The 56,151-nt window shown below is 39.0% G+C and overlaps 2 protein-coding genes across 4 annotated transcripts; both read right to left on the reverse strand.

Annotated features, from left to right (window-relative positions):
- Window positions 1-1,537: 1,537 nt before the first annotated feature.
- LOC140793733 (uncharacterized) lies at window positions 1,538-3,604 on the reverse strand. The gene is made up of 3 exons (XM_073145408.1): window positions 2,678-3,604; window positions 2,298-2,354; window positions 1,538-2,002 (listed from the first exon to the last, which is right to left on the reverse strand). Exons 1-3 carry the CDS (start codon window positions 3,602-3,604, stop codon window positions 1,538-1,540), a joined length of 1,449 nt encoding a protein of 482 aa, XP_073001509.1.
- A 21,920-nt stretch (window positions 3,605-25,524) lies between these two features.
- LOC140794072 (spermidine synthase 1) lies at window positions 25,525-43,362 on the reverse strand. 3 transcript variants are annotated; one of them, XM_073145910.1, is made up of 10 exons: window positions 43,284-43,362; window positions 42,793-43,018; window positions 40,968-41,044; window positions 40,761-40,883; window positions 38,634-38,738; window positions 31,153-31,225; window positions 26,435-26,506; window positions 26,163-26,358; window positions 25,939-26,068; window positions 25,525-25,866 (listed from the first exon to the last, which is right to left on the reverse strand). In XM_073145910.1, the coding sequence occupies exons 2-10, from the start codon at window positions 42,917-42,919 to the stop codon at window positions 25,801-25,803; spliced, it is 969 nt and encodes a 322-aa protein (XP_073002011.1). In that variant the 5' UTR covers window positions 42,920-43,018; window positions 43,284-43,362; the 3' UTR covers window positions 25,525-25,800. The 3 variants fall into 3 exon arrangements, with proteins under 3 accessions (XP_073002011.1, XP_073002012.1, XP_073002010.1); XM_073145911.1 differs by having other exon boundaries at window positions 42,793-43,015; window positions 43,284-43,301; XM_073145909.1 differs by lacking the exon at window positions 43,284-43,362 and having other exon boundaries at window positions 42,793-43,211.
- Between the last annotated feature and the right edge of the window lie 12,789 nt (window positions 43,363-56,151).

Genomic DNA, 56,151 nt, shown 5'->3' on the forward strand with positions numbered 1-56,151 from the left:
TGTCAAGATTAAATACTCTATAGGTTCTGCTATTATTCGAATACCCTAAGAAGATGCCTTCGTTACTTCTAGTGTCAAATTTAGTCAAATATTCTCGATCACGCAAGATATAGCATTTACTACCAAAAACTCGAAAATATTTAACACTAGGTTTCTTACCTTTCCAGATTTCATATGTAGTCAATTTTGTACCTGGTCTTAGATAAACACGATTTATCACATGTACCGCTGTATTGACCGCCTCTGCCCAAAACCTTGGAGGAACCTTTTTAGCGTGAAGCATAACCCTAGCCATTTCCTGCACAACTCGGTTCTTTCTTTCACAATCCCGTTCTGTTGTGGAGTTATAGGAGCTGAAAATTCATGTTAAATACTAAGAGAATCGCAAAATATGGAAAAAATTTCATTTTCAAATTCTCTACCATGATCAGAACGAATCCTAATTAGGTTAATAGATTTTTCATTCTGCAATATTAAGCATAGTGATTTAAAAACTTCAAAGGTTTCAGACTTCTCACGTAGAAAGGATGTCATTATCATACTAGACCACTATTCATAGTCAACACCCGGTACCCGATCTCAACATCATGCCCGAAGGCTCAGAGCATACTCTGCCATCTGCAAGGAGTATCTCAAATATAACATAACTTGCCATCCGCTAAGGGTATCAACATCCATCCAGACCGAGCACCCTTCTAGCTGATAGAAATCTCGTGACGATAACTTGCCACATATACTCTGGCGAACGGCATGGGTCTGAATGCTTGGTGTGCACACATACTAACGACCTCGGACATAAGGCCAATAGGATTACGACTATGTCAAGCGATCAATCATCCACCAAGCGCGTCCTAACCCTTGCGCCCACTAGAGTATCCTCACGCTTTCCATCAACTATCCTATCAATCACATTTCGTGCTTTCCTTCTAAATGACATATCATATGCATATATCCAGTACGATAACAAGTCACTACATAATAGGAATTTAGGTGGAATAAGAATCAAGAGAATAACATTGCAATGTAGTCTCTGATCATGTAGTCAACACATGCATACTCGTGCTACAGATCCACTAGACATAACATTATAGCAGTTGAATCATCTCTCATCATCTCTATCTATCATCATGATACTCCTATCCAAGATTAGCCTAATTAGATGCATGATAAAAATATGCTCGACTGTAATGATCTCTAGATAAAGTCATATAATCATGTAGGAGGGCAAAACATGCATGTACAAAAGATATAATATATCCTAATTTAAGAAAGGTGTCTATGGGATAAGACTACTCAGCTTCTTATCAGAAGACCTAATACACATATCCCTCACATCTATCGATCAATCATAACAATGCAATGTAGTCTTCGATCATGCAGTCAACACATGCATACTCGTGCTACAGATCCACTAGACATAACATTAAAATAGTAGAATCAGGTTGGCGCGATCCAACAATGGGAGGGTTGGAATCGATAGGGTGGCTAGCTCGGTGGCATTAGGTTGGCGCAAGAGTGCATCGGCTGCGCCGTTCTCCTAACCATTTTTGTAAACCAAGTTATAGTCATACCCGAGTAACTTAGACAGCCACCTTTGTTGTGCTGGAGTGTGGATCCTTTGCCCGAATAAGTAGGGCAGACTTCTTTGATCAGCGCATACTTTGAACCGCCTTTCGATCAGGTATTGGCGCCACTTGCTAACTACGTGGACCACAGCTAACATCTCTCGCTCGTACATTGATAATTGGCGCAACCATTGTGAGAGGGCCTTGCTCATGTAGGCTATGGGTTGCCCTACTTGCATCAAAATTGCACCGATCCCTGACCCAAATGCATCACACTTGACAACAAAGGTCTTTGAGAAATTTAGTAGGGCTACTAACACAGGTGCCTCGGTCAAAGCTTGCTTGAGTTCTTCAAATGCACGTTTCTCCTTGTTGTCCCACTCGGGCCCACCTTTGCGGAGTAGGGTAGTCAGCGGGACTACAATCTTCCCATAGCCCTGGATGAATTGACGGTAGTAGCCGATGAGGCTGAGGAAGCCTCAAAGATCCATGGGCGTCTTTAGTCGTGGCCAGCGCACTATGCTAGCCACCTTCGTGGGATCTGCCTCCACACCTGCGGAAGAGATGAAGTGCCCTAGGTACTCAACTCGTAGCTGCCCCTAGAGGCACTTGCTTTTCTTCACCTTCAGCCCGTGTGCTTGTAATATCTCCACAGCTGTCCGTAGGTGGTGTAGGTGTTCCTCTCTCAATCGATTATAAAAGAGGATGTCATCGAAAAACACCAAAACATACCATCGAAGGAGTGGGCAAAATACATCGTTCATCAGCCCTTGAAAAGTTGCCGGGGCACTGGTCAGTCCAAACAGCATTCCAAGGAACTCATAATGCCCATCATGTGTCCAAAAAACTGCCTTGCGAATGTCAGCTGCCCAGACTCTGATCTGGTGATAGCCGACTCGCAAATCAAGCTAGGTGAAGATGGTGGCACCAGCTAACTCGTCCAATAATTTCTTAATAACCAGTATCAGATACCGGTCCTTGATGGCATCACATTTAGTGCTCGATAATCCTTGCAGAATCGCCATCAGTTGTCTTTCTTCCGCACTAGTAGCACCGACGAAGAGTAGGCTATGGCTTGCCTAGATGATGCCTTGGTCCAACATCACTCGTACCGGCCATGTGATCTCATCCTTTTGGGCATAGAGATACTGGTAAGAGTTCACGTTCGTTGGTCCGGCTCCCGGTGTGATCTCGATCCGATGATCGTGGTCTCGAATCAGTAGTATTCCATGCGGCTCTTCAAAGACTTGATCAAACCCTTGGAGAAATGAGTCCAAATCAGTGGCTATTGTGTTACCAGGATTTGATTCCTCCGTGGTTGAGACCAACTGCATCAACAAGCCATGGCAGCTAGCTTGTGGTAACCCAATTAGGGCTTGAAGGCTAGCTGGGTTTGGCCGCAATCCTCCAAGTCGAACTAATCTCCCCTCATACTCAAAGTCCATTCGAATCATGACAAAATCAACTAGGATTGGGCCTAAGCCTTGAAGCCATTGAACGCCTAGGACCAAGTTGGCCCCCTCGAGCACCAACGGGTGCAGGTCCAACCGAAACATCTCACCATGGATCTGCACCTCAACTCCATCGCACCTACTATCGATCCACAACGCTGTGCCATCTTTGATGGCTACATCGAATCCAATGGTTGGAGTCACCCCCAACCCAATTTGTCGCACCAACTTCCCATCCATGAAATTATGTGTGCCACCCGAGTCAATTAGTATATCAACTTCGTGGTTCTTGATCAAACCCTCTACACACAGGTTTTGGGGTGCTCGCGAGCCCAGATAGGCATATATGCTCAACTCTACCTCCTCTTCACCACCCCACGGCTCCATTTTGCCCTCCTCATCCTCTCTGAGGAATATGATTGCCGTAGGTTGTTTTCCATACTTGTGGCTCGGGGCAAACTTCTCGTCGCAGTAGAAGCACAATCCCTTGGCCCTCATTTCCTCGATTTTTGCTACGGTTAGCTGTCGGAAGAAGCTCTTCCATTGCCCTCTGAAGTCAGTGAGAGGAGCACTAGGTGGTAGGGACATCCCCCCTTGAGGCCGAGTGGGAGGACCAAATCTAGCATTACTTGATGGAGCCGGTTGGGATCCTTTCTAGTCCGTAGGGCCCCATGGCATCTTGGAGCTTCTTCGTAGCTCCTTGACCATCTCCTCCATCATGGCCGCTGTAGAAAAGGCCTCCAACAATGTCCTAGGCCTCATAGCCTTGATCTCCGCTTGTATGTCGGACTTGAGTCCACTAACGAAGGTGCTGTAGAGGGCTGAGTCTAACCAACCAAGTATGCAATTGAACATTCTCTCACACTCTTCTTGATAAGCTCGGACCGTGGTCCATTGAGTTAGCTTAGTCAAGAGTTCTTGGAAGTCTTCATATTCAGTCGGACCGAACCGAGTACATACGGCGAACATAAACTCATCCCAAGACCGAAATGGTTAAGTTCGTTGTGCCGCTTGGAACCATCTGATCGCGACATCCTCTAAGTGGAATAAGGCTATTAGGACCTTCAGCGTGGTCTAGGGTCCCTTGGTAGGTGAAGAACTGATCCGCTCGATAGAGCCAATTGAGACGTATGGTACGAACTTGAGCCCCTACAAATGTCCCATCTTCATGGATGGCATGTCCTCGTTCCCCGCATGGGTCCCTTCTGCCACGTGGAGTGGGGCCACACTGTGGCATCGGCTCCATGACCCATTGCCTACCCTAGCCACAGGTGGCAAGGCCAATCTCTGCCCGCGAGTCGCTCAAGCCCTAGTCTTGGTGTAGACGGTTCATGCCAGGGTATACCCTGCTTTGTTTCAAACCAGACCCTAGCTGCGGGTGGCTCGGTCCAAGCCCTAGGCGTAGGTGGTTCGAGCCAAGCCCTAGGCGCCGTCACGTCAGACCAAGCCTTAGCCGCCGGATGGGGTGGAGTTTCAGTGTGCCAAACTCCATCCCGTGCTATTAACCCTGGTGAGTTTGTCCATTGGTGTGCACGCCCAAGGGATGAATCCACCCGAAACCCTATGACATCCTCCTCTTTAATCAATTCCGCGTTCATAGGTTCGGTTACTAGAACACTCTTCTCTATTTGTGCTCATGAAGTCCGTTCATCACGGAGTTTGCGAATAGCGGACACCATCTCAGCCATGAATGCTTATATTGATTGCAAAGTTTGAAGCACATTCAGTTGAGATATCGAGGGTGGTGGAGTAGGCTGTTCCGATGGTGGATTTGTGCTCTCAAGTAGTCCGGTAGTAGTCGTCGGTGGTGGATCCCTAGCCCGCCTTGTCATCCCACTCGAGCCCGCCTTTGCGGAATAGGGCAGTCAACGGGGCTGCAATCTTCCCATAGCCCTAGATGAATCGACAGTAGTAGCTGGTGAGGCCAAGGAATCCTCGGAGTTCCATGGGCATATTCGGTCGTGGCCAGCGCACTATGCTAGTCACCTTCACGGGATCAGCCTCCACACCTATGGAAGAGATGAAGTGCCCTAGGTACTCAACTCGTGGCTGCCCCCAGAGGCACTTGCTTTTCTTCACCTTCAGCCTGTGTGCCTATAATATCTCCACGACTCTCCGTAGGTGGTGTACATGCTCTTTTCTCGATCGATTGTAAATGAGGATGTCATCGAAAAACACCAAAACATACCATCAAAGGAGTGGGCGAAATACATCGTTAGTCAGCCCTTGAAAAGTTGTCGGGGCATTGGTCAGGCCAAACGGCATTCCAAGGAACTCTAATGCCCATCATGTGTTCAAAAAACTATCTTGCGAACGTCGGCTACCTGGACCCTGATTTGGTGATAGCTAGCTCAAAAATCTAGCTAGGTGAAGATGGTGGCACCAGCTAACTCGTCCAATAATTCTTCGATAACCGATATCGAATACCGGCCTTGATGGCATCGCATTTAGTGCTCAGTAATCCTTGCAAAATCGCCATCAGTTGTCTTTCTTTTGCACTACTAGCACCTGCAAAGAGTAGGCGCTATGGCATTCCTAGATGATGCTTTGGTCCAACATTTCTCATACCAACCATGTGATCTCAACCATTTGGGCATGTGGATATTGGTAAGGCCTCATGTTCGTTGGTCCAGCTCCCGGTGTGATCTCGATCCGATGATCATGGTCTCGGATCAATAGTATTCCATGCGGCTCTTCGAGGACTTGATCAAACCCTTGGAGAAGTGAGTCCAAATCAGTGGCTATTGTGTTACCAGGGTTCGATTCCTCCGTGGTTGAGACCAACCGCATCAACAAGCCATGGCAGCTAGCTTGTGGTAACCCAGTTAGGGCTTGAAGGGTAGCCGGGTTTGGTCGCAATCCTTCAAGTCGAACCAGCCTCCCCTCATACTCGAAGTCCATCCGAATCATGCCAAAATCAACTAGGATTGGGCCGAAGCCCTGAAGCCATTGAACTCCTAGGACCAAGTTGGCCCCCTCAAGCGCCAATGGGTGGAGGTCCAACCGAAACATCTCACCATGGATCTACACAACTCCATCGCACCAACTATTGGTGCACAAGACTGTGCCATCTCTGATAAGTCAACCCCAACCCAATTTGTCACACCAACTTCTCATCCATGAAATTATGTGTGCCGCCCAAGTCAATTAGTATCTCAACTTGGTGCTTCTTGATCGAATCCTCTACATGTAGCATTTGGGGTGCTCGCGAGCTCGAATAGGCATGTAAGCTCAACTCGGCATGCGCCTCATCCTCGTGGTCTGCGGCATCGATATGCTCTACCTCCTCTTCATCGCCCCACGGCTCCATTTCGTCCTTCTCATCCTCTCCGAGGAACATGATCGTCGCAGGTTGTTTTCCACACTTGTGGGCCGAAGCAAACTTCTCGTCGTAGTAAAAGCACAAACCCTTGGCACTCCTTTCCTCGTAGTAGAACCAAATCCAGCATTGCTTGATGGAGCCGGCCATGATCCTTTCTAGTCCGTAGGGCTCTATAGCATCTTGGAGCTTCTTCATAGTTCCTTGACCTTCTCCTCCATCATGACCATTGTAGACAAGGCCTCCAACAATGTCCTAGGCCTCATGGCCTTGACCCCCGCTTGTATGTCGAACCTGAGTCCACTAACAAAGATGCTGCGAAGGGCTGAGTCTAACCAACCCGATACACAGTTGCAAATTCTCTCAAACTCTTCTTGATAAGCTCAGACTGAGGTCCGTTGAGTTAGCTTAGTCAAGATTGCTTGGAAGTCTTCATACTCAGTCGGACCGAACCGAGTACATAGGGCGAACACAAACTCATCCCAAGACGGAAATGGTTGAGTTCGTTGTGCCGCATGGAACCATCTGATCGCGATATCCTCTATGGAATGATGCTATTAGGACCTTCTAGTGGTCTAGGGGTCCCTTAGTAGGTGAAGAATTGATCCGCTCGATAGAGCAGGTCTAGTGGATCGCCTCCTGCAAACTTGGGGAAATCGAGTCATATGGTTCGAACTTGAGCCCCTACAAATGGCCCGTCTTCATGGATGGCCTGTCCTCGTTCCCCGCGTTGGTCCCTTTTGCCACGTGGAGGGGGGCCCCACTATGGCGTCGGCTCCATGACCTATTGGTTTGGACCATTGCCTGCCCTAGCCATAGGTGGCTCAGGCCAATCTCTGGCCGCGGGTCGCTCAAGCCCTAGTCTTGGTGTAAGCGGTTCATGCCAAGGTCTATTCCGCTCTATTTTGGGCCAGACCCTAGCTATGGGTGGCTTGGTCTAAGCCCTAGGCGCCATCGGGTCAGACCAAGCCCTAGCCGTGCGATGGGGTGCAGTTTCAGTGCGCCGAACTCCATCTCATCTATCCAACCTTGGTGGGTTCGTCCATTGGTATGCACGCTCAAGGAATGGGTCCATCCCAAACCCTATGACGTCCTCCTCTTCAATTGGTTCCATGTTCATAGGTTCGTTTGCTACAACACCCCTCTTTATTTGTGCTCATGAAGTCCATTCATCACGGAGTTCGCGAATAGTGGACACCATCTTAGCCATGAATGCTTGTATTGATTGTAAGGATTGAAGCACCTCTAGTTGAGATGTCGAGGGCCGTGGGGTCGGCGATTTCAGTGGTGGATTTGTGCTCTCAGGTAGTCGGGTAGTCATCGCCGATGGTGGATCCCTAGCCGTAGAAGTCTTACTAGTTATGATACGATCGCACCTCTGGCAATGGAGCTCTGATACCAGCTTGGTACGATCACGCCTTTTTGGTGAAGGGTCGATCTCTTCCAATTCTTGATCTGGACTAGATCTAGCACGGAACTTTGAAATAAGATCCCGAAATATTCCGCTGTTGGAATGATGTGAAATTTTGCTATGTTGTCGCCCTAGAAAATAGCTTTCCAACAAATCAAGTTCCAGGCGAATCGGAGTTGTGGATCTCGAGATACCGTCCGTTTAGTGGACGAACATCAGGATGCTCTGTTTTGGATTCGTGGATGGAGGCACGAGATCCTAGGTAATGATGGTTGGTGGAGGTCCGGCGTTAATATGGTGGCACCGGTGAAAAGTGATGGTGGAAGGGTTGTGGTTGATGAAAGGATTAGGGCAAGTGTGGGATAGATTGGACGAAGGGGGAGAAGAGGGCCACCCCTAAGGGACTAGGGTGATTAGCCGGACGAGGGAGGTTAGAAGCGGCGTCGCCGGGGATTGAGAGAACGGGAGCGAAGAAGACGAAGGAGGCAAGGCAAAACTCAATCTCAATAATCAATAATCAATTTGGTTGCCTACCACATCCTTTTATAGGCTAACCAACAACTCAAATTAACCCTAAAAACACAATTTTCGTCGACCGCGTTCGAACTCGCCCAACCGCGTTCGAACGCACTGAGTTTGCTCTTCTAGATTTGCGAACGCGATGCAGGCGTTCGAACGCGCGATCGAACGCGCCTATCGGTATTTGCGAACGCGATGCAAGCGTTCACAGTGCGTTCGAACGCACAGTACATTCTCTTCACCACGTTCACATCCCCGTTCACAAACCGCGTTCGAACTCACTCCACCCGCGTTCGAACGCGACTTACAGAATGATACGATTCGGACTTCACCGACGTCGTCTCGAGTTTGGATTTACCTTAGGATAAGATTGAGTTTTAGGATAAGATTGAATTTTAGGATAAGATTGTGTTTTAGGATAAGATTGAGTTTTAGGATAAGATTGTGTTTTAGGATAAGATTGAGTTGTTGGTTAGCCTATAAAAGTATGTGTAGGGCAACCAAAATTAGAATTGATTATTGAGAATTGAGTTTGCCTTGCCTCCTTCGTCTTCTTCGCTCCCGTTCCCTCAATCTCCCCGGCGACGCCGCTTCTAATCTCCCCTCGACAGGCCAATCACCCTAGTCCCTTAGGAGTGGCCCTCTTCTCCCCCTTCTTCCAATTTATCCATCGCTATCCCTAACCTTTCCATCATCCATAACCCTTCCACCATCACTTTTACACCGGTGCCACCCCATCAACACCGGCCCTCCACAATCCACCATTACCCAGGATTTCGTGCCTTCATCCACGGAATCCAAAAATAGAGTATCCTGACGTTTGTCTACTAAACGAACGATATCTCGAGATCCCCAACTCCGATTCGCCTGAAACTAGATCCGTTGGAAAGCTCTTTTCCGGGCCTACAACATATCAAAATTTCACAGTGATCCAACGGCGGGATATTTCGGGATCTTATCTTAAAGTTCCGTGCAAGATCGTAACAATCTGGTATCAGAGCCATAGCACCAAAAGAGGGTTCGTATCAAGCTGGTATCAGAGCCTATAGCCGAGGAAGGATCGTAACACAGAAAACTTATTTTAATGGAAATTAAACACTAAAACATGAAATAAAAATACTCCTAAAGTGAATCCATGCTCGAGACGACGTCGGTGAAGTCCGAATCGTATCAAGTTACTCTTGTTGCCATCCCTCGTGTGATTGTCATCTGGTTCAAGGATAATGTCAGCTCTAATACCAAATTTTAATTAACCACTAGAGATGATCCACAACAAGGGAGTGTAAGCGTTGATTAGGGTGAATGATGGTGGATGGAGAGGGTGGAAGGAGGGATGATGGTGGTGATGATGGTGAAGAAAGATGATGGGCAGCGATGGCGGTGATGAATGGATATTAATTTACTTCTACTCCTAGGATATCTTACTCTTACTCCTAAGATAAACTCAAGGCTAGAATACTTTCTCAATATTTAGATGGTTAACAAAGGATCCCAACCCCTCTATATATAGAGGTCAGTTACAACGAGTCCCACTAGGACTAGCCTTAAAGGCTGACACGACTCGAATTAGGATTTGCCTTAAAAGTTTACATGACTTAATTGGACTTGTCTTAAAAGCTTACTTAACTTAACTAAACTTGCCTTAAGGGCTGTCGTGACTTATTTGGACTTGCCTTAATAGCTCACATGACTAAATTAGACTTACCTAAAAGGATAAATAGACTCGATCATTCGAGCCCAATGTCCCTGTGAATTGATCCAATCAGACCCGGATCACATCACAAATGCAACCACATTAATGCATATTGACCACTCGATAATCACGTATATTAGGATAATGAAATCATATGCATTTCTCAACATTACGATCATCAACGACATCTTAGTATAATATCATTTTACTAGAATACTGTGCACAGTCAACACCTGGTAGCCGATCTTAACATCCAGCCCGTAGGCTCAAAGCATACTCTGCCATACGCTAAGGGTATCTCAGTCATAATCATACCCTACCATACACTAAGAGTATATCAAAATCCATCCAAATTGGGTACCCCACCAATTAATAGAAATCACACGAGGGTAACTCGCCACACACATGCCCTGGCAAATAGTAGGCGTCCGATTGTCTATGCACATAGACTTAACTGATCTCGGACATGGGCCACGAGATATTGCATATCAATGACCATAATCATCACTCTAGGCACTCTTAATCTTGGCACCTACTCGGGTACCATCCTGCTTTTTCTATTAACTTTCCTATCAATGAGATTTATGCATTTCTTTCTATATGATAGATCATGTGCATATATTCAGTACTATAATAAGTCATGCATATTAAGAATTTAGGTGATAAGGAAGTCAAGAGGAAAATAATGCAATGTGGTCTTCAACCATATATGTAACACATGCATATTTCTACTAGTTTATCACATGCATACTCATGCTAGAGATCATCTCGACATAAAGTCATAACAATATAATCATCTCCAATCATCTCTATACGTCAATAACATACTCATATCCCAAATCAGTCTAATCAAATGCATGATAAAATATTCTCGACTAAAATCATCTCTAGATAAGGTCATATAATCATGCTGGAGGCCAAAACATGCATATACATAATTATATAATAGTTCCTAATTTGATCATGTCATAACTGATCAAAGTATATAATTCTCAATAATGCATAAACAATCTCCAAGTCATATCATCATCATAACTCTCTTTCAAATATAACACATATAATGCATGCCGACCATGACTATGTTATGATATCAATGCAACAACATATGATGTATATTGACCACTCAATAATCAAATATATCAGATGATAATGAAATCATATGCATTTCTTAACATCTCAGTCATCAATATCATCTCTAAAAATCATTATCATACTAGACTACTATCCACATTCAACACCTGGTACCCGATCTCAACATCCTGCCCATAGGCTCAAAGCATATTTAATAATCAAATATATCAGATGATAATGAAATTATATGCATTTCTTAACATCTCAGTCATCAATATCACCTCTAAAAATCATCATCATACTAGACTACAATGCACAGTCAACACCTGGTACTCGATCTCAACATCCTGCCCAAAGACTCAAAGCATACCCTATCAGACACTAAGGATATCTCAGTCATAATCATACTTTGCCCTACGCTAAGGGTATATCAAAATCCATCTAGATCGGCTTCCCCACCAATTAATAGAAATCACATGAGGGTAACTCAACACACATGCCTGGCAAACAACAGGTGTCTGATTGTCTGTGCGCACAGACTCAACTGACCTCGAATGTGGGCCATGAAATACCGCATATCAGTGACCAAAATCATCAATCCAGGTACCCTTAACCCTAGCGCCTACTTGGGTACCCACATGCTTTTTCTATTAACTTTCCTATTAATGTGATTTATGTATTTTCTTCTATATGATAGATCACCTGCATATATCGAGTACTATAACAAGTCATGCATATCAGGAATTTAGGTAGTAAGAAAGTCAAGAGGAAAATAATGTAATGCAATCTCGAATCATACATCTATCACATGCATACTCATGCTAGTCTATTAGATGCATACTCATGCTAAAGATCATCTCGACATAAAATTATAACACTATAGTTATCTCCTATGAAGAACGAATACGGATACGGGATATGGATACAGGGATACGACAAATTCTCAAAAAACAGGATACGATACGTCTAGGATACGGCAATTAAAAAATTATATAAAAATATTATATTCTAATGACAACCTATACATGTGTATGTACAAAAAGAAATTTATATTCTAATGACAACATATACATAACATTGCATAGGATACGACAATTAAAAAATTATATAAAAATATTATATTCTAATGACAACCTATACATGTGTATGTACAAAAAGAAATTTATATTCTAATGACAACATATACATAATATTGCATTCAATATTTTAATACATCTATTATCTACAAAAGCATTTAATAGCAAAAATGAGAGTAAAAGATATCAAAGACAATTAGACAAAGAATACATCAACATTCAACAAATAATGCACCAAAATGAGAATAATAGTATCATTGCATTTCATATGAGTAACTCATAGACTCATAGGTCATAGCACTAAAGTTTATAAAGTATCCACCAACATTTCACAATTTGTATGATACCAAAATGAGAGTAATAATAAGTCAGTAGTGTAATTGGCAATGACATTAACTATTCATTTCTATCTAAGTCATTCTCCTCATTGCCTTCATCAGTGAATACAATAGCCTCCAAATCAAGTTCATCAAGCGAGAGGTCAACAACTTCAAGAATACCTGCTCCATAAATGAATCTCCTCCAACATCCCACATTTTGGTCTCCCCTTCCATATACTCAGTCAATCTTCTAGAGAGAAGACGAAGATTGTTATGGACAAAAACTAGATCCTCTGCTCGTTGTGGAGTGATCTTGTTTCTTTTCATTGAGTGAATAAATGAATATGTGCTCCAATTCCTCTCACAACATGATGATGAACACAGTTGCCCGAGTAATTTAAGTGCTAAATTCTGAAGGTTAGGTGCAAAAGCACCATGAATGACCCACCACTTCTTTGGATCAAGAATATCTCTATCTTCAATAGAGTCATGGTTATCAAAACCCTTTGTTGTAGTTGAGAAATTGGCATACTCATTATTTAACATTCTCCTCTCTTCTCTGTTTTGAAAGAACCTCTTCAAACACTTGTTTCTTATACGAGAAATTTCTAGATCTTTGTGTGGAGGAGTGCGGTTTGGATCCTCACTAATCCAAGTATTGGTATAATACCTAGTAAGAAGAGCGCAAAAGTTAAATTAACAAAACTATAAACCAAAAGAAACAACTAACTATGTAATAAATTTTTAAGCATCGACTTTACCTTGGATTCAATGAGTGTGCTAAACAATGAAGAGGAGTATTGCTTCTATCCCATCTATCAACAAGAATTTGAAAGTTGAACTAATTGCTTCGTAGGACGGTAATGAAGGGAATACAGAGGGCTATGATATTTCATATGCAGTGTATCAATAGATATTTATTATATTGCTAGATGATAAATAGATAATGATGTATAAGAAAGTGATTATATTCGCATTTGTTTAATCGTTGGCTTACATGTTCGATTATTACTAGAGGTTATTGAGCGAGCCTTTTAGAATGATGAGATTAATCTTAATAGTTGTAATGACTTACCGGTTGACATTTGAGTTTTAAGATAAAGATATTTGATTGGGAGATGATGATTATAGGACTGATAATTCTATTATAGTTTGTGAAATGTTAATTTTTAATGAAGTAGAAAATTGAGGATATGAATTGTTTTAAAGTAAAAGAAGTTGATAATTATTATTCTTGGGCATTCTATTACCCATATGAATAAATTGGTTTCGGTTGTTTTATTAATAAATCAGATCATAACAGTATGAATAATGTGGGAGATTGATTTTAGTAGCTTATTAATTCTTGGACGGTACTTTATGAATGTATCTAAATGATGTTTATGTATTTTTAATTATCAAGTATGATGGATTAGTGAATTCTTAGAACTTTATTAGTTATATGATGCTAGGTTGATGTTATGGAGTATATGTTAATCATTGTTGGATATGGATGGGTATTATGAATGGAGTATTATATTGTCGAGTAATTAATTAGATTATTAGACTACTTGGCAGAATTTACTAGAAAGCCATCGCATTTCAATATTATTAAATGATGATCATAGTGGATATTCTAGTAGCAATAGTGATTGAGTTAATTATAATTGGATTAAAATTATGTGAATCAAGGGATAAATAGCTTGGATACAGAGAAATGATTGATAGAAAGATCATTATAAAATTTATCATGTATGTTTCTCTAGATAGTTTGAACTTAATCTTTCAGATATTGTAGATTAAGAAGGAAGATAATGTGGAGAATTAGAAGGGTGTATAAATTAGTTTGAGGTTGCATTAGGATTAACATTGATATGTTGGATTTGATGGACTGTATATTATTTTGAAGAATGTATTATGAATACAAGTTGATATTGTAGTCTTATATGAATATGTGTGATCTCTTATATTAATTTATCTAGTAATTTGTATAATGGTTTACGCATATGAGTAGTGCATTTTAAATAAGAGACTTTGTGCTATCGCCTAAATTTTATGAGAATATCGGATGATGCTAAGTATGTTTAGATTAGTGACAGTATTTGTCTAAAAACAGAAGCATGAATTAAATATTTTGGATGTTCTTAAAATAACTTGTATTTATCGTTCTACTTAGTATTAGTGATAGTACTGAGGGATAATCCATTGAGTATGTTTGGGATCAGAGTATATATTCAGTAGATTGGAGATAATTTACTTAAATAGGTGAGCCTCCCTCCCTTCTCTTCTCTTCTTCTCCTTCTTCTTCTTCTCCTTCTTCTTCTTCTTCCTTTCCTCTACTTCTTTTTCCTCTGTTTGTTTTACCTTCTTTTGTAATAAAACATGTGTAAAGTCTTATGTTATTTAGTTAATCTAAATTAGATATTTAGTTTAATTTCTCAAGAATAGATATATCTAATAACATGGTAAGTGTAATTAGTGCAATTTCAGTTAATTATAATTATAAATATTTGTACATAAATATATTTTTAACTTCATATATTTTATTAGATTAATACATGTCTTTATAATTAGGTATATATATATATATATGTATAACTTATTATACATTATTATGCATGTAATAAAATAGTAGGCTTACTTAATGTTTATATTACATGATTAAGTAAAGATTATTTTATATGCAACTCTTAATTTGTTTAGTAAGAGTAGTTCTGACAAAATAATTAAAGTATAATTATATAATATGTGTACATGTATTTTAAATTATATCATTGTACATGTAGCTCTTTTACGATTTTTTTATCAAAAGAGATTGACTATTATATACTTAATATATAATTAGCAAACTATGGTTTTATAAATAAATCTACAATTAGAATAATAACATATTAATATTATTATAATTGAACATATGATGTAAATCAAATTATTTAATAAAAAAAAGAAGAAATTCTAAACCTAATAAATCATCATATGTTACACAAATGGATCTTAATTGGATAAATAGCTAACTTTATATTACTTAAATATTTTCAGATCCCAACCCCCTTATTTGAGACCCTATGGACCTTGCTAGTGATTTGTGATGATTGATCGATGGATATGAGGGATATGTGTATTGGGTCTTCTGATCAGAAGGTGAGTAATCTTATCCCCTAGACGCTTTTCTCAAATTAGGATATATTATATCTTATGTACATGCATGTTTTGGCCTCCAGCATGATTATATGACTTTATCTAGAGATGATTACAGTTGAGCATATTTTTATCATGCATCTAATTAGGCTAATTTTGGATACGAGTATGATGATGATAGATAGAGATGATGAGAGATGATTCAATTGTTATAATGTTATGTCTAGTGGATCTGTAGCACGAGTATGCATGTGTTGACTACATGATCAGAGACTACATTGCATTGTTATTCTCTTGATTCCTATTCCACCTAAATTCCTATTATGTAGTGACTTGTTATCGTACTGGATATATGCATATGATATGTCATTTAGAAGGAAAGCATGAAATGTGATTGATATGATAGTTGATAGAAAGCATGAGGATATCCGAGTGGGCGCAAGGGTTAGGACGCGCTTGGTGGATGATTGATCGCTCGATATAGTCATGATCCTATTGGCTTTATGTCTGAGGTCGTTAGTCTGTGTACGCAGCAGACATTCGGACACATGCCGTTCGCCAGGGTATATGTGGCAAGTTATCCTCATGAGATTTCTATCAGCTAGAACGGTGCTCGGTTTGGATAGATGTTGATACCCTTAGCAGATGGCAAGTTATGTCATATTTGAGATACTCTTTGCGGATGGCAGAGTATGCTTTGAGCCTTCGGGCATAATGTTGAGATTGGGTACCAGATGTTGACTGTGCATAGTGGTCTAGTATGATAATGACATATAGAGCTGACATTGATGATTGAGATGTTGAGAAATGCATATGATTTTATTATTATCTGATTATCTAATTATCGAGTGGCCAATATACATCATATATGGTTGCATTTGATATCATAGCATTATCATGGTCGGTATGCATCATGTGTCATATATGAGAGAGAGTTATGATGATAGTATGACATGGAGATTTGTTTATTCATTGTCGAGGATTATATAATTTATCAGTTATGACATATTATCTACTTTTCATTTATGTATTATTGAGGATATATTCATATATTCATTCATGACATGATACTCTTTCTGATTTATATTATCCAGTACATGATTTACTCTCTGTTTGGCATCTATAATTCGGGGTAAGGTCTATTCACTAAGCCTTTTGCTCATGGCTCTCTTTATTTTTTTTCTAACCCCTCAAATATGTGGTACGTGATAGCGACTTGAGATATCTAGAGGAGATATTTTAGAGCGAGGATGAGGTGAGCTATAGACGTGAGATGGTATAGAAGATAGTTTTACGAGATATTAAGTTGTACCATTATTTAATATTTATACTTTATTGTATCAGACGGTAATTTGTATAATACATGTCAAATTATAGTGTACTCGTGTATCAGTTGTTTGGTTGTATCTTGATGGTTTATTGTGGCCTATGTGAGTCCTACCAGATTATGTAGTGGTCTAGTGTATATTATTATGGACTTCGATATTCATATGTTAACAGGTTTATTTGGTTGATAGTATGATTTATTTGGTATTGGATTATGTGAGTATGGATATGTTAGCAGGAAATATTTGATGATGTCATGGTTGTATGTGCACGGAGTGTATCTTGTGCATGACGGGTCTTGCCCATCCTGTCGCGTGTGCCGCGCATGCCATGTAGGTGTGTGGGCGTGCACGTGCTCGTGCCGGGCAGGGGTGTTACATGGTAAGTGTAATTAGTATTATTTAGTTAATCTAAATTAGATTTTTAGTTTAATTTGTCAAGAATAGATATATCTAATAACATGCTAAGTGTAATTAGTGTAATTTTAGTTAATTATAATTATAAATATTTGTACATAAATATATTTTTAACTTCATATATTTTATTAGATTAATACATGTCTTTATAATTAGGTATATATATATATATATATGTATAACTTATTATACATTATTATGCATGTAATAAAATAGTAGGCTTACTTAATGTTTATATTATATGATTAAGTAAAAATTATTTTATATGCAACTCTTAATTTGTTTAGTAAGAGTAGTTCTGACAAAATAATTAAAGTATAATTATATAATATGTGTACATGTATTTTAAATTATATCATTGTGCATGTAGCTCTTTTACGATTTTCTTTTATCAAAAGAGATTGACTATTATATACTTAAAATATAATTAGCAAAGTATGGTTTTATAAATAAATCTACAATTAGAATATTAATATTATTATAATTGAACATATGATGTAAATCAAATTATTTAATAAAAAAAGAAGAAATTCTAAAACTAATAAATCATCATATGTTACACAAATGGATCTTAATTGGATAAATAGCTAATTTTATATTACTTAAATATTTTCAGATCCCAACCCCCTTATTTGAGACCCTGTGGACTTTGCTAGTGATTTGTGATGATTGATCCATGGACGTGAGGGATATGTGTATTGGGTCTTCTGATCAGAAGGTGAGTAATCTTATCCCCTAGACGCTTTTCTCAAATTAGGATATATTATATCTTATGTACATGCATATTTTGGCCTCCAACATGATTATATGACTTTATCTAGAGATGATTACAGTCGAGCATATTTTTATCATGCATCTAATTAGGCTAATCTTGGATACGAGTATGATGATGATAGATAGAGATGATGAGAGATGATTCAACTGTTATAATGTTATATCTAGTGGATCTGTAGCACGAGTATGCATGTGTTGACTACATGATCAGAGACTACATTGCATTGTTATTCTCTTGATTCCTATTCCACCTAAATTCCTATTATGTAATGACTTGTTATTGTACTGGATATATGTATATGATCTGTCATTTAGAAAGAAAGCATGAAATATAATTGATATGATAGTTGATAGAAAGCATGAGGATACCCGAGTGGGCACGAGGGTTAGGGCGTGCTTGGAGATGATTGATCGCTCGACATAGTCGCGATCCTATTGGCCTTACGTCCGAGGTTGTTAGTCTGTGTGCGCAGCAGACATTCGGACACATGCCGTTCACCAGGGTATATGTGGCGAGTTATCCTCACGAGGTTTCTATTAGCTAAGAAGGGTGCCCAGTTTGGATGGATGCTGATACCCTAGCGGGTGGTGAGGTATGGTTATATTTGAGATACTCTTGCGGGTGGCGGAGTATGCTTTGAGCCTTTGGACATGATGTTGAGACTAGGCACCAGGTGTTGACTGTGCACAGTGGTGTAGTATGATGATGACATATAGAGATGACATTAATGGATGAGATGTTGAGAAATGTATATGATTTTATTATCATCTTATTACCTGATTATCAAGTGGTCAATATACATCATATATGGTTGCATTTGATATCATCACATGGTCATGGTCGGCATACATCATGTGTCATATTTGAAAGAAAGTAATAATGATAGTATGATATGGAGATTTGTTTTACGCATTGCCGAGGATTATATACTTTTATCAGTTATGACATGTTATCTAGTATTCATTTATATTATTAAAGATATATTCACATATTCATTTATGACATGATGTTCTTTCGATTCATACTATCCAAGTACATGATTTACTCTTTGTTTGGCATCACTAATTCGGAGTAAGGTCTATTCACTAAGTCTTTTGCTCATGACTCTCTTTATTTTTTTTCTAACCCTCTCAGATATGTGGTACGTGATAGCGACTTGAGATATCTTGAGAAGATATTTTGGAGCGATGATGAGGTGAGCTATAGATGCGAGACGGTATAAATGATAGTTTAACTAGATATTGAGTTGTACCAGTATTTGATATTTGTACTCTTTTGTATTAGACGATGATTTAGATAATACAGGTCGAATCATAGTGTACTCTTGTATTAGTTTTTTTAGTTGTATCTTAATGGTTTGTTGTGGCCTGTGTGGGTCCTGCTAAATTATGTAGTGGTCTAATGTATATTATTGTAGACTAGGATATTCATATGTTAACAGGTTTATTTGGTTAATAGTATGATTTATTTGGTGATGGATTATGTGATCATGGATAGGTTAGCAGGTTTTATTTGATGATGTCATGATTATATGTGCACAAGAGAGTATCTATGCATGACGGGCCCTGCCCGATCTGTCACATGCGCCGCGCGTGCCGTGTGGGCGCGTGGGCATGCACGTGTCCGTGCCGGGCGAGGGTGTTAGAAAGAACCTTATATTTCACAAATTGTACCTTTTCTACATCATCCTCTCTATAAGAATTCCATTTATCATTAATAACCATCGTTTGTAGCCCACATTTGATAGTTTTGAATCTCCTCAACATCACAATAGTTGAGGCAAAACGTGTATCAACAATAGCAATCAACTTCAAATTTATAAATTATTGAAAATGGCAAGTCACATAGAGTGTTGCATAATAATAGAATTTTTGATGCACATCACATCCCTTACCATAATGGATATCCAACTGCATTCATTAAAAACAAGCTCATTCCCCTCAGTGTTTTTTGATGCACATATATTATTTAATGCAAGGTTGAGGGTATGGACAACACATGGAGTCCAAAAAATATTTAAATACTGAGTCTCTATAAGCATCCCAGTTGACTTACAAATAGGGGCATTATCAGTAATGACTTACACCACATTTTTTGCTCCAACCTCTTTAATTACTTTACTGATCAAGCTAGATATAAAGAATTTATCTTTGTACTCCCCCTCACAGTTTACGGCTCTCAAAAACATGGGACCATTCTCAGTCACTGCCAAAAAATTGATAAGAGGTCTTCTTTGTGCATCTGTCCAGACATCACACACAATGCTAACCCCTTTTTCCTTCCATGTGCCCTTAATGGGTTCCAATAATCTTTCAATGTTTGCCCTTTCTTGTTGCAGAAGTGTGGTTCTCAACATATTATATCCCGGAGGCAAATAACCTGCTATTTGACTATTAGTTGCAAAAGTATAAGACTTAACATAATATGGGTTTCTAGCAAGATGAAAAGGTAACCTAGTAGAGTAAAACATTCTAGCAATTTGACTGTGTAATTGATTACGAGAAGCCATATTAAATGACTTCTCAAGAGCTGTTTCTCCAGACCTTCTCTTCTTTGATCCATAGGGCATGTTAGAAGAAGAAGTTGCAAGGGGCATACTAGAAGTTCCATGTTGAGTTGACATTGGCAATGGTACTAACTTTAGCATAGAGTTCTTTATTTTTAACTCAGCTGCTCCATTATCCTTTTCATCTCCATAATATGCTGACTATTTACTTTAGGGCATCGTTTGATTCCACATCCACTAATTCTCATTACATGAGCCTTTACTCTATAATAAGATCATTTGTATATTTGCTGACAATAATTACACTGAAACCTCATATTCCCTCCTCCTTCTCCCATCTTTTCTAATTTGGTTACATATTTCCAAAGCGAAGAACTCTCATCTACCGCCACACTATTAGTACTAGAACTCATACTTTCAGTAGCCATTTATCTGTGATAAAAATAAAACAGAGATATTCTAAGTTCTTACACTGTACTAATCTAACTATTAGTATTATTTCTATCTAGTATACTAATATTTAAGAAGATGAATTCATGTCATTCAAATTAAATATAACCGGCTAATCTAGGAATCTAATAATGGAATAAATCTGAAAATTTAGAATTGTAATACTTAAGCAACTAGAGAAGGTTTAAAGCAATAAATCTTTGAAAATTCAGACATGCAATACTTAAGTGATCATACAGAATTAATTAAAATGTAAATAAGGCAAAGAAGGAAAGGAAAAAAAATCAGAGAAGAAATCTACACAATCGAAGAAGAAAAAAAATTCAGAGAAGGGAGAAAAAAAACTGAGAAAAGAAAAGGAAAAAAAAAGAAAAAAAGATGAGAAAAGTAACTTAAAACAGATTTTAAGAAGGGGAAGTGGAAGAAATCAAATGGAAAATTCAGAGAAGAAATCGAGGAAAAACTGAGAAGAAATTGAAGAAAAAAAGAGCTAGTTCGTCGAGAGAAGAAATAAACAAAACATACCTTCGTTGGCTGGTTCGTCGAGAGAGAGGGGGGAGAAGGGAGAGCGGTGGTGGCATCGGTTGGCTTGTCGAGAGAGAGAGGGAGAACAAAAAGCGGCAACGTTGTCAGCTGGTTCGTCGAGAGAGAAGGGGAGAACAGAGAGCGGCGACGTCGTCATGGTCGAGAGAGAGAGGGAGCAGCATCGTCGAGAGAGGAAGGGGAGCAACGTCAGAGAGAGAGAGAGAGAGAGAGAGAGAGAGAGAGAGGGAGAGCTAGGGCACAAAAAGGGGAGATCGAATTGGGGGTGGAACGAAAGGGGGTAAGTTAAATTTTTCAATAGGTTTATAAAATTAAACTTGCCCGATTCTCCAATTAAACCCAAAACGTATCCAAAACGTATCTGAAATGTATCCCCAACGTATCCAGCCATATCCACCCTGTATCCGAAAATAAAAATTAATTATTTAAATTTAGGATACTCCGAAAATGTATCGAATACGTATTCGGGCCGTATTCGGCCCGTATCCGTATCTGATATGTATCGAATATGGATACTCCACCCAAAATGGAGTATCCGTGCTTCCTAGGTTATCTCCAATCATCTTTATATATTACCAGCATACTCATATCACAGATCAGTCTAATCAATTGCATGATAAAATATGCTCGACTGAAATCATCTTTAAATAAAGTCATATAATCATGCTGGAGACCAAAACATGCATATACATAATTATATATATATATATATATATATATATATATATATATATATATATATATCCTAATTTGAGAAAGGCATTTAGGGAATAAGACTACTCACCACAACTGAAATAACCAAACAAGCACTCGTTCACGTTGCTACAACAACGATCAATCCTCGATAGCTAGGTTCACGGTATCTTGAACAAGTGGGTCGAAATCTAAAATTATTTATAACATATAATGTCAGTCTTTCCACTAATTAAAACTAACTTGACTAGAAGAAAATTTTCCCTTGTAATCATATACTCTTAATCCCTATATTTGTTTTGTTATTTATTAACCATAATTATATTATCTAATAATGTATATAAAAAATAATTATCTGCCTATTATTCTCTTTGATAATTAAGAAAATAAGCATTAAGTTACTGCAAATAATTACATAAGAATATACATACATAACCCTAATAATTACTATATCTAGCTAAGATTAATATAGTAATTTATGTTGTAGGTATTTTGCTAAACATGATATAATTAGATTTATTTACTAACCATGATATAACTAGATTCATATAAATTAAATACATTAGATTAACTACACTAATTAAATAATTAATAACATAATCAAATATAATTTAAATAGTAATCAATAATATATATATATATATTTAAAAAACTATACATATTGCTGGGCTTAGCCCAGCACCTCAACATAGCATGTGCTGGGCCGAACCTAATACCATGCGTAGTAGGGTGCTACCTACCTAAGAGGAGAAAAAAAAGGAAGGAGGAAAAGAAGAAGAAGAAGAAGAAGAAGAAGAAGAAAAAGGGAAGGGGGCTGAGCCACAGGGGAGGGTACAGCCGCCGGTGGCCACTCAGCGGTCGACCTCTCGTTGGCGACTCAATCCTCCAACAGCCCCAAGAGGAAACGGTAAGAACTAAAGAAAGAGAGAGGGAGAGAGAGAGAGAGAGAAAGAGAGAAAGAGAGAAGAAAGGAGAGAGAGAGACTCACTGATGAGTAGAAGGCCGACGACGGCTCTTCTCGATGGTCGGTGGTTGTTGGGGAACTAAAAGGAGAGAGAGGGAGAGTTAGAGAGAGAGAGAATGAGAGGAGAGAAAGGAGAGAGTGTGGCACCTCCACGCGTCACCGTGACGTGGAGAAAAGTGGCTCGGTGGAGGTGCCACGCACCTCCACTGTTGCCACGGCATGTACAGCATGCTAGGCACGAGGTCGGCCACAGTGTGGCCGGTTGCATCGTGCCTCACTAAATATATTTTTTTACTACTTGGGTTATTACAATATATATACTTATGACAACCTTATTCTAATTATATATTAGACATATAATAATTAATCTCTTTTGATATAAAACCATACAAGAATCAGATATGCAATAATATAATTAAAATACATGTACATAAAATAACTTAAGTATAATTCAATTATTTGGCAATTACTACTTAACTAGTTACTAATTATATATATAATAATCATTATCCATTAATATAAAAATAATTATCCGACTCAACATTTTATTGTATAGAAAATAATATATAATAATACTAAGGTGCTAGAAATACATTATATATATATATATATATATATATATATATATATATATATAAAATATATGCATGTATAAGTATACATAAACATTAATAGAAACTTATATAATTTAATTATTTTTAATAAAACTAAATATATAAAATATAAGATCATTATCAATATGATTACATGTATTAATCTAATAAACAATGGCTAAACTATAAATAAATTCATATGCAAGTATTTATAATTATAATAATAAATTATTATACTAAAAAATACTTAGCTAAATTATACTAGTGAGTATAAATTATCAAAATAATCTACCATCTAAATAAACTAATTTACCTAAATTTTAGAAAATAAATCATATAATTAATGTAAAAAAAATTAAAAGGAGCAACCCTTGCTACAGTGTTGGGCCGAGCCTAGCACTGTTCTAGAAGGGGGAAGAGCTGAGGAAGAAGAAGAAGAAGAAGAAAGAAAAGAAAAGAAAAGAAGAAGAGAAGAGGAGAAGAGAAGGAGAAGGAAGGAGGGTGTGGACTCAAGCTGGCGGGGAGGGGCCCGGCCGCTGCTGGCCAGCTAGCGGCCAGCCTCTCGCTGGCGAGCCTGAGCTCAAGGCAAGAAAGAGAGAAGGAGAGGGAGAGAAGGAGAGAGGAAGAAAAGGAAAAAGAGGGGGAGTGAAGATCCCACCGGCGGCGACGATTCTAGGGGAGGTAGCGACGGGTTGGTGTCGGCAATAAGGAAAGAAAGAGAGTGTGAGAGAGTAGAGTGAGAGAGTGAGAGAGAGAGAGAGAGAGAGAGAGAGAGAGAGAGAGAGAGAGAGGAGAGAGAGGAGGAGGGAGGATGGCGGTGGTGGCGCGTGGCAGCCCCAAGGCTTGCCACAGCAGATGAGAATTTTCTCACATGCTGGGCTCGACTTAGGCACGAGGCCGGCCACAATGTAGCCGGTCGCATTGTGTCCAACTATTATCTTTTTTTTTCTTTTTTTTAGGGTTCGGTTGTTACATTACCAAATCAGATTTTTTTTTCCACGAGATCTGATCACTGAAAGCTATTACTGAAATCTAATATGGACATGCAATATGATGATTTCTAAAACAAAATACATTTTTTTGTTGAGATTTAGTTTAGATGGTTTCATGGAGTAATAACATCTCAATCAAGTTAGTACTTCTGCTTAGTAACATTTCAATCTGTCCAAATTCTAGATCGCGCTATTCGTTCGTTTGAAATGAACTGCATGGTACTGTGGTACACCTTTTCATTTAGCTGCATGTTACACCTTAGATGCAGCTAGCCATTGAACCGGCTGCCTAGTGCCGCAGCAAATACATATAATATTACTATATATGTAGATATATTTCCATAAATAGGAAAAGTTAAAAGAGGTTAACTTTTTTCGAAGATACAAACGATTACCTTATAAGTATTGACACTTCTTCTGTTTTAGTACTAGAAAGTAAAAGGAAAGCAAGTACAATGTGTAATATACTTTTGTAATTTAGTAATACTTTTGGAAGGGATCTATTTAGAATTTGCCAAGGCCATCCATAAATGTTGAGCTGCCCCTGATTACCAACCATATCAGGATGCAGCACAGCATGAGCTTATTCCCCGCACTGACCCTCTTACTCCATCAATAGCTTTATTTCGTGATAGATTAAAAACAATAACGATTGTCAATTGACCATTACTAGAAAAGTTTGCTACTCAAAGAAAACTGTTAACAGTTTCTAGGATAGAACATATAGCTGCCTAAATACCAGAGACCACTATATTCATAATCACTATAAAATTTATCAGACAACACGTTACCTTTTAGCAACCAAAAAGTACAAATATGAACCACAAATAACGTAGGCTGAATTCTTCTTGCAGGAAATTGAAGTTTAGATAGTGGTTATTGGAAACAAAAGTTTAATGAAATAGAGGCATGACGTAGATTTTCTAAATTTCTGCATAGCACGGGCCTGTCCACTGTGGGATTGCCTCCATCAATAAAGGTAATCTCATTGTAAGGAAGCTTACTTGGTCTTGCTCTCGATAACCCTCTTAGCAAAGTTGGGCAGACAAAATGCAGCAGAATGGATCTGAAAATGATCATTCATATCAGTATAATATTACAAAACCTAAATAGCAGAAATTATTTCAAGGGGAAGTACCTCTGAATTGTAAAATTTTAGGGGTCCTTTTGATTTGTTGGAGCTCTCATTCTCTTCCATGTTATTGACAGGATGCTGGAAATCGACCGCTGGCCCCTCAGTGGAGCAGAGCATGAAACCAATAACTCCACTACATTTTAAGCCAATACATTAGCATGAACCAATGACCTCTACACTGAGAAAGCTGCGATACAAAAGGTAATAAAATAATTCTTGAGGCTTACCTCGGGTATGTCGGCACTGTTGTCCAAGCATAATTAACAGAGCCTTTGAAGATTTGTCGACAGACAGAAACAATGTCTTCAATGATGTGCATATGTAGCCATATGCTCTCTGCCTGGGTGCAGACAATTCCCCCTGGACGGAGAGCTCTAGCCACTGATTCAAAGAAAGGTTTCTCAAAAAGTTCTTGAGCAGGACCTGATTAAGCAACAAATGGATTTGAAAAATCAGGAACGAAAATAAAGCAAAAAGATTATTTGTCTGCTAAGCTCACCTATAGGATCTGAAGAATCAACAATAACCGCATCATAAGTACCTTCAGGAACACTTTTCAGAAATGCAACTCCTGCATGTGGAAGAAGGCTTAAAAGACTTAACAGATACGCTCTTTTCATACTACAGGTGAATATGAATCTCAGCTAAAATGAATCACTAATTGCTGCAAGTCATGCATACAGTTTTTCCAATAAAGTTGCTAGTGATGACTGATTGATTCCGACAGAATTTTGAAATGGAATACATCAGTTTCTACTGAAAAAGAAAAGGTTCATATGTATTTAATGCAAATGGTACTTTTAACCATTCAAACCAAGGTTCCCAGTTTCGGCTGATCCCGAGTAGAATCGGCCGAAACGGATTGGAATCGGCCGTAGCCGATCCCGATCCCAACCGAATTAACTAGTTTCGACTGCGGTTTCGGCCGATCCCGACCGAAACGGGTGGGAACGGGCCGACCCGGGGGACATCAATAATTGATGTCCCCACCCCCCACCTGCCTCTCTCCATTTTCTCTCTCTCTCTTTCTCTCTTTTCCTCTCTTTCTCTCTTTTCTTTCTTTCTCTCTTTCTCACGGATCTCTTACTCTCTTTCTCACCGGTGACTGAGTAGTGAGTAGATCTCCGTCTCTTCAGTGACCTCGACCTCCGGCAATGTTCTCCGACGACCTCGATCTCCGGCAATCTTGGGCAAGTTTTTTTTTTAGTTTTTTTTTTCCATTGTACAGCAGCTGCACCTGCAGCAGCAACGCTTGCTGCTGCTGCTGCAGCAGAGACTTCTCTGCCAGCAGAGCAGCAGCAGCATCACCTGTTTATAATTTTAAAATATTTTATATTTTATTTTGATTTTTATTTATGTTTTTAGTTGCAGAGCTAAAATATCAATGGCTCCAAAAGAGAAGTCATATGATACCGACATTGGGTGGCAACATTGCAGCACTATAGGGCAAGATAAAAGACGCGTTAAATGCAACTGGTGTGGAAAGAAAATGAGTGGTGGTGTCAACCGTTTGAAAGAACATTTAGCTGAAAGACAAGGAAATGTAACAGTTTGCACTCAAGTGTCTTTGGAAGTTAGAAAGCAGATGTTGGCTCATTTAATTTGCAAAAAGAAGGATAAACAATCTGCACAACAAAGAGAGTCAATGATTCGTGAAGAATTGATGCATTATCCTATGCACATTGATGATGATAGCAATGAGCAAAGTGAGGAGGATGAGGAGGAGAGACAGATGAGGAGAGCAATGAAAGAGAGCAAAAATATGCATAGAGAAGAGGAAGAGATGAAAAGAAGCACTGGTGGTAACTTTCATAGATCTAGATCAGTTAATATACGAGGAGAGAGAGAATATGGGGACAGCAGTTCTACCCATAGGACTCCTAGTGTTACAGCAGAGTCTAAAAATATTGGACCAATGGATAAATATCTTCAAAAAAAAGGGGTCGTACATAGACTTCAATCAAAACAGCTCTCAAAGGAATTAAAAATGCAAAGAAACACATTGGTAAAGCTATCTCTAAATTTTTCTTCTACAACCATATTCCTTTCAATGTAGCTAATAGCCCATACTATCACACTATGGTGGATGCTATACAATCAGTAGGGCTTGATGTTCGCTCTCCTAGTTCAAATGATATTATTACTAAATATCTTGACTCAGAGGTAGATGAACTTTATACTTATATTGAGACTCAGAGGTAGATGAACTTCAAATGAATTTGGTTGTACATTGATGTGTGATGGGTGGATGCTACTGCTCATTTCAAAAATGCAGATTATATTTGTCAGTTGATGGATGAGGTGGTACAAGAAATCGGTGAAAAAAGAGTAGTCCAAGTGGTTACTGATAATGGGGCAAATTATAAAGCTGCTGGAAATTTACTGATGATTAAAAAATCTCATTTATATTGGACGCCATGTGCTGCACATTGTATTGATCTGATGTTAGAGGATATTGCAAAAGAGCCTGAAATTGACATGGTCATATGTGAAGGTCAGAGGTTAACAAATTTTATATATAACCATGGTTGGGTTCTTAATTTACTCAGGCAGATGATTGGTGGTAGTGAGATCATCAGACCCGACGTCACTAGATTTGCCACTCGCTTTTTAGCCTTGGAGAGCATCATGCGCTACAAGGATGATATTCTGCGGATGTTTACATTACAGGAGTGGTCTATGAAAATTAAGAATATGAAACCTAAAGATAAAAATATTTAGGTGAAACTTTGAAAAATATAGCTCTTGAAAATACATTTTGGGATAATATTATAATTGCCACCGCAGTATTTGAGCCTCTTGTCAAAGTATTAAGACTTGTAGACAATGATGACAAGTCTGAGATGGGTTTCTTATATGAGGCAATGGACATAGCTAAAGAATCAATAAAAAAAAATGTGAGTTTTAATTTACTTTTATTTATGAATATTTAAAAATTTGAATGCTTACAAATTTTAAATTTCTACAGGGTATTTTCTTAATCCAAGATTTCAATTCTCTAAAAATATCAATATGATAGTGAAGTCTTGTTGGGGGTTAGAAAAGTAATCAGCAAGCTTGAGCCCGATATTCATAAACAAATTCTGTGCGATAAAGAAGTGAGTTATGATTTAATTAAATAATTTTATTATTATTTGTTTCAAGTTTTAACTTTCAATATAATCAATAAGCTAATAATATATTTCTGATTTCAGATGGAGAGATATAGATTGAGAGTCAAGGGCAATTCAAGATGCTAAAGTTGTTGCAGCTATATCTCATAACACTCCAGCTGAATGGTGGTCTATTTATGGATGGGAGGAGGCACCAAATTTGACGCCAATAGTAAAGAAGATTTTAAGTCAAAATGTGTCTTCATCACAGTGTGAAAAAAATTGGACTACTTTCTCCTTAATCCACACAAAAACACGCAACCGATTGACAATGAAAAGATTAGAGAAGTTAGTTTTTTGTCATTATAATATGAGATTGAGGAAGAGAAATTTAAGAAGAAAGGCAAAAAATGAACAACTTATTGATTTAAATCATGTTTTTGATGAAGAAGACCCCTTGACTCCATGGATCAGAGAAATAGAGGATAGGTTATTAGATGACAGAGATAACCCGTGGTTAGATGAAATATTGGGAGAGACCACGATGAGGGCAGAGGCTGGTACGAATCATTCAGCAGCGAGAGATAGTATACCTACTAGTACTAGTCATAGTCCTAATGATACATATGGTGGTGAGATCGTTCCATATACATTTGTTGAGGAAAGTCAAGAAGGCATAAGGAGTGAAGACAGAGAAACTGAGGATATATATACATATCAGCGACGTCGTCATGAGATGCATTTTGGTTCCTATGATTATGGTATATCGAGTATTTATTGTTTGGAGCCATCACAAGATCCATATGCTAGTTATTATCCTCAGTATCCTTAGTATTCTTAGGCACAAGATCCAAATGCTAGTTATTATCCTCCTCAAACGCAAGTTACACAACAAGATCCATACAATATGACTAGTATGATGGAATCACTTTTTGGAGCATCAGGTCCCAGACATCAATATTTAGAAATTTATGGTGATTATGATGATGAAGACTATAGAAATTTACGAGAATCAACTCGATATTCAACAAAGTTTTAAATTTTGAGTAAGTTAATACATTTTTTTAAAGTTTTTAGACTTCATATGTGAGTAATTTTTGTTTTCTTATTTTTTGTCATTTTTTTTAAATTTTTCTGCATTTTTCTGCATTTTTAAATAATATTTAGAATTTTATATAATTAAAAAATAGTTCGATCCGATACGAACGGCCGATACGTATCGTTTTTCTGGACAGCCGATACCGATCCCAGTCCCGATACTGGGAACCTTGATTCAAACATGAAAATTAGCAAAACTCCACCGTGATTATAGTAAACGGTAATGGACAAGGACTGGTTATGGGTGAAGGAGATGTTTTCTTGTAGATAAACTCCTTGGCCAAGAGGTTGAGCTATCAACACAGATTGATTTGCTAGTTGTCTTTAAGCTTTCTTCAACAAGATGATAAGAGGCAATGTTCCCTTTGAATATAGTTTAGTTCAGTCATATTCTCAGACCAATAGGGTGGAAGTTCGACAATAACTCATGTTCCCAAATAGCTCTCATGCAAAGACATTCCAAATGAATAAAATGTTACTAGACAATCTAGTCTATCTCATGCAAATTGGTCAAAAAAAAAATTGTGACCATAAACTCTAGCTCACGCAGTTGGTCATATACAGAGGATGGTTGTCGACCAATTTAAACTTCAACATGGTCAGTGATGATTTTATCTTTTGGACTGGGTCAACTAGACCATTGTTTGTTTGAGGTATTCTAAATATCCTCAGCAATCTTAGAGTTCACCTATATGTGGTAGACTCTATTTGATTGTTCACTACAAACAAGGTACAGAAAATGGTAGACCATCTAATGGTGCAAGTTCATGGAAAGTGAATAAATAGCTATAGGTTATATTAATTCTAACAACAGAGATCTGCTTATAGGACATAAAAGTTATACAAGGAGTTCAGAGTCCAGGAACATTAAGCTGCCAACTTAAGTGAGTCATTTATAAAGGAAAAAAGCTTAACTCCAAATAAATTAACTCACATTTTAGTTTGGAATGACTTGAATCACTAGAGCTTGATCATAGCTAACTTGAGCTTGGCATGAATGATATACTTGTAGATGTAAGTTTCTTACCATCACCAATATGAAGAGTCACACGAGGATCTTCAAATCCACTAGCCAAGTGAGGAAAGTATTGCTTAGATACCTAGATAGTGGACGAAAGAAAAGGTCACAACTTCTGCTGCATTTGCAGGAACGGAAATCATTTAAGCTACTTTCAGTTCCCTGCTGCAGGAAAAGAATCTAGACTTTCCAAAGTAAATATTTTTAAATCCAAGAAAGCAAAGAGCAGCAAAGGACTCCAATTAATCTTACACCCACATCTTAACCTCAACCTGATTTGGAAACTCTAGCTTTGATTTCATTATTAGACGGTTTTAAAAGATTAAAGTTTGAGTTTTGGAAGTATTTCAAAAGAATTGAAATAAAAGATAGCCAAGGTAATGTTATAGATTGTAGAGCTAAATATCTTCAATGTAATCATGATTTTTCTGCATTAACTAAGAATGACACTATTCACCTAATGGTATATAAGAAATAAACATAAAAAAATGTCAACTTGATATTAGCCAAATGTTGCTTAATCAAGATGCTTCCGAAATTTTTTCTAATTTTCAATAGAATTATTGAAATGCTCAGAAAGAAATAGTTAAATATATTATTCGTAGAAATAAACCTTTTGCTATAGGTGATAATATGGAACTTGAAGGTTGTTTATAAAGAGGTTTTAATCTGGCTTTTAAAAGAATTTCTCATTACACAATTAGAAAAGATGTTTTAAAATATTTTACTGAGAAAAAGAATAAAAGTTAATTTCAGATTTTGAAAAATTGAAATATAAAATTTTTTTTACTAATGATATTTGGACTTCATGCCAACGTTAATCTTTTGTGTATAACTGCACATTTTGTTGATGATAATTGGAAAGTACAAAAATGAATAATTTGTTTTGAAAACTTGATGAGAGTTATACTAGAGAATATCTTTCTCATACTATTATTTAAAAGTTAACAAGTTATAATATCCAAAATAAAGTTTTTTCTCTCACTCTTGATAATGCTTCTAATAATAATTCCACAATTTCTAATATTCAATATTTTCTTCCTTTACTTTGCAATGGTGAATTATTATATAATAGATGCATGTGTCATATTACAAATTTAGTTGTACAAAGTGATCTAAAAAAATTGCTAAGATAATTTATACAATTAGAGAAATTATACATCATATTATTTTTAATGATAAAAAAGCTAGAACATTTGCAAATATGTAAAAGATGTGAATTAAAAGCTAAAAAATATCAATTAGATGTACAACAGCCCTTGTCGCAGCCTCCCCTACTGCTGCTCACCGCCACTACAGCCATTGTAGCAGCCGCCACTACCGCAGCCACCTGCTGCTGCAATTTCCAGCCGCAGCCGCCCATCCGCAACCATCTTTGCTGCTATGACCACTGCTGCCACTTCCACCGCCCCTGCCGCAGCCTATCTCCACCGTCGCCATCGCTCTACTACTGCCGTCGCTGCAGCCCCTGCACGGTCCTGCCACTGCATCATCGCAGCCGCCACTGCCATTCTTGCAGCTCCTTGCCACCATAGCCGCCGCCGCTGTCCCTACCATCGCACCCGTCGCCACTGCCGCTGTTGTCGGATTCCGGCCACCGTTATCACGACAACCATCTACAGTGGACGTGCGACATTCGGTAATATCCGTCCTTTCTTTACTGTTATTTGTTACTCTTAAAATAGCAACTGTCTTTCTGTTGGTGTGGATCATAACCATATTGAGCCGGTTATTGCCTACTATTGCCTACCTATTTACATTGCTTAATTCATTTGTTTTATTTCAACAAGCGCTTGAGCCAGATATTGCCTACCTACTTTTTGTTTATTACAAAAAAAATTAATATTAACGGTAGAACTATCTAGGTTAGAGGGAAAGTCTTGACATATCTGCAGTCTCCGTCTCGATCTCGGGAGCTTGTACTAATGGTTTGCAATTTTTCTGCCCGAGTCGACTCTCGATCTCGGGAGCTTGTACTAATAGTTTGCAATTTTTCTACTGAGTCTGACTGGCTCTTACTGAAAACTTCATAAGTGGTTGTAGGTTATTCTGGTTATTACTCTCTTATTATTCGTTGTAATCTCTTAGCTTGCATATCATCATTCATTTATTGCATTTATTTCTTAGTGGTAGAGACACTTTATATGAACCTTCATAGAAGTAGGAGAGTCTCTCACCCTTCATCCCAATCTATTATGGAACCCAATACCATGGAAGATTTTCATCAATTTTTGCAAGAGTCCATTGAAACCATTACGACCAGATTGGACGACTTCAATGCTCGTCTTGAGGCTATTGAGATGGGTTGTAACCAGCATGAGACCAGGAGTGACGTCGGTGCGTCCAACACGGGTGCCACGCGTGCCGCTCCTAATGTCGAGACCCATCGACAGGCTCCATACTACTCTCATCATGAGAGAGGTCCTGAGAGAGAACCCCATAGGCAAAATTATCGTGAAAATACATTTGACTTTCATAATAACAAGGGGTTTAGAGGCAATGTTGCCTTTAGAGAATCTCAAAACCATGACAATCAAATTATAAAAAATATTAAGGTGGATGCCCCAACTTTTGATGGTCGCTTAGATCCTGCTGTATTTACTGACTAGCTCCGTGAGATAGACCACTTCTTTAAGTTGTATGATCTACCAGAAAATCGACGCATTAAATTTGCCCAAATGAAACTAGTCGGCCGAGTCAAACTGTTTTGGCAAAGTACAGAACAACTTTTAGTGCGACGATACCAACCTCTCATAATTCATTGGCATGAAATGAAAGAAAAATTAAAAGAAAAATATTTGCCACATTCTTATCTTGGTGACCTTTTGGATCAATGGAATAATTTTAAACAAGGAAATAGGCCTGTGAGTGATTATGTTTCCCAATTTGAGGAATATATGCTGAGGTGTAATGTTGTGAAGGATGACACCGAGTCGATTTAGGCGTGGTTTTAACGACGACATTCGAAAAGAGTTAGTTTTCCGAGAGGTTACCTCCTTGGACCAAGCTTATACTCTTGCGTTGAATTATGAAATGGTTAATAGGCAACAATTGCCTAGGCGACCAATTGGGCACACCCCTCCCAATTACGCACATGCTGGCGTAAAAGCTCCACCACCATCGGTACCTACTAGAATTACCCAAACTGCTGCACCTGCCCAACCTGACAAAGGAAAAGGGCCCCTCCATGAAACTGCACCTTTAATGACCCCGTCGATGTTACAAATACAGACAAGTTGGTCATGTAGCCTCAAACTGTCCTCGAAAGGCCCTTTATTTTGAGGAACAGGATGACACTATCGGAGAAAATGAACCTGACCCTGATGATGTCCAAGATAGTGACAAAGATCGTGATTATGGAGACCATACTATTGGTGTCGTTTATTGCGATTTGACGCAACCCCAAGAGATCGATGATTGGCGAAGGAATATAATATTCCACACTTACATTAAATGTGGGACTAAAGATTGCAAAGTCATTATCGATAGTGGGAGTTGTATTAACGTCGTCTCTTCTAACGTTATATCTCACCTAGCGTTAAAGTCTACACCTCATCCGAATCCTTATAAGATATCTTGGGTAAATAATTTTTCCATTGCTATAAATGAGAGATGCCTCGTTTCTATCACTTTCCTTTCTTATAAGAAAGATGTGTGGTGTGACATTGTGCCGATGGATGTAGGGCATATCATTTTAGGTCGCCCTTGGTTATTTGATTATGATGTAACTGTTTTTGGGCGTTCCAACTCATGCTCTTTCAATTTTGAAGGCAAAAAGATTAAGATAAATCCTATGCGCCCTAAATAATTAATAAAGATAACAAGAAAAATGCTCCAAGTAAAAAGGGTTTGCACATAATAAATTCTAAAGAATTTGAAAAGGAAGCAAACCAAGGCTCTATTGTGTTTGCCTTGGTGGCTCGTAAAGTTGGGAGCACTACCCTCACTCCATCATCCGACGAATCTGCTCCTATACTAAATGAGTTTCAAGATGTGTTCTCGGATGATCTGCCGGACCAATTGCCTCCTTTACGCGATATCCAATATGCAATTGATTGTCCCTGGGGCGTCTCTCCCAAACTTGCCACACTATCGAATGAGCCCCAAAGAACATGTTAAACTGCAACATCAGTTAAATGAACTTCAAATATCATTTTCCCATTGCACGACTTGATGACATGCTTGATATGATGGCGGGAGCTTCAATTTTCTCTAAGATCGATCTTAAAAGTGGTTATCACCAAATCCGAATTCGCCCAGGTGATGAATAGAAAATTGCTTTTAAGACGAAAGACGAGATATATGAATGGTTGGTAATGCCTTTCGGTTTATCAAATGCCCCAAGCACTTTCATGTATGTTATGACACAAGTGCTTCGCCTATTCATGGGAAAATTTCTTGTGGTATATTTTGATGACACTTTGATTTATAGTTGATCAAAAGAGCTTCATTTGGACCATTTGCGTCAAGTCTATTTAGCACTTCGTCCTGCTCAACTCTATGGCAATAGAAAGAAGTGTTCTTTTCTTATCGATCAAGTCATCTTCTTAGGATTTGTGGTTATTTCAGGAGGAGTCCGCGTTGACCCTGAGAAGATCAAGGCAATTGTTGATTGGCCGGAACCACAAAATATTCATGATGTGCGTAGCTTTCATGGCCTTGCTACTTTTTATCGCCGCTTCATTCTAGGGTTTAGTACTATCATGTCGCTGATCACTACTGGCTTGAAGAAAGGAGATTTTCATTGGAGTAAGGCAGCAAATAAGGCTTTTGACGAAATTAAGAAGAAAATGACTATAGCGCCTGTAATGTGTCTTCCTGACTTTTCTAAAGGTTTCAAGGTGGAATGTGATGCCTCAAGCATCGGGATCGACGGTGTCCTTAGCCAGGAGAGCCATCCTGTTGCCTATTTCAGTGAAAAACTAAATGAGGCTAAGCAAAAGTACTCCACTTACGATAAGGAATTTTATACGGTTATTCAAGCTTTACACTATTAGCGCCATTATTTACTTCCACATGAATTTGTGCTTTATTCCGACTACGAAGCTCTTCAATTCCTAAATTCTCAGAAGAAACTAAATTCGAGACATGCTTGTTGGATCGAGTTCTTACAGGAGTACACTTTTGTACTCAAACATAGAGCTAGGGTTGAGAATAAGGCGAATGATGCGTTTAGCCGAAGGGTTAACCTTCTGTTTGTCATTAGCATCAAAGTCACTAGGTTTGACAAAATGAAGGAAGATTATACAACTTGTCCGGACTTTGGCGAAATCGTTCTCACTTTGCTGATTGATCCGAACTTAGCTTTGGACAGTTATTCCCTCCAAAACGGTTACCTATTTAAGGCTAACAAGCTTTGTGTTCCCCGTACGTCCGTGCATGACTTCCTTGTTTGGGAGATCCATGCCGGTGGCCTATCGGGTCATTTTGGACGTGATAAGACCATTGAGGAAGTGGAGCGCCAATTCTACTGGCCAAGTCTCAAATGTGACGACGCAAAATTAGTTGGTCAATGTAGGACTTGTCAGTTAGCAAAGCACAGAAAATAAAACACTAGACTTTACACTCCGTTACCTGTGCCTGATCACCCGTGGCAGGACGTTAGTATGGATTTTGTCCTGAGATTGCCTCGCACATTTAGAAAACATGATTCAATCCTCATGGTTGTGGATCGCTTCTCTAGACTTTACATCATGTTCATTCTTTGCATTAAGAGATCACTAAGCGAATTGAGGCGAGTAATCACCAGTATAAAATACATGCCGACTTGCACAAACGTGCCAAGGAGTTCGATGTTGGAGATCATGTTATGATTCGTGTCACGACCCGAAATAGGAATCATGACCGATCATACATCTCAATATGCTTGAGATACACAAAGCCTTATTAATACTTTCTACGTGTACGTTCACGACCCGGCGACCCCCCGCCGGCGGCGGTTCACGACCATCCTCAACCTCTCGGCTCTCTCTTTCTTCGTCGTCCTCACGAAGTGGAGGAGAACCCACCACTGACGGCCGACTCCGAAGCCGACGACGATTGGAGACATGAGGGCTCTCCCAAAATGCTAAAAGATGGGCTAGGTTAGGCTGGTGGGCTTAGTTGGTTAGTGGTCTTTGGGTTTTGGAATGAGGAGAGGTTTAGGCTAGTGGGTTAATGGGTTTAGGTTTTAGGTTGGTTGGGATTAAGTTAGGAAAGTAGATAAGATAGGTATTTATCCTAAAATTAGGGGAACTAATTTTCAAAAATTATGGAAACTAATTCCTAAATTTGTGGAAACTAATCCCTAAAATTGTGGAAATCAATTCCCAAAATTATGGATACTAATTCCTAAATTTTGGAAACTAATCCACAAAATTATGGAAATTAATCCCAAAATTATAGAAACTAATTTCCTAAAATTAAGGAAAGGTAAATAAGAGAAAGAAAAAAAATATTTTATAAAATTAATTTCGAAATTTTTGAAATTCAAAATTAAAGATAAAGACGAAACAAATAAACTGAATTTCGGAATTATTATTTTTTCTCTCTTTTTTTTTCAGAGAGCTCTTTCTTTTTTTTCTTCTCTCTCTTTCTTAGAGAGCTTTTTTTTTTAAAATCTAAAACAGGGAAAGAAAATCTATTGAATAAAACTTATTTGTGATTATCTCCTTGTGTGGAGATTTGGTGATGATAATGATTTATTGTTTTCCTCCTTGAGGGTGATCTCCTCGCATAACTCGGATCCGATCCTAATATTATCAGGCGACGGATCTCGTAGCGATCTGTTGTTCGTGGAGCAATTGTTCTGACGAAGAAAAGGTGAGGCGCTGCGTAGAATCCAAGCGGTGGAGCGTCCATAAACTAAGAAACGATCTGCTCTGATACCAAAGCTGATGCAGGACAACGTCTTAATTGTAGAGTTGAGAAGAAAAAGTAGGGAGAAATAATCAAACCCGTGGAATCCACCAATCGGGGTGTCGGAATCCACCGACGTTGTAATCCACCAACAAACACTCAATAGGTAAAAGCTCTCAAAATATTCGTTAACCCATAAAAGATGATTACAATTCTTTATATAGGCAAAATAAAGTAAAAGGCAAAAGACGAAAATAGCCCTAGAAGGTGACTAGTCACAAACCTCATTAAGCCAAAGGGCCACGGGTGCAACCTTTTTGTGCTTACGAGAATAAACGTGACGAAAAGTGGTGTCCCCACCAGAGAGTTTCTTTATAGCAGAGGTTAAACACATAAAGATGGCTGGTAAATAAGAAAACATTGTGATACTGTTTGAATTAATATGGTTGATCCTACGATGAAGTTCAAAAGAGCACGGTAACAAGAAACATCATTGAAGCACAATAATTTAAAATGCAACATGACTATCAGAACAGAACATTAAACATCATGAAAATAGTTATGTGGGACATGAATACTGCAATATGAATGTTGTACAGCTGTTACTCTAAAGCACTAAGGCAGAAGAGAAAATGAAGAGCTTATTAACTCACATCCACAACCATTTTATCAATTTCACATATGTCAATTTGTTCCACAGAAGAATGACGTGATACTTCACGCAGAACTCCACCATCACCACCTCCAATAACGAGAACCTGCAACCATCTAAGATGAGCAGCCAATAACAATGAAAACAGCAAACTTCAGAAAGCAACTAATTTGTTTAATATTGTTTTCATCATATTATATTACCAAGAAAGTTCATCTTCACCACCACATATTTACAACCTAAGTGAAACCGACCAAACAAATGAAGGATAAATAATGTAACACAGAGAATACAATTACATTCAGACTAATTTGCTTTTGCCCTAATCCTAAGTGTTATAACAGTTTTGCTTTAGAAGCTTCACTATTTCGCAAATATTTTGTTTGGATTTGTTTTTGCCGTGATGATCTGTGCATTTTTAAAAGAAATCCTCCTTTCTATTATAAAGCAAAACACTTTAGGTGGTATTCATTTTTGGGGCTATTTGATGTGAAGGCATGGTTTCACAGCTATATATTTTCTTCTCTAGGTAATTTTGTTGGATATTCAATTTCATTTATCAATAGTTTAGACCTCATTGGAAAAGTTCAGCATAAAATACGTAATGAAACCCTAAACATAATACTTTAACACATCTACATACATAATAAATATATTAGATAGAACTTAATGAGAGTTCTCTGATGATAAGAAGTTTCAAGCTTTCCTAGGCAATGCTTGAGTTCCAAGTTGCACTGTAGTATTACTATCCAATCTTCTAATAAAACTAGGAAGAGTTCCATTCTTCTTATCCTCATATTAGCATTTGCCATGCCTTATTCTAACCAATTTCAGAAATGCTCCAATGCCTTCACAGGACCACAGGTGTTCCACAGTAATCCATGTATCAATGTAGTATTGGCCCATGTACTTGTAATCCAATAGATTTAGAAGACTTCCATCTTTCTTGTCGCTAATAGAAGTACGACGCTCTATGTCTGACTCTACTGGTCGTAGTTCCTTGCTGTTGCGGCTAACATGATTCCATTTACTATGTCATATATACATACTCCAAAAGCTCTCTACCGTATCAAAGTTCTTATAAAGTGTTACTCCACTATATCATACTACCCGACTCCACATTTATTTTCCCTTTTCATAAGCTAATGATATTCACTTACTCAAGTCATTCAATCACTGCTTGTTTATACTATTTTACAAAAAAATTACATTGAAAACATTAGCATCATCAAAGGTTTACACCTACTAGTCCGGTGTGGCTACAGTTTTCACTAAAGGAACAACTTACCAAGTGATATAGTAGCTTTTATTTTGTTGATTTTCAGTTGGCATATCTTTTCTGCCCATACCTTCAACTTGGAAATCATTCGACTTCAATGCTTCTCCATTTGTAGCCCAAAGGTGAGCTATGTGCAAAGAGATCAAGTTAGTGCAATTTGATGTCCTGCAATTATTGAAGAAGTGACATATTGTTCCTGCTTTCTAACAGAACTAGGATGGGTTTAAATGTTAGACTAGGTCATACAATTTAATTATTAAGGTTATTCCAGTCCAAGCAGGAACATATATGTATTCTCAGATCTTTCTGTTAGAAACTTTTGGTTTTGAAATCATATAAAATATCTCATGTTAATTAAACAGCTAATTTCCTTGCAGGGAAATAGATTTCTCTTTACTATCCTTTCTTCACGTGGAAATAGATTTCATGTTGATATTTCCTTTTCTTCCAAACTCTGAATCATATGTAACTGCACAAAATTTCCAAACCCCCACAAGGACATTAATATTACATCACAAAAAATGCTTGTTTGTATACCTTGAGGTCACAATTCCAGGGTATTAAACTCAAAATTTCTTTATGGTCATTTTCTTTGTTCTTACAGCCAAAGAATAAAGGTCATCCTAGTGCATGACGCCCCTGCATATGCAGGGTCTAGGAGGAAACTGTATGCCACTTCCCCATCAAGGGGTCAAAAAGAAAGAGATATAAGTATATATCAGGAGGCCTTCCCAGAGGATCTCTTCCAAGTATTTCTCTTGCTTAAGCTCTAAACAACTTATCAAAATATGTATCCAGGATTTCATGCAAGATCCTAAGACAGAAGTAATCGAAACAAGAAGAACAAACCTTTTTTGGGTTTGGGATGGAGCAAAGCGGGAGATGTGTAATCATTTCTTGGTAGGCACACTCATCTCTCTCTGTCACTTGAATAACTCCATCCAAGACGAGAACTTTGCCATAAGTGGAAGACTGGACCAACAGTACATACTAGATGAAAGTAGAACAACTTGAACTTAGGAAAAGTTTTTTCAATGTTCTACAGTAATAGTGTACCTGAAAAACCATGACATTTTGGCAGTCCGACTTCCCTTGAAACAATATCTTTTCAACCTTTAGTGAGTGGGCTTCTCCTGAAATTGTTATAATTTATAAGAGTTGCTATATATTAGTTACTGTCACAAAATTATACGGAAAGGTAGCTACACCAATTACTAAGCATCATAAGCATAATGCGCCACAGGAGGATTGTACCACAATATACAAAAACTTAAAGACCTTCAAAAATCAAAATTAGAGAACGTATATTTAACCAATGCAACCTTTCCATGACCCTTTGCAACTTTTAGGAGCTTTGTTTAGATTGCAGAGGGCTAGAGAATCCATAATTAACAAACTACCTGTTTATTAGTGAAAAGTACAAAAGACAAGTCCATGTTCTTCTCACAAGTGAATTGTAGGAAGGATAGAAATAGCAGACTATCTGATAATTCAAAAACTTAACAAAAAGGCAGCACAAAAACCTTTATCACTAAAGAGGTCAGGGCTGTTTGGCTGCTGCTTGGGATGTATGGAAACAAGCCCAATCTTCAGTATTTATACTCATGACTAAAAGAAGTCCATCAGTTTTCTATCAAACTTAATTAAGCGGGCCTAAATAACATCGAAAACAGATTTACAGGTGAATTCCCCTCCTTTTCTTATTTTTTTCTGAACAAAAATATTATTTCCCTCTTATACAAATTTTTTTTCTCTTTAAATAATACTTACAAATTTTCTGAGAAAATATTTTGGTCATTTGGCAATGCTCAATTAAGTTTGATAAAAAAATTAATAGTTTCACTTAAGTTATTAGTATAAAGACTGGTTTGGAATTTTTTTAAATAAAAAAAAAGGTAAAGTAAGTTTGGATATAATATAGAGGGACAAAATATATTTAACCTTTAGAATAATAAAGTAATCAGAACAATCACATTTGTGCTCTAGATTAAAGTATGTATATAGATACATATATGTTAAAAAACCCGCACAAGAAAGAAAATCTTAAAAAAAAATTCTATCTAATTATATCACTAATTCTCTTCCATTAGAAATTTTGTTAGAAAAATTAACTAATTAGATGGAAAAAAAAATGCCCTTATTTTTTCTTCCTCTGCTGTTAGAATTGAATTTTGATAGAACTAGAGAATATCAATTTAAAGTTTGATATTCGAATAAGTTGTCATACATTAAACCATTAAAGAGAAGATGGAAAGAAGGCCGTTTGTCTATATATTAAGTCAGTCAAATTTTTAATGAAATATAGAGGGAGAAGGCTTAGTGATTAAATAGTTTAGGTGATCTGTTCATTTTGTCCTTAAAAAGCTAAAAGTGATACTATAGCTGAGAGGGTCAAGATATTATTAACCTTGCTTTTAATTTTCAAACATTCAACATAAAACGTGTTATCCAACATATAAATATATACAATATATAATATGTAGATCTGCTCATGGAAAATAGAAATAAAAAAATAGAAAATAGAAAATAGAAAATCAATAGGAAATAAAGAATTCAAGCCAAGTTTCTGCAACCATCAGAAAATGCCGATGGTTGAATATTAGAAACTAAACTAAACTTTTCACGCTTAACAATAAATCCTCATTAATATATAATCAGATACAGCTAAAATATACCAATCACAAAAGAAAGGGAAAAGAACTACCAGAAAAATCCGAAAAGAAAAAGAAAACCGATAACAAGAAACACAATCATACAACACAAATCCCCCGTCGTAGAAACATAGCCAATTGAACCAAGAACAGAAAAAGAAAATAATCATATTTTGAAACAAGCCCAACTGCGGAAATCGCCTCGCAAAGCCAACACCACTCAAACCAACCTGGCCACATGGGGCTAATCTCCGAGAACCACCCCGGAATAACCGCAGAAATGCCATCCGCCGCCACGGATTCGGTGCCTCCTTCGTTCGCCTTCACCATCTTCGCCACCGCTTCCTCTGCTTTCATCGCCGTCTCTTTGGAAGGCTTCGAAGTGCTGCTCTCGAATCTCTGGCTCGCTTTTTGTTTTTCACTCTCCTCCCTCTCTGTCTCGTTCAATATAAGCTACTTCAAAGGAAACGTGGTGGGTGGCAAATGAGCTTCGTTATTAGATTCGAGATTGCTGATTGATTTGATAAAAAGTAACGAGATAGAGAATAATGATAGGGTTCTCAATTAGGGTTTTTTGGGCTCGTTAAAACTTATCGTCTTTATGGGATTCCCATTATCGTTTAAGCCACTTTTTCCAAAGAGGTGACCAAAAGTTTTGATGCGCTCAAATGAGTTTTGTGAAATTTGCACCAAAAATATAATTGGATTTCGATTTTCTCACCTTGGCCTTGTTTCAATTTTCCTTCTAACTGAGATGTTTTTCCTTTTTTTCCGTTCCAATTTTTGTCTTTCTTGTATAGTGGGATGGATGGGCAGTTTGAGACCAAAACTAAAAAGATCGAATAATAAATTGTTGCCGATCATAATTAAACAATGAAAAAAGGTTTCTCTTTAGCTTCATATTCCCATTGTCTTCTAACATCTAAACAGGTCTGGCGTTTAGCTTCACCATTTGTCATCTTCCTAGTAATCTCCTCTAGCAAAATTTTCAAAAGAAGCTATTTAACATTGCGGGGAAACAAGATCTTCTACTCTATTATTTTAACTACGTGTCAATACAAGGTATTTTTCACTTATTTAGCAGTGTTAATGCATATATTAGAGTGTTAATCTTAAATTTTGTAGCATAATAATATTATGACATTCTTGTGAATTTGTTTTTCCCTTAATGTTTTTTCACAATTCAGTCATTTCTTTTCATATTTCTTAGTTAAGGAAAGAAATGAAGCTATATATTATATACAAACACTTTGTAATGATTTGTAGGACTATTTATTAAGAATACTCTCTTAATTTCATGAGACCATTATTAGAACCATTTCATTCCTTCTAGAGATTCCATTTTCTATAAATAATATTAGGACAACTAGTTAGTTGTAACACTCGTCATCAAACATGTGTCTAAAACTCACGTGATTATCACGTGACATATTAGTCAATATTTCAACACAATATAAAAATATAAAAGCCTACATTTTTACAAATAAAACAGACAAAAAAAAGCCCATAATACCAAAGGCCACAACAAGCTCCAAAATACATATCCATAGATAGATAAAATTTTCTATGCTTGGGGCTACAAGCCATATAGTTTAATGTACAAAAATAAATAAATAAGAGAAATTAATAATATTTCTTCGCCAATTCCGCTATGAACTCCAACTCATCTACTACTCTGAAAATATTTTCACCGGAAGGCGGTGAGCATAAAGCCCACCAAGTTTCTACTTCTGTAGTTTAAAAGTAATGCAATGAATAATGCAACAATATGTAGATATGAATATGCGCATCATGATCAAATAGAATATATTAGTATAACATACATATCATGCTCATCCAATGCGCACATGCATTAGAAATCGATAACCTACCATATATCATTCGGACTATCAAGTTCACACCGAGCTCCGCCTAAAGGCTATGTCAATGCTACACCACATAACGTGCATCCTCTCAAACTACCAAGTTTATAACTTAGGCTCTTGTAAAGCTACGCTCATAGGCCACATCATCGTCTCACACCCGACTACACGCATACCGCCAAAGGAGGGTAGATCTTAGCGGTAGAATCACTAGCCCATCACCCAGTGAACAACATGATCAATTGTCTATCACCAGAATCTAAGGACCTCGGTCATAGCCCATCACATAAGTTAGTATCGCACATCGATACTACCATCCGAGCCATCGGCTCCACATCATCACACTACCATGCGGAAATCATGAGTCGTCACTCATGGACGCCCTCACCCTATATCATTGCATACCGCTAGGTTTAGATGATCCGACCTTTTTTTTTCTCTATCTGAAACATCCTAAAGGGTATGACTCTCGTCGATCGGTAGCAAATCACACATTGCTTGACGAAATGGCTACCTGATTGTTTGTGATCAACTAACTAACACATCAGGCATAGGCCCTAATATATATAAGTATAATAGTATCCTTGCCCCTAACCCTAGCTGGGAGGAGGAGAATACTATTGAGACATAGCAATCACCCCCTTTATAGTTGTGCAGTATGTAAGTAGCATGATATTATATAACACAACAAGCATAATGTAACACCCATTATTATCATGTTTTACATGTTAAACACATGATCATGCCCAATAAATATGCGTTGACATTATGATATGTGAAATCTTATTGAACTGCAAAATATAATTACCATGCATGATGTGCAATAATAAAGGTAAGGAAAATGCATGCACACGCATGATATGAATGTGATGATTTTATAAGGTACGATATTTCATTCTCTACACTACTCCTAGATTATAAAAATTTCACTTGCTTGAATCGCTTTCCTAATACTAGCTGTAACTACACCACGAGATCATCATCAAAGAGTACAGAGTCTACCTTGATAAGAAAAGTAAATAAAAAGCATGAGCACAATATTCTTATCACTAATTAGTTAAATAATCTTATTGACATTCACTATACAAGCTTGGATAGGTCCACCTTGTAATTCCTACCTTTATTAATCAGGTAAAGCGGGCACAACTGTACCAAGGCTGATGCGTTATTAAATGTAATAAAAATATTCTCCTCAAATTATTGCCCGAATCACTATTATCAAATTTACGGAAGATTGCATAGATAATATTTAACTAATAAGCTTCGTCAAATAATGCAACTTGCTTAATATCATTTTTCTACATTTATCTGTATTAATTCTTTGATATGAGTAATTAATACAGATACACCCATATCACCAATTCCTTCGATAAAATTGAATTAGCCCAAAGTTATAATCAACAAATGTTAATTTCCAATTGGAGCTAGTTCCTAATATGTGTTATTTGTAACGGCACTCTCAGGACATGGTCTAGCTCATTAAGATTAATTTATAAAACAATTAATGTAGCGAACACTACTATCAGCTAAAAATATTGATTAATTAAGGCTCACGGTCTAATTCATTAAAATTGATTTGCACCCATAATATGACTAGCAAGTGACCCTCTAAAGTAATTAATTATATTTCTCATTGACATATTTAATTAGACCAAAGATTTGAAATTATATTAAAATAGATGAAAAGCAAATTGATCTATTTAGATCATGCCTAACGAAATGGGCTAAGTTGCAACCAACCCAATGACCACCAACTTGACCCACTAAGATATTGACCCGAAGCCCATACTATCCACTAAAGCCATATGGGCCAAGCTACACCCACAATTAGAGCTAGGCTCCCTGCAACCCAAGCTTGGGGTAGGTTGCTTGCAGCCCTAAACCCATCGCTCATTTGGGCTAGGTTGTAGACAGCTTAAACCACCCCAAGCTCCGGTTGGGACGCACCCAGCCCAACCCGTCAGCATCGCTACCGGCAGACAAACTAGTACGTTAACTGACTCTCCATTGGCTGATGAAGGCACCACAGTGGCAACTAGCTAACGGAGGAGGCAGCGACTGCTAACAATGCAACAACAATGCAAACAGAGGGGAAGCTGTCTGCGGAGCCTAGTCGATAGAGGTGATCGACGATGAGAATCGCCCTCCCCAAGGCCGCCAGCCAAAGAGAGGGGCCCGCTAGCCAAAGCGAGGGGCCGCCGGCCAAAGCGAGGATCCACCTAACGGTTCCAGCCGCAAGGGCTCCTAAGGATGCCACTATGGGCATCCCCGCGAAGAGGGGAAGCTCACCAAACTGGTGCAGCAAGGTATGAAGCCATCGATCGGCCAGATCACGACGAGACTAAGAGGAGAAAATTTTAGAGAAGAAAAACTTATATGCTAACACATTTTTAAATTTAATTTACTTGATGAAAGAGGCAACTCGGCGCTTCGATCCATGGGTCCGCGGTTCCGGTGGCACTCCAACGTGGCGGGATGAAGAAAAAGGAGAGTGAGTTGTGGGCACGAAGAAGGAAAGGAAGGAAAAAAAGAAAAAGAAAAGGAGAGCCAAAGAAGAAGAGGAGAGAGGGGAAGAGAGGAAAGGGGCACACATGCCCTGCACGTGCATGCCCAACTTATTATTTTTATTTCATTTTTGTTGTTGTTACATTAGTACAGTTGTAGTTGGCAGTTAATTGACAATTTTTGCACTTGTTAATCTAATAGTTCATAATTATTAGTGAATATAAGTTATATTGACAATTGTCATTTTTATTTGGTAGTTTAATTATGAAATGTGCAGTTATAACTTTTATTTCACTCCCTAGTTTGTACAGTTGTAGTTGGCAATTAATTGATAATTGTTGCAGTTATTAATTTAGTAATTCACAATTATTAGTGATGATAGGTGTAATTTTGTTTCATTGTTTAATTACAAAATGTGCGGTTGTAATATTTTTGTTTCATGGGTTAAATTATGAAATGCGTAATTGTAATTTTTGTTTCTTAGTTTAAATTACGAAATGTGTAGTTAATTTTTTTTGTAGTTTAATTATGAAATTCGTAGTTATGCATTGTTCGAATGACCCTTTTAAGCTCTATATGAGACATATATTTGTGTATTTTGTTACGAACCAAATCTGGACTGATCGAGACATAAGAAAATTATGAAAATTTAGGTGGTCGTGAGTTAGGGTTCTAATGACTCTAGTTTCACCTAAATTAGAGGTCGAGATGAAAAATTAAAAATAAAACAGTGGAGATAGATTAGGACGGGGCAAAATGGTAAATATTCAACGTTGCAGCAGTCGTTGGAGGGTGACGGATGACCAAGGGTGGTAGTAGACGTACGTAAGTTAGAGTGGCTACTGGAGGAAGGTGATGGCTAGGGTTTAGAAGATTTAGAGGTTCTACGGCTATGATATACTAATAGAAAGGTAAAGATAATCTAACGACTACGATAAAATGATAGATACGGTAATAAGAAAATAACTACACTCAATTAATTCTCAATGCTTCGATACTTAGATGAATAAACTCTAGCCTCTCTACATATAGAGGTTGGGTACAATAAGTCCTACTTGGACTTAGCCCTAAAGACTTATATGACTCGAACTAGGACTTGCCTTAGAGTCTTATATAACTTAATTGAATTTGCCTTAGTGGCTTATATGATTTAATTGAACTTGCCTTAGTGGCTTACATGACTTAACTAAACTTGCCTTAAGGGCTTACATAAGCTGATGTGATCTAGGTCTGATCGGATCAATTCACGGGGACATTGGGCTCAAATGATCGAGTCTATTTATCTTTTAATTATTTTATGATATAAGCCTTTCAAGTAAGTCTAGTTTAGTCATGTGAACTATTAAGACAAGTTAAAATAAGTCATGACAGCCCTTAAGGCAAGTCTAATTAAGTCAAGTAATCCTTTAAGGTAAGTCCAATTAAGTCATGTAAGCCTTTAATGTAAATCCTAATTCGAGTCGTGTCAGCCTTTAGGGCTAGTCCTAGTGGGACTCATTGTAACTGACTTCTATATATAGAGGGATTGGGCTCCTTTGTTAAGCATCCAAGCATTGAGAAAGTATTCTAGCTTTGAGTTTATTTTATAAGTAAGAGTAAGATAACCTAGGAGTAGAAGTAAATTAATATCCCTTCATCACCACCATCGTTGCCCATCATCTTCCTCACCATCATCACCTCCATCATCCCTCCTTCCACCCTCTCCATCCACCATCATTCACCCTAATCAAAGCCTACACTCCCTTGTTACGGATCATCTCTAGTAGTTCGTAACACTTTGGTATTAGAGCCGTCGTTATCCTCGGACCAGATGATAATCACACGAGGGATGGCAACAAGAGTAACCGGTGAGACTTCTACGGCTAGGGATCCACCATCGGCGATGATTACCCTACTACTTGAGAGCACAAATCCACCATTGGAACCGCCGACCCCACCGCTCTTGACATATCAGCTAGAGGTACTTCACTCATTGCAGTCAATACAAGCATTCATTGCTGAGATGGTGTTTACTATTTGCGAACTACATGATGAACAGACTTCACAAGCACAAATAGAGAGGAGTGTTGCGGCTCTCGAACCTATGAACACGGAACCGATTGAAGAGAAGGATGACGTAGGGTTTGGGGTGGACCCATCTATAGGGTGTGCACACCAATGGACGAACCCACTAGGGTTAGGCACACAAGATAGAGTTCAACGCACATAAACTCCACCCCTTCCAATAGCTAGGGCTTGGTCTGATCCGATGGTGTATAGGGCTTGGCTCGAACCACCTATGCTTAAGGCTTGGACCGAGCCACCCGCAACTAGGGTCTGGCCCAAAATAGAGCGGGCTAGACTCTAGCATGAACCGCCTACACCAAGACTAGGGCTAGAGCGACCCACGGCCAGATATTGGCCCGAGCCACCTTTGGCTAGGGCAGGCAATGATCCCTCCTCCCTTTTCACCAACCAGCCACCTCTACCTTTGGCAATGTCTCATCTAACTTCTAATCTCTCTCATCTATCGAGTCCTCCCCCCTCCTTGGGATCTCGACCACTTCTTCCCCTTCGTCCTTATCTCTTAAACTACATCAACCATCCACCCTTATCTCCATTATCATCCATAACCCTAACATCCACTCCATCCGTCACCACCACCTTCATCCCCACTATGTCGTGTTTTCATCCCAGTTTCTATTCAAATCTATAAGGGAATAAATATGAAAAACATAGATTAGGAAGTTACGAATCGATCAAACTTAGTTTCATAATTTTCTAACTACGAGAAAATATCTAGTGAATATTTTTTCTCGGTTATGCGAACTGCTTCCTATAATCAATCCAGATCATGAAGGGATCGTTCTGTAACCTATCACTCCCCTCCATGTGGCAAAAGGGACCCATGTGGGGAACGAGGACATGCCATCCATAAAGACGGGTCATTTGTAAGGGCTCAAGTTCCAAACCATACGACTCGATTTCCCCAAGTTCGTGGGAGGCGATCCACTAGATTGGCTCAATTGAGCGGATCAGTTCTTCACTTACCAAGGGACCCTAGACCACCAGAAGGTCCTAGTAGCCTCATTCCACTTAGAGGATGTTGCGATCAGATGGTTCCAAGCGACACAACGAACTCAACCATTTTCGTCTTGGGATGAATTTGCGTTCGCCCTATGTACTCGGTTCTGTACAACTGAGTATGAAGACTTCTAAGCAATCTTGACTAAGCTAACTCAACAGACCATAGTTCAAACTTATCAAGAAGACTTCCAACCGCATACTAGGTTGGTCAGACTCAGCCCTCCGCAACACTTTCATTAGTGGACTCAGGTTTGACATACAAAGCGGCGGTCAAGGCCATGAGGCCTAGGACATTGTTGGAGGCCTTTTCTATAGCGGCCATGATGGAGGAGAAGGTCAAGGAGCTACGAAGAAGCTCCAAGATGCCATGGAGCCCTACGGACTGGAAAGGATCTCGACTGGCTCCATCAAGCAATGCTGGATTTGGTCCTCCCACTCGGCCTCAAGGGGGGAAGTCCTTACCACCTAGTGCTCCTCTCACCAACTTCGGAGGGCAACGGAAGAGCTTCTCCCGACAACTAACCCCAGCACAAATCGAGGAAAGGAGGGCCAAGGGTTTGTGCTTCTATTGTGATGAGAAGTTTGCTCCGGGCCATAAGTGTGGAAAACAACCTGCGATGATTCTGTTCCTCGGAGAGGATGAGGAGGGCAAAATGGAGCCATGGGGCGATGAAGAAGAGGTAGCGCATATGGAGGTCGCGGACCACGACGATGATGTGCATGTCGAGTTGAGCTTACATGCCTATTCGGGCTCGCAAGTACCCCGAACCCTACGTGTAGAGGGTTCGATCAAGAAGCACCAAGTTGAGATACTAATTGACTCGAGTAGCACACATAATTTCATGGATGAGAAGTTGGTGTGACAAATTGGGTTAGGGGTGACTCCAGCCATAAGAATCTATGTAGCCATCAGAGATGGCATAGTCTTGTGGGCCGATGGTAGGTGCGATGGAGTTGAGGTGCAGATCCATGGTGAGATGTTCTGGTTAGACCTCCACCCGTTGGTGCTCAAGGGGGTCGACTTGGTCCTAGGAGTTCAATGGCTTCAGGGCTTAGGCCCAATCCTAGTTGATTTTGGCATGATGCTGATGGACTTCAAGTATGAGGGGAGACCAGTTTGACTTGAAGGATTGCGGCCAAACCCTAGGGCCAGCCTTCAAGCCCTAACTGGGTTACCACAAGCTAGTTGCCATGGCTTGTTGATGCGGTTGGTCTCAACCACAGAGGAATCGAACCTTGATAACACAATATCCGCTGATTTGATCAAGTCTTCAAAGAGCCACATGGTATACTACTGATCCGAGACCACGATCATTGGATCGAGATCACACTGGGAGCCGGACCAGCGAACGTGAGGCCTTACCGGTATCCACATGCCCAAAAGGATAAGATCACATGACTGGTACAAGAGATGTTGGACCAAGGCATCATCTAGCTAAGCCATAGTGCCTACTCTTCGTCGGTGCTACTAGTGCGGAAGAAAGATAACGATGGCGATTCTTGCATGGATTATTGAGTACTAAATGCCATCACCATATAGGACCGGTATTTGATACCAGTTATCAAGGAATTATTGGACGAGTTAGTTGGTGCCACCATCTTCACCTAGCTAGATTTGCGAGCCGGCTATCACCAGATTAGGGTCCGGGCAGCTAACGTTCACAAGACAGCCTTTCGAACCTATGATGGGCATTACGAGTTCCTTGTAATGCCCTTTAGCCTAACCAATGCCCCAACAACTTTTCAAGGGCTGATGAAGGATGTATTTTGCCCACTCCTTTAACAGTTATGTTTTGGTATTTTTGACGACATCCTCGTTTACAGTTGATAGAGAGAGGAGCACCTACACTACCTATGGATAGTCATGGATATATTACAGGAGCACGGGCTAAAGATGAAGAAAAGCAAGTGCCTTTGGGGGCAGCTACGAGTTGAGTCCCTAGGGCACTTCATATCTTCCTTGGCCTCACCAACTACTACGTCGGTTCATCCCGGGGCTATGGGAAGATTGCAGCCCTGCTGATTGCCCTACTTTGTAAAGGCGAGTTTGAGTGGGACAACAAGGCGGAACGCGCATTTGAAGAACTCAAGCAAGCCATGACCAAGGCGCCCATGTTAGCCCTACCAAATTTCACCAAGACCTTTGTTGTCGAGTGTGACGCATCTGGGTCAGAGATCGATGCAATTTTGATGCAAGAAGGGTGACCCATAGGCTACATGATGATAGTATAAGGAATGATCCTTTCAAGATCTGGATTGATTGTAGGAAGCAGTCCGCGCAATCGAAAGAAAATATTCACCAGATATTCTCCTATAGACATAAAATTACAAAACTAAGTTTGATTGATCCATAACTTCCTGATCTACATTTTTATATTTATTCCCTTCATAGATATGAAAAGAAACTAGAACAAAAACACGATGGAGTGGGGATGAAGGTGATGGTGACGAGTGGAGTGGATGGAGGTGGTGGTGACGAGTGGAGTAGATGTTAGGATTATGGATGATAATGGATATGAAGGTGGATGGTTAATATAGTTTAAAAGATAAGGACGAAGGGAAAGAAGTGGTCGAGATCCCAAGGAGGAGGGAGGACTCGACATATGAGGGAGATTAAAAGTTAGATGAGACATTGCCAAAGGTAGAGGTGGCTGGTTGGTGAAGAGGGAGGAGGGAGATTAGAGTAGAGAGACTAGAGAGAGGATAGAGGAGGAAAGAAACTAGTATTCATTCATCATAATATTTTACCTGTCATCTACACTTTTATGGAGGCTAGCCAATAAGCCAAAATAATTATTATTAACCTTAATTCTAGTGGACTCCCGCCGATCGCGTTCAAACGCACAAAAGACGTTCTCTGTTGATGCGAACTGATATAGGCGCTCGCACATGGGCATTCGAACGCACATTTTGTGTTATCTGTTTTTGCGAACTGATGAAGGCGTTCACAAAGGCGTTCAAACGCGCCCTCTTCCACGTTCGAATGCAACCTATAGAAAATTTATTTTAATAAAAAATAAATAACTAATGCAATAAAAAAAGACTCTAGCAGGGTGTATCACATGAGCAAGGACCTCTCACGATGGTTGTGCCAATTGTCGATGTAGAGAGAGATGTTAGTTGTTGTCCACGCTGTTAGCAAGTGGCGCCCATACCTGATCAGAAGGCGGTTTGTAGTGCTCACCGATCAAAGAAGTCTGCCCTACTTATTTGATCTTCCAAATGACTTGCGAGTGTGCACCCAGTGTTCCATATTTCAGCTTTGCGAGCCTGAGTTGCAGCGGAGACAACTGTTGTGACCAACATACCCGATACAACCACACATGACCAAGAGCCCATGCCACTTTGAGTTCTAGCCAAGAGAAGGATTCAGGTAGATGGAAGATTGATCACACAAGTATAAGTGAAGTGGTCCAACAGACTAATTGGAGATCAGACTTGGGAGTCTGAGTTCGAGTTGATGTAGCGCTTCCCAGGCTTATCACCTTGAGAACAAGGTGGTCGGAAGCGTGGTGGAGTGATGTGATCCGGGTCTTATCACATCAATTCACGAGGACATTAGGTTTGATTGATCGAATCTATTTATCTTTTAATTATTTCATGATGTAAGCCTTTTAAGCAAGTCTAGTTTAGTCATGTGAGGCATTAAGGCATGACATCCCTTAAGACAAGTCTAGTTAAGTCAAGTAAGCCTGTAAGACAAGTCCAATTAAGTCATATAAGCCTTTAAGGCAAATTCTAATTCGAATCGTGTCAGCCTTTAGGGCTACTAGTCCTAGTGGGACTCGTTGTAATCGACATCTATATATGGGGAGGTTGGGCTCCTTTGTTAAGCATCCAAGCATTGAGAAAGTATTCTAGTCTTGAGTTTATCTTCGGAGTAAGAGTAAGATAACTTAGGTGTAGAAGTAAATTAATCTCCCTTCATCACTGCCATAGTTGTCCATCATCTTCCTCACCATCATCACCACCATCATTCCCTCCTTCCATCCTCTCTATCTACCATCATTCGCCCTAATCAGAGCCTACACTCCCTTGTTGCGAATTATCTCTAGTGGTTCGTAACATGGAGAAGGTGGAAGGAGGGTTGATGGCGGTGGTGATGGTGAGGAAGAAGATGGGTAGCAATGGCGGTGATGAAAGGAGATTAATTTACTTCTACTCCTAGATTATCTTACTCTTACTCCTAAGATAAACTCAACGCTAGAATACTTTCTCAATGCTTGAATATACTTTGATTATTGGATAAATAACAAAGAAGCCCTACCCCTCTATATATAGAGGTGGAGTATCATGAATCCTACTCGGACTAGCCCTAAAGACTATACGACTCGAACTAGGACTTGCCTTAGCCTAACCCAAAGAGCTTACATGAATTAATTGAACTTGCCTTAGTGACTTACATGACTTAACTAGACTTGTCTTAAGTGCTTACATAAGAGATAAACATGAATTAGATAAATTAGCCTTCCTTATCCTACTCGGAATGATTCTTCTTTCTACCATAGATAGAGTCCGAATCTAGAGAAACCTTGAATACAGAAGTTGTATATCAAGATGTCTTCAATCTTCTCCAGGTGGTTCATAATATTTTCTTGTCTGTGGAATATCCTTCAAATATTTTCCTAAAACTGTGCAGAGCTGAATTAGTTAACTAATAAATTCTAACTTAATAAGACTCTAATTAAAGCAAATAAGCAGATAAGATAACTAAACTCAATCCATTGAGCCTAATCTCCCCTTGATGTGATCCAATCTGACTCGGTTTGCATCAAATCGGATGCGTCAAGTTTATGATCGTAAAGTCACGGATTAAGTTTTTGCTATAGGAGATTGGGTCTTTATCAAACTACAACCATATCGCCAAATTTCAGTTCAACCGGTGTCCAACAAGAGTACGCCCCTTGGAGAAGCTTGAGCTTCTCCTCCATGGCCTTAAGGAAGGTCAGCTGCTTTGTGGCCTTCACCTCTGCTCGAGCGTCGAACATGAGTCCTCTGCTGAACATGTTACGGAGTTGTGAGTCGGTTCAGCCTTGGGTCTCGTGCAAGATGCGCTCAAACTCTACCTAGTAGGCTCGAACCATGGTCCGCTAGTAGACTTGCGATAGGGCCTTTGAAAGTCCTTGTACTCAATGGGACAAACTAAGTACACATGACTACAGCGAAGTCGGCCCATCCCGTGAATGGCTGAGCCTAGTTCGTGATCCGAAACAAGTGGCTCGCCTCCTATTCATGATGGAAGGAGGCTAACTGAACCTGTTAGTGTAGTAGAGTGCCATGGTAGCTCAAGAACTACTCTGCTTGATGCAGCCAATCCAATAGGTCTTCTCTAGAGTACTTGGGAAACTCAAGTTGCACAGTATGGGTTTAAATCCCTAGGACCACTCCATCGTCTAGGTTCCGGGTGCTCAATTTTGGTGTGGTTCATTTGGCCCATGCCCTTGATGACTACATGGTCCCATTGGTGTGTCAGGTCCCCACTAGTTAGGGCTAGGGGGTTGTGCCCTTGTTGGCCCGAACCTAAACCTAGATCTGCTTGGATCGATCCAAGGTCGTGGCTCGGGTTCACCATTCCACATACCTTCCATCTTAGTCTCCAAGCCTGTGGAGCCACAATTGGCTCCCATGTGTTCTAGGGCGCTACCATCAGTTGGACCCATGGTCTAGTTGGTTTGGTATGAACCTGAGCTCTGGTAGGTGCTAGGGTTGCTGCCCCATGCTCCCTGCAATAAGGGCCATCATTTGCTACATGGTACTCTCTAGACTCTCTCATCCTTCTCATTTCTTCTGCCATGGCAGCAGCCCACACTAGCGGTTGTGCCTCCAATGTCAGGGTGGTCTCCTTTTGTGATGGAGCGTCCACTGGTGGAGGCGTGCTATTGGTGGAAGGCTCCCTCCCTGATGACTGTTTCCCACGTCATGGACATGCTTCGCTTCTAGGCTATTTCATCGAAAAGCATTGGCTCTAATACCAAAAATATAATTATCTAATCTCAGAGGTGGAACCATTATGATACTTGCGAGAAGGCTCTCAATAGCACTCGGTGAAGGTGGTGGTAGTCGGTGGTCGAGTTGAGATCAATGGATGCAAACCTCCTATCCTTAAGTGACGACCCTCCTTCTCCCTCTCTCTCTCTAAGCCATCTATCGAAATCC

Source organism: Typha latifolia, chromosome 8, assembly GCF_019914945.1.
Source record: "Typha latifolia isolate L0001 chromosome 8, TyphaL0001v2, whole genome shotgun sequence".
NCBI lineage: Eukaryota > Viridiplantae > Streptophyta > Magnoliopsida > Poales > Typhaceae > Typha > Typha latifolia.

Excerpts from the sequence above, each read along its gene's own strand:
- LOC140794072 (XM_073145910.1), bottom strand. The coding sequence starts at position 42,919 with ATGAAAGCAGAGGAAGCGGTGGCGAAGATGGTGAAGGCGAACGAAGGA. Across the intron at positions 38,739-40,760 it reads CCATCCCAAACCCAAAAAAG|GTTCTCGTTATTGGAGGTGG; the intron begins GTTTGTTCTTCT and ends AGATGGTTGCAG. Across the intron at positions 25,867-25,938 it reads TAAAATTTTACAATTCAGAG|ATCCATTCTGCTGCATTTTG; the intron begins GTACTTCCCCTT and ends GATCATTTTCAG.
- LOC140793733 (XM_073145408.1), bottom strand. The coding sequence starts at position 3,604 with ATGTCCCTACCACCTAGTGCTCCTCTCACTGACTTCAGAGGGCAATGG. Across the intron at positions 2,355-2,677 it reads AGGATGAGATCACATGGCCG|TGCCCCGGCAACTTTTCAAG; the intron begins GTACGAGTGATG and ends TGGACTGACCAG. Across the intron at positions 2,003-2,297 it reads TTTTGCCCACTCCTTCGATG|GGCTATGGGAAGATTGTAGT; the intron begins GTATGTTTTGGT and ends CAATTCATCCAG.